The sequence below is a fragment of the Gossypium hirsutum genome, chromosome A10 (assembly GCF_007990345.1).
Source record: "Gossypium hirsutum isolate 1008001.06 chromosome A10, Gossypium_hirsutum_v2.1, whole genome shotgun sequence".
Classification (NCBI taxonomy): Eukaryota; Viridiplantae; Streptophyta; class Magnoliopsida; order Malvales; family Malvaceae; genus Gossypium; species Gossypium hirsutum.
The window spans coordinates 87,590,064-87,662,152 of NC_053433.1; the positions used below are offsets into that span (position 1 = coordinate 87,590,064).

Below are 72,089 nucleotides of genomic sequence, written 5' to 3' on the forward strand. Positions count from 1 at the left end.
ATTACCTCAGGAGGAAACTCTGGATTGAGGTTTGGAGCAATAGGATAAGTAGTAGGGAAAGTGGAGGATGAGGAAGATGGTCTGTATATCATAATGAGTCTGGGCTGGAAAATTCTTCTGTAGGCAAGAATTTCTGGTTTGGGCCTAGAAAGCATATCAGCAAGGACATTTTGCTTTCCTTTTATGTGTTTGTATCAAACTTGAATTGAGAAAACCATTCAGCCCATCTGAGGAGTTAAGGGTGAGGAACTATTTTCTGCTTGAATTTAAGCATTTGTGGAAAGGATGACATGTCTATTTCAACAAGAAAATGGTATCCTTGAAGATGAAATTTGAATTTTTCAATACCTCTTTTGACAGCAAGAATCTTCTTGAAAGTGGAGTGATAATTAATTTCTGCATCTGTGAATCTTCCACTTTTGTATCCGCAAAGGCGTCTTTTACCATTGCTCTCTTCAAGTAGGATTGCTCCCCAATATTTTTCACTGACATCAGTTTGTAGAATTCTTTTTCCATCAGAATTAATTTGGAGTAGAGGCAAATCTTGGGTCAATTCCTTTAACCTTTGTACTACTCTTGTTTGAGAGGGAGACCATAAGGGAAGATCTTTTTTCAGCATTTTTGTTAGGAGATTAATATACTTAGAAACTTTAGGAATAAAATTTCTAAGATAATTAACTATCCCTAAAAATTGTTGTACTTGTTTAAAAAACAAGTTTCTAGATGGGAACTTTAGGAGTTCTTAAGCAATGTGAGGACCTGGAGAGTATCTTCCATCTTTGATGTCCATTCCTAGAAATTCAGTTTCTATTTTGTTGATCTGCATCTTTCTTTTTGAAAGCATTATCCCATATTTGCAAATGAGATATTTAAAGTTTTCAAGGAGCTGAGCATGGGACTCTTCATCTTGGTTATAGAGCAAGATATCATCAATGTAAACCAGGGCATTTTCATCAAAGGATGAAAAACTTTTATCATTGCTTTTTGGAAGAGAGAATGTGCTGTCTTCAACCCAAATTGCATAACTTTCCACTGGAAATGTCTGTTCGGAATGCAGAATCCTGTCTTAGGTCTGTCATCAGGATGTATTCCTAGTTGCCAAAATCCTGCTTTAAGATCAAACTTGGAGAAAACTCTTGCTTTTGCCAGACTCGAAAAGAGTAAATCTTTATTCGGCAAAGGGAACTTGTCATCTTAGAGGAAGTAATTAAGTGGTTGATAGTTTATCACCAATCTTAATTTTCCTCTGATTTGCTCAAATCTTTTGTTAACATAAAAAGCTTCACATGCCCATTGAGAGTTTGATGGTTCAATCAAATCTTGCTGTTGGAGTTCTTGGCATTCTTGTTCTGCTAGTAGAAGATGATCTGGATTCATTCCTTAGTGACTTGCCTTTGTTAGATTAATATCTTCATTTTTCTTAAAGGAAAGATGAATGAAGAATTCTGAATTTTTCCACAAAGGATTTGGACTTTTTTTAGGAATTCTAAATGAGACTCTGCACAGGATTGGGTTTTTAATCCTTGAATGATGTGGAGGATTTTTTCTGACTGGATAGAAAAAAGTTTTGGGATTTTCACAAGAGGTTGGAAAATATTTTTGAATCTTACTCCATCTGGGAGTATTCTCAATTGTTGGGCTTTTGTGTAGAGGTCAAAACCTACTAAAATATCTTTTCCTAGGAGGTTTGAGCCAAGCACTATAGTTTTTACACAACAGCCTGGGAAAAACTGAATAGTAATGGGCTTGCTAATCAAATGGGTAGCAAAAGGATGATCAGCAGCAGAATTGAAATACCTTACATGGGGATTCCACAATTCTGGAGGTAAAACATCCGGGTTCATGATGGTTTTAGCTGCTCCAGTATCTATAAAGGAAATTATAGTAATAGGTTTACTATATTTGTCTAAATAGATCTTGACAGGTACATGAGGAACTGGAACTGTATCAGAAAGATTCTGAACTTTAGCTTGCATCATCTGTATATCTGAATAATCTGAATCTGGCTCTGAAGATTCACTAAGACAGACAGGAATAACACAAATTGTTTTGTCTGATAGTTCATCTTCAATAGAACAAACAGACTCAATATCATATTCTTCTCGAATTTTAATCAGTGATTATTTTTGGAAGATTTTTTGAAAAATGTCCCTTTTGATTACAAATGTAGCAAAGATCAGATTTTGTCGACTTTCTTTTCTTTTTGAGATATCTCCATTGAGGCCTGGTTCTTTTCTTTCTTCTAGAAGTGTTTCTTGGATTCCAAGAATATTTCTTGAAATGCTTCTTCTTTTTTGTGCGATAGTCACATGACTATTCTTTTGCACATTTGTACTTCAAATAAGAATCATCACAGGCTTTATAATCTTCTTGTCACCATGAAGATAATCTTTGAATATCTTTCTTCTGTTACAGATATCTTCTAAAGCAATAAAAACTTCTTGTTGGAGTTCTCCAACTGTAATTTGGAGAATGTCTTTATTTTGTTTTTGAAGAGCTTGATTGGTTGCAACTTAAATGGGATCTGGAAGAGATGAGAGGATGATTGACTTGAGATTTGGATTTAAGCCTAAAGCACAAAATAACTTAGTCATTATTTTAAAATGCTTTGCTAAATCCCTTTTTCTGTATGAATAGCATTTTCTTTTGTAGAATTCACTTCTTTTCAAAGTCAACAAATCTTTAAGGTTTCTTACAAAGTACTAATGTATGATTCGGATTGGCTAGGCCAAATCTTGAAGGACTAGAAACTGCATTTGATCATGTTGGGTGTTAGCATTCCACCAATCTCTTAACATTCCCGTGAATCTGGAGACAAATTCCATGAGGATGTTGTAGTTGCTATCTTTAGTTAATTTGCAAGTTTCTAACCAGGAATGGAATTCTTGAATCCTGTATGGCCATTTTTCTGATGGTAAATCATCAAGAGTGAAAGTGGTTCTGCCTATAGAAGTATTTGGCATCTGTCTCTGCGGTGCAGAAGATGATTCTGGTATATCTTGCATTTCTTCATTATCACTTGGTTCTTCCACTTTGGTTGTCTGGAAGGCTTTCAGAAGATTTTCATCTTTTGTTTCTATTTTTTTCTGATGAAGATTCTGACACTTCTAGGGTGCTTGTATTTTCCCATGAATCAGGTTCAGTATCATCTAACTCTTGTTCTCCTTGATCTTGCAAAGTTGAAATTCTTGGGATTGTAAATTTTGTGTAATCCTTTAAAAAAGTTGTTAAAGGATTTTGATGTTCATCCTGAATCATCAGAGACTTTGAAACTTGTTTTGGAGGGGGAGATTTTGGTGGTGATTCTTCTATAATTGGCCTCTTTCCAGGCTTCTTTTCAACTTGGTAGACTTCACTTTCACTGGGTATTTTTGCTTCTTCAACAATCTTTTTCTTTTTCTTTTCAGCTTCTTGCTTCTTAATTTTTAAGAAGATTTCATACGTACTTGGTTTAGTACGTTTTATCATTGCTTTCTGAAAGAGAGAAGGTGCTATCTTCAACCCAAATGGCATAACTTTCCACTAGAAATGTCTGTTAGGAATGTAGAATTTTGTCTTATGTCTGTCATCAAGATGTATTCCTAGTTGCCAAAATCCTACTTTAAGATCAAACTTGGAGAAAACTCTTGCTTTTGCTAGACTCGAAAAGAGTAAATCTTTATTCGGCAAAGGGAACTTGTCATCTCGGAGGAAGTAATTAAGTGGTTGATAGTTTATCACCAATCTTAATTTTCCTCTGATTTGCTCAAATCTTTTGTTAACATAAAAAGCTTCACATGCCCATTGAGAGTCTGATGGTTCAATCAAATCTTTCTGTTGGAGTTCTTGGCATTCTTGTTCTGCTAGTAGAAGATGATCTGGATTCATTCCTTGGTGACTTGCCTTTGTTGGATTAATATCTTCATTTTTCTTAAAAGAAAGATGAATGAAGAATTCTGAATTTTTCCACAAGGGATTTGGACATTTTTTCAGGAATTCTGAATGAGACTCTGCACAGGATTGGGTTTTTAATCCCTGAATAATGTGTAGGATTTTTTCTGACTAGATAGAAAAAAGTTTTGAGATTTTCACAAAAGGTTGGAAAAGATTTTTGAATCTTACTCCGTCTGGGAGTATTCTCAATTGTTGGGCTTTTGTGTAGAGGTCAAAACCTACTACAATATCTTTTCCTGGGAGTTTTAAGCCAAGCACTGTAGTTTTTACACAACAGCCTGAGAAAAACTGAATAGTAATGGGCTTGCTAATCAAATGGGTAGCAAAAGGATGATCAGCAGCAGAATTGAAATACCTTACATTGGGCTTCCACTATTCTGGAGGTAAAACATCGGGGTTCATGATGGTTTCAGCTTCTCCAGTATCTATAAAGGCAATTATAGTAATAGGTTTACTATATTTGTCTAAATAGATCTTGACAGGTACATGAGGAACTGGAACTGTCTCTGAAAGATTCTGAACTTTAGTTTACATCATCTGTATATTTGAATAATCTGAATCTGGCTCTGAAGATTCACTAAGACAACATAGGGAGTAAGAATCACTTTTCCAGAATTTCCAAAAGGCACTAAACCAAGTACGTACGAGATCTTCTTGGAAATTACGAAGCAAGAAGCTGAGAAGAAAAAGAAAAAGATTGCTGAAGAAGCAAAAATACCAAGTGAAAATGAAGTCTACCAAGCTGAAAAGAAGCTTGGAAAGAGGCCAATTATAGAAGAATCACCACCAAAATCGCCTCCTCCAAAACAAGTTTCAAAGTCTCTGATGATTCAGGACGAACATCAAAATCCTTCAACAACTTTTTTAAAGGATTACACAAAGTCTGCAATCCCAAGAATTTCAACTTTACAAGATCAAGGAGAACAAGAGTCAGATGATACTGAATCTGATTCATGAGAAAATACAAGCACCCCAAAAGTGTCAGAATCTTCATCAGAAAAATAGAAACAGAAGATGAAAATCTTCTGAAAGCCTTTCAGACAACCAAAGTAGAAGAACCAAGTGATGATAAAGAAATGCACGATATACCAGAATCATCTTCTGCACCGCAGAGACAGATGCCAAAGACTTCTATAGGCAGAACCACTTTCACTCTTGATGATTTACCACCAGAAAAATGGCCAGACAAGATTCAGAAATTCCATTCCTGGTTAGAAACTCGCAAATTAACTGAAGATAGCAACTACAACATCATCATAGAATTTGTCTCCAAATTCACAGGAATGTTAAGAGATTGGTGGAATGCTATCACCCACCATGATCAAATGCAGTTTCTAGTCCTTCAAGATTTGGCCTAGCCAATTCGAATCATACATCAGTACTTTGTAGGAAACCCTGAAGATTTGTTGACTCTGAAAAGAAGGGAATTCTACAAAAGAAAATATTGTTCATATAGAAAAAGGGATTTAGCAAAGCACTTTAAAATAATGACTAAGTTATTTTGTGCTTTAGGCTTAAATCCAAATCTCAAGCTAGTCATCCTCTCTTTTCAAGGAGCTGAGCATGGGATTCTTCATCTTGGCTATAGAGCAAGATATCATCAATGCTTTCAGAAAGAAAGATGCAGATCAACAAAACAGAAATTGAATTTCTAGGAATGGACATCAAAGATGGAAAACGCTCTCCAGGTCCTCACATTGCTCAAGAACTCCTAAAGTTCCCATCCAAAAACTTGTCTTTTAAACAAGTACAACAATTTTTAAGGATAGTTAATTATCTTATAAATTTTATTCCTAAAGTTTCTAAGTATATTAATCCCCTGACAAAAATGCTGAAAAAAAATCCTCCATTATGGTCTCCCTCTCAAACAAGAGCAGTACAAATGTTAAAGGAATTGACCAAGATTTGCCTCCACTCCAAATTCCTTCTGATGGAAAAAGAATTCTACAAACTAATGCCAGTGACAAATATTGGGGAGTAATCCTACCTGTAGAGAGTAATGGTAAAAGACGCCTTTGCGGATACAAAAGTGGAAGATTCACAGATGCAGAAATTAATTATCACTCCACTTTCAAGGAGATTCTTACTGTCAAAAGAGGTATTGAAAAATTTAATTTTCATCTTTAAGGATACCATTTTCTTGTTGAAATAGACATGTCATCATTTCCACAAATGCTTAAATTCAAGCAGAAAATAGTTCCTCACCCTTAACTCCTCAAATGGGCTCAATGGTTTTCTCAATTCAAGTTTGATGCCAGACACATAAAAGGAAAGCAAAATGTCCTTGCTGATCTGCTTTTCAGGCCCAAACCAGAAATCCTTGTCTACAGAAGAATTTTCCAGCCCAGACCCATTATGATGTACAGACCATCTTCCTCATCTTCTACTTTCCCTACTGCTTATTCTGTTGCTCTAAACCTCAATCTAGAGTTTCCTCCTATGATAATGACTTTGTATATAAAGTAAATAGTATAAACATTATTTTTTATTCTCCTTGGGACACATGACCTATAAGATACAAGCCTTATCACATAGGAATCATAAAAGCCATACAGGATTATTATGAAAGCATCCCAAATCCCTCAGAATGGTCACAAGAATACTCGTGGTATTGCAGTCAAATCAATCTCTTGAAATTGCACCAAGAACAAGATGATGATGGAAATAAGGATATGGATGAAGATAAAAATAGCGGTAGCGGTGCTTTTGAGGAACCAGACATGATAGCAAATAGTGATGATTCCATAGATAGTGCTCAGTATCCCCACTAAAATAGAAACAGCTGAAAGATATCACTCATAATTCAGCTGCTTTATGTCTATAGTACTGTTACCCATTAATAATGTTTGCTGTACTATTTACTTTATGTCATAACAACTACTGTTTGTTACTATTTACTATTTTGTTGTATTATCCCTCCTTTGGCTATAAAAGGAGAATGTATTAGTATGTAAGATTATCGAGCTTTCTATCAATAAAATATCAGTATGTTTTGATACCCATGGCCTTCTAAAATTCCCTTTTTCCTCTAAGCTTCTTCTTCTTAGAAAATTTTAGATGAGTTAAACAAAGAATTACAATAAAGTATGCTCTGTGCTTGCCATATAATGGATCCTGCACAACAGAAATATTGAAATTCTGATCAGTGATAACAATATCACTGAGGATAGCATATGTCTCTTAAATTAAGGGTTTGAAGCTAAAAGGCAGTGTCTGTTTGTATGACCCATGAAGAGAGGTCTGTGTTTTGGCATAGCATACCTGCTTCAAAGTCTTCTTTCTTGCAGTCCCTATGACTATCCTCCCCAGTCATCTTCAAGGTTCAAATAATCCTAGTATTTTCCCGACCCAGTTGATGATGCAACCAATTGAAAGACCAGCACAACTTCATGATCAAGAAGATCCAGATTGTTGCTGCCCCTTGTGTGAATCTGGCCTAGAAAGAAGCCTGATACAAAGTTTTTCTACAGATGGAAAACCTTTGTATATGTTTAAAGACCCTGTAACTGGAAATTGTCCTTGGGCTCTAAATTGCTCATGTGAATTATGCGCAGATGACAAAATGACCGCATGGATTGATAGCATGGATAAAACTGCATCAAAGCCAGGAAAGAAAAAGAAAAAGCAAAACTCCACTCAATTTGAGTTTTACAACAGATGGATGGAAAGAGATCCAGATATCGGTCCTCTTGGAGAAGATAATGGTAAATTTATTTACCTTGTTGACTACTCATCTCATAAATCTTCACCAAATACACGGGTTCCAGTAGAACCTTGTAAACCTCCTCCACCTCCTCCTTCAAAATCATTCATTGTACCCCCTGAAAAAACTTCAAAATCGTCAAGATAGAAACTTTTCCCTCAACCCTCTTACAAAAAGATAAACAAATAGGTTAAGAAAAACCCAGATTTCCTTGCTTCTCAAAACCCAATCCCTACTGTTTGTATGATGCAACCTACAGCATCATATGACAAGGAATTCCCTCCTCTTGAAAAGTATTCAGAAAAAAATTACACTTTCGCACCAAAAATCCCTTCAAAAATTCAGACAGATATTTCTGGTGCACCATCAAAAATAAGTGCTGCAGAAGCAACTCTAAACTGGCAAATAGAAAATGCTATTGCCCAAAATCATATGCTCTAAAGAGGATTGATACAAAGATCTCAGCTGTTGAAGCAAAGTTAGAAGACAATACCAAAATGGTCAGAGATCTTATCCAACTTTTGCAAAAAAGATTAGATGCAGTAGTAAGAGAGCCAGCAGCACTGGGACAAGATTTCTTTTAAATAATTTAATATTTCGTTAATCAAATAGTAAAATTTTTTTTAATGTAAAGCTGGTATTCATTAAATGTTGCAGACGTTACCAAGAGATGAAAAGACATATTAAACAAACTAAATGGATATCCACTAAAAGCTGAAAAGCAAACAGCCATACACAATTAAAAGGCAATCAGAAATTAAAACACCTAAAACAAAACCCAAAGGAAGAGGAATCCAGAAACGAAACAAAACAAAACAAAGCCTTCCCCCAAACAACCATAGAGAGAAACTAGAAAAATATCCGCCAAAACCTCTTCAAACAAAGCTCAAAATCAATCAACCATAGTAGAATAGGCGAAAGCTTAAGAGAAACAAGTGCATGGAGATTCAAATTGAACCTTCTCCATCCTCAAGCTTCTGAAAAATGTCTTAATATTGTCGAATCTAGTTGTTCCAGTCCACAATTGTCATATTCTCAACTGGACTTGGGGCTTCTTCAACCCAAAAGCATGGTGCTCGATAACAGTGTCCATCTTTAACCAACACGTGGGCAGCCTTATTTGCTTCTCTTGGAATGAAACGGTAAGATATCTCCTCGAACTTTCTTCCTAAGTCGCAGATGCTTAGAATCACTGGTCTACATTTTACTTTTCAAGCAAATGATCCAAACATAATAACATGACATACCTATTCAATATTTCCCTTAGAAATGAAAGTAATTGTCTTTTTTTTTGTTTGGATAGTTTTTTTTTTAATTTAGGGAAAAGAACAAAAATTGAGTATCACTTGATTTTCGGTATTTACCCCAATTTGTAGGGAAAATGTGAAAAGAAATTGATAAGGAAAGCAAGTGAGAGCAAAGTACAAAGAATTTTTAAGATTTCTTTTTTATATAAATTGTTTTATGCAAAGATTGTAATTGTAAAATTTCATTATAATGAATCTTTTCATTTTCTTTTCACTGTTTAGTCAAAAAATGTTAAAATTATTTGTTTTTTCCTTTTTTTAAAAAAAAATTAATATATAATGATAGAAGAGCAGATCATCCTAAACGTTGTTGCATCAAGGAATAAAACAAAAGAGAATGTGATCTGAAACACAATAGTAGCAAAGAAAAGAATGCAAAATCAAGCTTTGTCATAAAGATCTTACGTCTACAAAGCTTTATTCAAAATGTAATATTATTCGATAGTTCAACCAAAAGTCCTTATTAGTTAAAAGTCCAATCTCCCCTTACAAGCAGGATACATGCAGCCCCACTATGATACTAAATTACAACCTATCACACTCCCAATACTACTCTTCACTCAGCACATGTACATATCACGAACCAATCACACAAAAAACAAGTTAACTTAGATTACAAAAAGTAAGCTGAAAAGAATTAATTCAATTTTGCAGCACAAAAATTGCATCTTTCACCAAGAGAATGTGCCACCTATAAATAGTGCCATCAACAAGAGAAAAGGAACATAATAAATCTAGCTAAAACAACCGACAATGATAAAAGCAACAATCTTTATCCAATAAATTAACTTATGATCAATCATTTATCCGACTAATGAGATAATGAAAGAAATGAAATTTCATATACAACCAGATAATCGACAGATCAAAGATACCAACAAAATTTTTTAACCAAAGTAAGAACAAAAACATCATCATGTTCCAACAACACATGAAATAAAAAAAAAAGATAAATACTTTCGTTTGATCAGAACATGAAACGGATAAAGGTTTTAACACTTTTTTTTTATTAATTTTAACTATCCAAATAAAATATTAAAATGTTTATGATAATTTTGTCACGTTGATATTGTATTTTCTTATTTATTTAGAGTATTATAAACAAATATTTACTTTCTTATCATTTGTTCTGCAGGGATTCGTAAACCTTTGTGTGTGTGTTGTTTTTTAGTTTGTTTCATATTTCGTGTAATTTTTACAATGATTCAATTAGTTTATAGTTTGTTTGTTTATGTTGTATTTGTGCTATGCATATTTGTAACCGCCATACAATTTAGCAATAAAATTTTCATTTTTTTTAGTATGTGAAATATCATATTTTTATTTATTTTTCATGTTAACATGATAAGTTTTAATTTATATATATATAATATTTCATACTTGAGTTTAATTTCAATAATCTGATTTATTTTTAGTCAAATTAAGTACTTGTTACAAAAATGGGTATCTAGATCAACCAGCATTAACTTTTTTATATGGCCTAACGGTTATTTGACATATAGTAACATGATGTCACAATGACATTAATATCTGAAATTTATATATAAAGTTTAAACACTTTAAAAATAATAAAATATAAAAAAATACAACTAAAAAAATTCAAAGAATACATTAAAATTTTAGAAAATAAATAAAAAGAGGAATTATAAAAAATATATATAACTTTGGAAGATATATTATTTAAAATTTTTAGATATTTTATACATTTTAAAATTTTTAGATGATGATAATCATTATAACATCATATTGGTGATAGATGAAATATTGATTGAGGCTAAAAAAAAAAATTAACATGGTTTGGTATGAATCCCAACTTCCACAACAAATATCTATTAAAACTGAAGTCATGTATGAAATAGTTTGGAGCGTCATGTTTTCAAAATTGGAATAGTTTTGTTATAATAATTCAAATTTTATTCAAAAATGAAATAAGTGTACATTGGTGACATAAATATTATATTTAATTAAAATTTTAATCTAATTTCATAAGCCTAAAGAGCAGATAAATTCTAATAATGATTTTTAAAACCAGATCAGATTTAAATAAAAAATTGAGGCGTAAATCGTTATATGGGGCCAAAAATAAAGAAAACTACTGTTGTCTCCGCTATCTTTGTTGGAGTGGTGGAGCAGCAGTGAATGAGAAAGTTGGAGATTAATTCAGTCTTTACACTCCCTTAACCCTGAGTGAAAATTAAAATGAAAAATGAGAGGCCACAGCAAGGGAGAAACTCAATGGAAAAGAAACATAAGTTAGGGTTTTCTTTATTTTTCAGTCATGGCCATAATAATACTTGGGCTTCTCCAAATCATTATTATTTTATATTATTGAATTTGGGAATCTACCATTCGGTTCTAAATACATTGCAACAATATGGCACAATTAAACCTTTAATTCTACTTCCCTCGTTTTGATAATTTCATAAAAATGCCTTTCGTCTCGTACTTCTACTTTGAAAATATTTAATATGTATTTTATAATGAGTCAATTCAGTTCGGACCCGAATACCAATAAATAAATAAAATTAATAAATAAAAGTTTAATAAACAGTCTAGAGTCCTTTATAAATATTAGACTCAAAATTACGTGTGGTCCAAATAGCCCAAAATAAAAATTTAATGACCCAACAAACTCAAAACCTAAATAGTGTATAGAAACCCTAACCCTACCTTGCGTGCTGTCGCTCCTCCCACGTCAGCGCCACACCCTAACCTCTGACACTATCAATTGCGCCAACCACTCCTGCAAGAAAAAGAAGAAAAAACAATCAACAACAAGTATAAGAACAGTAGAAAAAATAGGAAAATAATATTGTAAATGGCTATAAAAAGCCATAGAATAGATTGTATGAAAAACTTTCTTTTTATTTATTTATTTATTTATAATAATCAGATTAAAAAAAACAACAGGGAAAAGAAATATAAAAACAATATTTCATAAAAGAAAGTAAAAGTAGTCTTTTATTTTTTTTATTTTCTTTATTTGCACCTTTAACATTTCTGTTTTTACGGCTTTTTTCAATTTAGTCCTTTTCCTTTTTTAATTATTTTATTTCTTCTCTGTAACTTTAAATTGTTCATAATTTAGTCCTTGGATCAATGTGGACCTGCTTAGGGTATGACACGTGTCTCAGGGTTTGGGATAATTTTCCGTTTGGTCCCTAGTTATTTTCGCGCATTTTATTTTGATCCTTATTTTTGTTTTATTAGTTTTTTTATTTACAATTTGTCCCCTAAATTTCATATAAATTTTGATTTAGTCCTCTATTTATTTATTCATTTATTTATTTACAGTTTAGCCCCCTTACTATTTATTTTATCCAGATTTACCCTTTTAATTTCATTTAAGTTACAATTATATCCTTTTTATTCTTTTATTCATCTATCAACTTATTTATTTATTTATTTTCAACTTTTTATTAATTTTTTACTGTTATTTATTTATTTATTTATTATTGCCTTGCTCTTTTATTTTAAAATTCGTATTGTTCATTTTTGTACATTTTTGTCATATTGTCATTATTACTTCATTATTTTTATTTTTATTTTATTATTTCTTTTATTTTTAATGCTTTCATGTCTTGTCTTTTTATTCCATTTATTTTTATTTTAAATAATCTTATCTATTTTATTATTATGATTACATTATTATAGTAGCCATTTTATTTTATTTTACCAAACTACTATATTATTTATTTATACATGTTATTCTATTTTATCCTTGTTATTATCATTTTACTTACTTATATTATTAATATAATAATAACTACGCTGTGATTAGTACCATTATTATAAAATCGATATTATTATAAAATTGATGTTATTATTATTATAAAATTGGTATTCTCATTATTATTGTAGTTGCATTACCATCATCATTTCATATATTATATCACAACATATTTATTCATTTTTGTAAAATAAATATACATATCATTTTAAAAAAAAAGAGAGGTTATCTTCGTTTTGTATAACATATAAAATGTTCAAGAACCAGGTAATGTTCATTATTTTGGAATTAGAAAAGTCGTGTTCTTAAGTTACGGAATATGGCTTCTTTCTAAAACTGAGATAATCGAATATCTACTTTAAAATAAATAAATAAATAAAATAAGGTTTTGGCGTTTGTTCTCGTTTTCGAGGATTTAAGGCATTGTGTCCTAACTTACGGGACATTATCCTTTTTTTCTCAATTAATTTGAAATAAGTCTTTTTTGTTAAAATTACTTTAATTAGGTAATATCCTAATACAAAAAGGGATCGTGTTTTAAATTCTCTTCAAATTTTTAATTCTCGACACTAAGACATCAAGTAATCAACTAGGTACTAATTTTGGGCGTCACGAGGGTGCTAATCCTTTCTCGTGCATAAACGACTCCCGAACCCATTATCTAAATTTTTGTAGACAAAAAATAGTTGTTTTAGTAAATCAAACATTTGATTAAAATGATCGAATTACAAGGTGATTCTATCACACTTCATAAAAATGATTGGTGGCGACCCCATTTTTGTTTTCAAAATATAAGTCTATTTAAAAAAAAAGTTTCGACATATTTTATTATGATATATGTACTTTGAAAATGTCCAATATAGCACATAAACTATAAATATGACACATAACTTAAATGGAGAAGATGATGTTTTTTCCTTAGGTAAGTTTAATATTTACTTCTTTTTATTAACCATATGTTTAATTATTTGATTTTTATGTTTTATTTAGTTTGTTGTGTAATCTTATATTACTCAAATGGACTTATGGTTTGGAAAAAAAATTTACGTGTCCAATTTTCATTGATTGATTTGACAATTTACTAATAATTTTAGCACTAAATATCATAGTAAAACACATATTTATAGTTCTGGTTCCATATAGAATATTTTTAAAGTACATGTACCATAATAAAATATATATTGATAGTTTAAGTGCCATATTAGACATTTTAAAAATACAGATGAAATTCCTTGGCATTCTCCCCGCACACCAAACACATGCAAACGCCATCACAATCTCATTTCAACAAAATCAAGCGAACTGCCAAACCATTGAAACCACAGGAGAGAGTTGCAGCATTGTTTCTCTCTGTGACCCAACCGCATATGCATCACACTCTATGTTGCCATAGGTACTGAATGACAATTAGGTTCTGATCTTTTTGGTGTTTCAACTACCATATATGATATTTATGCCTTCTTTGGACATTGGTATGAAAATGTAATCTTCTAATAAATTTTCAAATTTTAAGAAGATTTTAAATGTATCTCATATCAAACATATATTCATTCCACACTCACAATCTAATTTGAGTATTGTTGGGCAAATGTGGTGTTGTGTATATTATATACATATAAAACAAATTTTAAAATAAATATAATTATATACACTATTATTATTATTTTTTTGCTAAATGCTCAAATTAAGGCATAACTTTTTAGGGGTTACTCGTATAAAGGTCAAATATTTTAAAATGGTCATATAAAGGCTAAATCTCTATGAAAATACTCAAATAAAGGTTTTTTACGCACTAAACCTTAGTTTGTGGGAAAAATTAGATGGATGCTGATGTGTTTAGAATGGAACACATGACAACTGAATTATATATTACTCAAAAATAAAATAAAAGCAAATACAAAATATGAAAAAATATAAACTGTTTTAAAGCCTTTATTTGAACACTTTTGAAAAGGTTTGGTATTTATTTGACCATTTTTAAAAGTTTACCCTCATTCAAGCACATTTGAAAAGGTTCGGTTCTTATTGGAGCAAAAGTTTGACCCACAATTTGAGAATTTAACCTAGGATAAACTGCACCCAAGATCGCAAAACTATTAGTTACTTTACGTTTTTGGTCACAAACTTTAAAAAGTTACAAAATGGCCAGTGAGCTATCCAAAAGTTTTTATTTAAGTCATTGAGTTGTTAAGGTTTTTTTTTTAAATCTGACTAGTGAACTTTAAGTGAAGATTTGACAATTAGTATGATAGATTAGTTAGTACTCATTGACAAGTGCAAGTTGATCTGACAATCAATGTCAAAAATCGGAGAAGAAAGCTGTTTGGATTTTGATTTGTATATTCGTGCCATTTAAAGTTGTTTCATAAAAAAACTAAATTGTAAAAAAAAAAGAGAAGAAAAAGAGCTTTCAATTGGTGCAGACAGTCCAAACAAACTTAAATGAGAACTTTGAATAATTCAATGACCATTCTGTAACTTTTTAAAGTTAAATGACTAAAACACAAACTTACTAATAAATAGTTTTTTAAATAATAATTGTGAAATTTATAGCTTGGGAGAAGAGGATGAGGCACGGATCCAACCGGAAGCCAAATTGGGCTAATGTTAAAAAAATCCAAGATTAGCAGTGAAAGTGGGCCCAGGTTCGACCCAGCAGGATTTTGTTTTGGGGCGCGTGTGCAGTCACCAGGTTAGGCAAAGCAAAGGACAAAGTGGTAGGGTCCCACATAGCCTTTATTTGTATTCAAAAGAAAAGATCTTTGAAACCCACAATGAATCGGACGGTCACAGTTGATAGTTAAATGCCTATCTTGAAAGGTAACTTTGACCACACCCCCTTTTTTTTATCAATATAAAAAGGAACTAATTTTCAAAACTGACTGTCCAGTCACATCAATCGATGGGCTCCTTCGTTGAAAATCTAGCTGCTGCACTCTTCATTTTACCCTTTTACCCACCGTTCTTTCTACAGTTTCCCTCCCTTACCTAACTAACATAAGCTTATTTACTTTCGCTTTCATTCTCAAAACACTTCTTTTTTCAATGGTCAAACGAATGAGAATCCCACAACAAATATGCTTGGAAATTTTGTGGTAAAGAGAAGGATAAAAGTGTCAAAGTACAAAAATTGAGAAGGCGTGTATTTCTTGTTGAAAGAAATTTTAAAATAAAATATTAACTGTTAATTAACATCCGGGTTTTGGTTGGTTTGACCATTGCTGCTGTCTTTTTCTCTCTATTCAATTTAAAAAAAAAAAAGAATTTCTTCTTCCTATAATAATAATAATATTCTACTCATCTTTTGCCTACTTTTTTTTTTCCTCTCAAAACCTCTATCACAGTGAACAACTTTTCTCTCCATTACCTTTCTTTGACTTGCAAAGTTGTTCTCCTCAAACTAACCAAAAAAGGGATTCTGGGTTTTCAGCTTTCTCTGTTTTCCTACTCTCTTTCACCTTTGCATGACCTGCTTTCATAGGTTTGATTCTCACCCTTTTTTAATTTTTTTTCTGCTGAAAACCATTGAAATTTCGTTAATGATTTCTGGGTGTGTTTTGTTTGAAAGTTGTGTTTTCGCTAGAATTATTTCAATTCTTTTATATTAGTCATGCAGATAAGAATATTCTTAATAGTGGATTAGTGGATGTGCAATTTATGGTTTTTTTTTCCTATTTTCGGTTTTGGATTATTTTGGATCTGTGGTTGAATTTTGTAAACCCAGATGCTGGTTGACGAATTTTCTTCTTTTTTTTTTTTAAATTATGTTTGCATAATTGTGTCTATGCTGATTTGGACCATGAAATGGTTTGCTGAACAAATGACCTTTTTCTTTTTGTTAAAAGAAAATGAACTTCCCCTGCAAATCTCTAGTTTGCATTGTGCATGTGTTTGGTGTTTCTTTTTTTTTCCCTCTCTTTTTATGCATCCATGGTGATAATTTATTACTAAATATGCACTTGAAAGTTATAACCGGCTCGTCAGCATATTCACTGAATTATTTTAGAGTTTATGGAATTTGATCTCTTGACCCATGTTGACGTTTGTTGTAATTGTTTATAAAAGATTTGAACTTTGGGCACCGGACACTTTTGTTTGAGCTAGGTTTTGCTAGGTGGGCTTTTATTCATCTGCCATATAATCTTTGCGATTACTAAATTGAAGATAAGGGAAGGGGTTTTTGTTGGGGGGGGGGGAAGGGAATTGATGTAAATTACAATGCGATCTTTGTGTAGATATCTGTTTGAACATGTTTTCTTACATATGATTTTATCTTAACCACTTTATGCAACTTTTATTCAATATATGCAGTCCTTCGTTTCATCATAATGAGACGTCCAATGGCTGGAATATTGTAGTTTAGGCAATGAGTATTTGAGATAATTAATATTGTTGGTGGTATGGATTGTTTATCTGATATTACAAGACAAAAATGATACCCCGGTCCTCTTTTGTCCTTTTTGCACCTTGTTCCTATTCTGCGATGAGTAGATTTTTGCATTATTTATGTTCTAGCCGATTCAAAGCTTCTGTTGATTTGTGTGCTTTCTTCTTTGTCCTCTTGCAGAAACATAAAAGTCCGAAATACGATTTAGGTTGTTTGTATATAAGATGGGGTGTTTTACAGTTTTGAGAACCAACAAGAAAAAGTCCAAGCAGTCAGTTTTTGTAAAACACATTGCTCATAAAGAGCATATTCCTACCATGCTGCCTGAGCCCCAAATTCAGACCCGATCACTGCAATCTGCACCCCCAAGTTTTATAACCAGAGTAAAACCAATTCAATCTAATAACAAGGCAAGCTGCAATAGGACACGTGCATTATCTGCTCCGTCAAGTCTTGATGCTGCCGAGCAAGATGAGCTTGTGTCAGTTGAATTTGAAGAACAAGAAGAGTCGAAGAGTCGTGTTGGTTTAGTCAAGGAACAGAAGTCATCAAGTCCACAGCCTCTTCCACTTCCATCTCCCCACAGTACTGCGCTGAAGACAATGGGAAGTTTTAAAGCAGGGAATGTTAGTGGCCCTCTTTTTGCTTCGGGACCATTACCCCTGCCTCCCTCTGGAACACTACGTAACTTCGCCTATGAAGAAATTGCAGCTGCTTGCCATCATTTCTCTTCCGATCGATGCACATCTGAGGGTCTATCTTCTGTTATGTACAAGGCATCCTTCGGAGATGACACATCAAGTACAAAGAAGTTTGAAGCTACTGTTACTCGCCTTCACCCATCCACTCAGGTACAAAATTTATACCAATGAAATTTTTTTCGCATGATTTTTGTGATCCTTAAATGGTAAGCTATTTTGTTGTTGCCTTTCCCTTAATATTGGAAATGTTTGAAGGTATCGTTTTATAGAGTCTCACTGCTTTATTTCTTTCCTGTAGGGTTTAAGGGAATTTATAAATGAAGTAAACACTCTTGCATCATTGCAACATCCAAATCTCTGTAAATTGCTTGGATACCATGCACGTGATAATTCAGAACAACGAATGTTGGTCTATGAGAGGTTATTTCATGGAAGCTTAGACCGGCTTTTATATGGGAGATCGGATGGACCGCCACTTGATTGGAATACTCGCATGAAAATTGCTTTATGTTCTGCACAGGGTCTGACTTTCTTGCATGAGGAAGGACCATTTCAGGTATGGTTCAAATTTCTATGTGCGTCTATATTTTCAGATGATAAAACTGAATGACCTGTGTCATTTGCATGTTTGGATTGAGCTTTGATCATGTTTAACGGAGATGACTATTCTGTTTGAAATAAGGTCTCTTATTGATTAGCCCTCTCTGGATATTATGGGTCAATTCCCGTTCTTGCTACATTAGTTTATGTCAATCAGTAACTTTTGGGAATTTGCTTTTACTTTCTAAGTACTATTCTGGTTTTATAAATGCATAAATACTTAAAAGGTTCTATTATATGCAGGCAATGTACAATGAATTTTCGACTGCCAACATACAGATCGACAAGGATTTCAGTGCAAAGCTCTCAGGATATGGGTGCGTTGGTCATATCCCAGAGACAGAAGAGATCTCCAGTAATTCAGTTGTAAGTTACTTTGCCATGTAATTGATCTTTAAGTATTTGATCTATAATTATTGTTGCTTTAAACCACAAACTGTGGTGCACTAAGTTGTCCAGATTTTCATTGTAACTCTCTACATAAATTTTCCTCTTTGGGTTGTTGGGAACTTATTCTCTCTCTACACAGGCTGTGGCAAATATATCCGTAGAGACTCTGGAGAGAGGGCGACTAACTCCAAAGAGCAATGTTTGGAGTTTTGGGATCATTCTACTTGAATTACTCACTGGCCGGAAGAACCTTGACAACCGTCATCCCAAAGAAGAGAGGAACCTAGTGAAGTGGAGCCGGCCATTCCTAGCCGACAATTGTAGATTGTCACTTATCATGGATCCTCAGCTCAAAGGTCGCTTTCCTATGAAAGCTGCCCGTACTGTGGCTGACATTGCACAAAGGTGTCTCCAGATGGACCCATCAGAGAGGCCAACCATGAGAACCATCGTTGAGCATCTCAAAATCATCCAAGACCTGAAATACTCTTGTCGGTTTCCTCTGCAAGATCCAGCAGCAATTGCTGGAAAACAGATGTCAAGGTCACCGAGTCTCAACGGCATCATTACTCCTGCACCCAGGTCAAATTTCTCACCGTCTCCACCATCAAGAGCCCGGATGTCTGTTTCTCCTACAAGACCACCTAATCTGCCATTGGCACTTCCACCACCAGCATGTTCCTCGACACTCTCGTTAGAGGAGTCTGAGAGGCAAGAAAGTAGAAGATCATCATCAGCAACCCTTAGGAGGGCTAGCGTAGAAGGATATTGATTGTTTATATATATGCATTTGTTCATTTTTTTTGTCCCTTTTTTATTTCAACACAACATAGAGAAGATAATAGATGTGGTTCTTCCACTGTCTTGATCCTTCTAGATGTGGAAACGGGGAGGATGCTGTTGTTGTAAATAAGAGTGCAAGCCTGACCCTCTAATATATAGTGTTATGTATATGTTCATAATCATTCATATCAGTCTACTATACAGAATGCGAGTTCCGATGATTTTTTTTGCATCATCTGCACTTAACTACATTCAAGTCAGTTTCATAAAGCACAATGAGCTTACAACTATCAATTCGTTAAAATGATGAATATATATATAACTATTTTGTGTTTTTACACGCGTACAAGTAAACCCTTCTCTCTCACTATATATCATAGTAATTTTGTTGTAATGCATAAATATTTGGGGATTGAAAACCTGAATGCCAAACGCCTTACGGATTTCTAAAGGGAAAAGAACACCAAACCAAAGGGGGTTAAAAAGAATTTTAAGGCAAAACAAACAGAAAGAGTGTCTCATTAAGGATCCTAGTCATTGTTGTCATCAACTCTGTCGGATCCAGTTTCACCATTTTCTTCATCCTTACTCTCAGGCTCTTCGGTGGCAGAAGGGAAACTGCTATTTTCTTGTGTCTCACCCTCCACAGTCCCACTCATGCTCTGTGGTGGAGCATTTGACGCTGAATTTCCTTGCTGTTCATATACCAAGCTTGTAAGACCATTCTCCTTCAGGTACGTCTCCAATGGAAGGCTTGCCACTCGAACAAGACTTGTCATGCTCGTGCGGTTGGGACCTAATTGGGAATCATCCTCACGGTCAGGATCACAGTTCAAGTCTATCTGTCCCTTGTTAGCTTCAACCAACTTGGTGGAGCTCTGGCTCTTGGATTCTAACTCGTTAGCCGACCTTGCTTCATTCTCAAAAGGATTGAGGTGCGATGATGATACATGCTTAGAGCTGCTGTCTACCTCAGCTTCTTCACTGGGACCCCATGCTTGCTGATTCCTCTGAGCAATCTCTGCTTCACGCTCCGATTGACGCTTCTTCTTGCGCATTGTGAGGGTTTTAAAACGACGTTTAACTGTCATGCACACAACGCATGTGCATGTCGGCTTGTGTTTTCCCTTTCCACTTGGAGGCTGGATGCATACGATGCAAGAACAACCAGGACGATGCCTTGGATGTTTAGTAGTAGTTGCCACTGACGTTGTGCCTGAATTATCTGCATTGTCTCCAAGGGTAGCAGCATTGGCCAAAGCATCCAAACCAGATGATGATTCATGCTCCTGGGTTGGCCTAGTGAATGCCGCTATTCTCCTTTTTTTGAAATCTATGCATATAAAATATGGCTTAATAGCTATTATTCACAAATGGTCTCTGGAAAGCAGTAAAGCTGACTAAAAAATGCAAAAAAAATCTGTAATAAATTCCGTGACAAGATGCAGCCGGTAATAGTGGGATAGCAGAATTAAGTATAGGTAAAACCATTTGGGCTAGAACAACTTGGTCAAGGAATACAAAACAATACCACAAGAACTCATCACACGAAAAAGCCACACGGCTTGATGTCTGCACAGCAACAGCCAACTATGATGTACTTACTCCAGAACCAACCTTTTAACATTATAGCACATTATTATGGCCCTTGAAGTTTAAGCATTTATGGTGAAAGATAGTTTTGTATGATTATGAATGATTATGATGAAGTATATGGCTTTCTCATATGGGATATACTAGAATTCTATTCTTGTTAGGGTTTTTTGGTTTGTAACCATACTTATGTACTTCTGTTAGCTAATTTTCATTCAATCTTTAGATATTATGAATTTATTTCACTTTATTTTATTCTTTGACAAATTGTATCATGGATTATTTATATTGGAGTAATAAAACTCAATTTCTAACTTCTTATTCTTTCTCCCTGTTCTCTCTGGTTTTCATCTCTTGATTCTTTGATCTTTCCCACTAGTTCCTCTGCTCCACCCTTTTTACCCCTAACATTTCTTTATGTACTATTCAATTATATCGATCTGTTTCCCACCCATGCCCCTTGTTCAATACGATGAACTTCTCACAGATACCCAAACAGCTGATTACTTTAGCCAAGAGAGAAAAAGCTTGGCTATTGGATGTAGAAAGATTGAAACGTTTAATGATAAGAAAGCCAATACTAATACAGCACCTTTGTTCTTTAGAAGAGGAATATATACTGAGAATGTACCTCTATTCAATCTAAGAAGATTTTCTAGCTCCCTTGGGGTGAGTTCTTCTGGTGCAGAACATGATGACCTGAGAACAAAATGGGAGGAAATGAAAAGATTTCCTTTGGAACTCTTTAAGGGTACAAGTAGGAACGCTCAAGAAATGTGATTCAGAAAACGCTGACCTGCTTTGGTCCCAGTTGTTGTCTGCACATGTCCATTTTGGTGGAAGAAGAACATCAACAGGCAACCTTCTCCATTTAGAACAGCTATCACACTGAGCCCATTGCTCTTGTCCCCTGAGGATCAAGATTAGTGTTCAAGACTAGATAGATTTACCCTACCATAGACTTGAGAAAGAGATAGATCCTTTCTAGCACAGCAACAGACACAAATTGCTAATAGACAAAACAAGTTGTTTTATTGAATGAAACTGAGCTGATATTTCCAAGATTTCCAGTGGAATTGACATTTGGCTTAAGTAACTTGTGCCATATCTTAAGCACGTAAGATTTTTGAATTTGAATGTTGTTTTCAGATTATATATTGACATAAATTCCACGTGAATACAATCAGTATAAACTTTATTTAACAGAGAATGATGGTTCTAACAACATTCCCTCACCAGTCACAAACAAAACCAAAAGATTAAAAAAAGAAAAAAGAAAAGAACATGGAAACGCATCCTATCAACATTCAGTAGCTATTACATCAGTGGCCCTCAGCTGTAAACTTCAAATAATGTTCTCATGTCAATGTAATTGATATTACTAAATTTTCTAAGGTCGCGTTTGTAAACTAGGATTTTAGAATTTGGATTTCGATTTCAAAAATATTGTAAATTGAGTAGGAAACTGTTTAGAAATGTGACATTCATGATACTTTCTCAAATCCACATATTTGTTAGATGCCTTTTTAGTAATGAATTTGAAAATCTTAAAATATTTTAGGATTTGACAAATCCATGTTTTTGTACTTTTCTAACATACATAATATTGAATCTCAACTAATTGTCCAGAACATATGCATTTTATTTTTACAATTTATATAATAAATGAAATCCAAATCCAAACTCTTAAATCCATGTTCTGAAACAGAGCATAAAGGAACTAAACAGAGACAACAAAAAAGGGAAATGCAGGGGAAAGCACCAATTATAAGTTTGGAGTTACTCATGGTAAAAGTGATTTAACTACTAATTTTCCTCCTGGACAAGGGTTGTCTTTAAATTCTCATTCTTTTAACCTTCAGAATAAGGTCTAAAAATAAATGCATACACTCACCCAGTTGAACGGACAGCAAAGATGCTCCTCTTCCCAAAAACTGGAGGTTCCTGAATGAAAAACATGTATAAAAATTATCGGAAATTGAGGTGAATTTTACTATTTAGATGGATATAATTCTTTCAGGAACATTCTATATCAATAAATATTTCCGCATAAACATGTCTCCATCTTATTTCAATGGCATAATGAGATTGAAAAGATCACTAAAAAGGTGCATTAATGATGCCTGACCAAGGCCTCCCTCCCCCACTCCCCCAAACAAACAATAAAAAAACAATAAAAACCTTGTTTCTTTAAATATAAACTAAATTTACCAATAAAACTGACAACTATGTCATACTCAGGGCTTAACGAATACCAGTTTTTCTTAAAGATACAAAAAGTTTTCAATGCACAAAATGATTGGCACCAAGACAGAAAACTGGTATTCGAACAATCATCAGAGGTTCAAAGTTAAATTGATAGGAAGAGCTAAGTGCACCAGAACAGCCAAACATATAAGCATGGTTATACCCCAAATATTCCAGAAAATGTACTCACGTCATATTCTTCAAAATCATGATCCTCAATCGTGACAACGCTAGGCTTGATACTTGGTGGTGGACGGAGCAAATCCTGTGCCTCTTCCCAAGTAAGTTTCAGCTCCAAAGCATCCTGGCTGTCAATCAGCAACCTCTTGCTTTTGGACCCAATATTCCGAGTTCTTTTTCTCTCCGGAGTTAACATAGATGGCAGTAATAAGCCCTCCCTTATCCTGTCCTCGTGCTTCCCAGATTTATTCCAGCTAATATCACCACCAGTTGAACTCAAATGTTTGGACAGCGCGTTAAGGTGTGGATCAGTGCTTCCCTTCAGTGACTGAAGAAGGCCAGAGTAACCACTAATTATGGGCAGGTTCTCAAAAACACCCGAAAACAAACTTTCACTTGAAAGAGTGCCATTAGGAATGGCAGATGGTAGGGTTTCCTGTTTATTTGATCATATCAATAAATAATCAAGCTTGCTAACATGGAAAGTGACTGCTACTTTACCTGCACCGCAGCATTGTTTGTTGCTTTACGAAACCCCATAACAAGCTTCCCTTCAGGATCCATGCGGCTAAATGTTACTGTTTAGAGAACCATGATATGTTACTCAATGAGAGCTAACCAAAAAAATTGAATTGTCCCATAATCAGGTTTAGAATGGTACCGGTATCTCCAGCTTGCAACTGCATAGACTGCATGCAAGGAGTCACACCCTCTAAAACATACATCCTGCTGTTGTTATTAGGCCAGAATCTGAACTGAAACACCCATTCTTTTCCCTTTACATCTTGAATTCTTAGGGGAAGGCCCTCTGGTTGAGATATAGGGGGGAAATAAGCCTGCAATTCATACTTCTTTTAACAGAGATGCAACAAGGCTTTTAAACAGAAAGAGTAAATAAATATCAGTTGCAAGGGAATGATGATAGAATAGGAACTAACTTCAGCACATGCTTTTGGCAGAACCAAGCGACCAATCCGTCCAGCATCACTTGCACTCAGAACCTTTTCAAACAGAGGAACAATGGTGGAATTTGAACTGGAAATTTACATGGGTTAAGGATTTTACCGACCAAGTTAACAGATAGATGCAAATTTTAATCTAGCAGTTAATGCATGGTTTTGCACATAAAAATAAATTAAAGCAATGATGAAACAATGGTGGATACTCTCCAGAAATTTGCTGTAATTCTTGGTCTGTAATCCTTGGCCAATAACGAGGAAGCAACTGATTCCGTCCACGTCCCTCTACTGGAGGCCTAGCAACACGTATCTGGGGTACCATGCCTGCATTCACCTCCAAACCTGCTAGCACTGGCTTTGGAGGCTTGGGTAGAAGATGGAGAGATTTGGATGCCTGTTGCAAGACTGAAGACATCTTACCTTTTTCATCCACAACTGAACCAGGAAAAACATTTTGGTTCCCTAATGAACTGCCTAAAGAAATACTTAAGTTTGTTTGCAGCAATGTCTCAGAAATATTAGCTTTACATATGGCAGGTTTCACAGCTTGAACTGATCCGTTAGATGCTTGATTAGTATTTGACAAGCATGTGCTTCCAATGTCTATTGCAGGAGGCAAAACTTCCTCCTGTTTCATTTGCACAAAAGACCTACTTGAGTCATCATTGTGAAGCTGAAGCAATTGCCTCAGTCCAATGCTTTCTGCATTGTTGCTCAACTGCATAAGCTTTAGGTTTTCATTGCTAATGCTAATCAATTGGTTGTCTGCAGAGATTGAGGGCAATTGACCAGCATTAGTCTTCACTATACCAAATCCATTAGGCTTTTCATCTTCAATCATCTGTATAAATTTGTTTTAAAAGCATCATAAATATCGAATCTAGCATGTACAAGAAAGTACCAATGGTACCAAAAACTGAAATAAACTAAATTATAGAACTAATATAATAAAGATGTTAACATGAAAAGGAAAATATCTTAACAAATAACATCCCTTTTCCTCATATCATAAATAGTTATCAACAGAATACAAAAATCCTAGACCACGGTGCGTGCAGGGCAAGGCTAGACAGATCGAGAATCAGTAAATGCTGAGGCTTTCCAATGAAAATGTCATTCTAAACTCTAATTTAATCTGCAATGAAAGAATAAGCCTTTTCCTTTTAATCTTTGACTCCCCCCCCCCTCCAAAAAAAAAACTAATATAATAATATGCAACATATATGGAGACAGTTATTTTAAAGAAGGAAAAAGAATACAGGAAAGGGAGGCAAAAAAAAGTCTGAAAGTATTCTAAACTAAAGAAGAGGTTGCATCACAGGGTTGGGATAACAACTAAATCAGTTTGAGAAGGATCAAAATGAGATTGTTTTAGAGGCACAATTATACCAAGATCAAAAGGTGTGTCTAGTTATCATAGACAATACGATAATATGCTAAAATCATAATTTCAACATCTTTAGCAAGCAATAAAAGGTTAAATAAGTTGATCTTACAGGGTTCAATCCTGATTTTTTAGCGCAGCTTATACAGATAATGCCCCCTCCACTATCGAGAAGCTCAAGCAAGCACCTGGAAACAATACATCCACAGTGGAGACGCTGCCATTGCCAAGACATTGAGATTATGCACAACACTATTACAAACCGAAGAGAAAATTGACAATGACAAGGCAAGAAACTAAACACTTGGGGTCACACACCTTGCCACACGAACTGCATTCCCTCCACCCTGCATCCTTCGAGTGGAATATGTCGCAGAATATTGACTGTTCATATGCAGACCTAGACCAAATATAAATCATAAATGAATTGCTTTTAAACAATTGGAGTTCTTTCAATGGGAATTGGGATCAGTTCGACAAAATTTCTGCCTTCTTTGGATTCTTCTCCTGTATGTAGCTACTCTATATAATTCAAAACATAATCAAATTTCCGGCAATGTTAAAAGAGGATGGATATAAGTACAAAAATTTAATCGTTTCAATAACTGTTCCATTACTCTCTAGCTTCCATGAGTGAATCAATTCAACCAAATTATATTCCAATTCACGTCAAAAAAAAAAATTAAATACTCACAAACAACAAATGTAAATAAAATAGTTTCAATTGTTCTGTCTTAGAGTAGGAAAAGTGAGCTTGGCTAATTACTGAGCTTACAAAAGAAGGATTAAGTGATTATAATTTCATAATTACCCGCACTTATCGCAGAGATTAGCGAAATCTCCAGATCGCAAAGCCCAGCCTTTTCTCCACTCAATCGACGTTGTAGCGCCGCATAGTCCATTCATGCAACTCTTTGACGCCATGCTCCAAATTTAATCCCTACAAATATTTTTTTTTACAATACGAGGGAAAAAGAAGATCAAATCGGAAACAGTGAAAATCCCCTATAAAGATTTTGTTCAAGAAAATCCACCCAGCCAGCTACAACGCAAAATAGAACAGATTCAAAATCAGTCAAAGTAGGAGACTAATCAATTTAAAAAGAAAACAAAACCGAAATAAAAACTACCTTTAGAAGAAAATATCAGGAGCTTCGGCTTCACCGGGCGTTGAAAATCGTTGCGAAAAGAAACTTTGAGACTTTTTGTTGTACTAATTAACGACTATGAGACTTTGAGCTGACGAGGTTTGAAAATAAATTATGGAAGAGAATCGAGAAAGAGAGAGAATAACGAGGAGTTCCGATGAGGGAAGAGTTGAATCGGCGATGTGAGGGATAGCAAACAACTCATGTGCATGCAAAAAAAAAAAAACCAAAGAGAGAGAAAGAAAGAGAAAAGAGTTTGGTACTAAGCAAGAAAAAAAAAATGCATGCACGATGATACTTCAAGACTCGGCGAACTCCGTCCCCCCACCCTCTTTTTTCTCATTCTTTTCTCTTATTATAAGATAATGTTCACATTCCACATAAAGTCCCCCTACTATGCCTTCTTGGTGGATTTAATCCTTTAATTTAAGTGTTTATTTTCAGAACATTTTTTATTTATGTCAAATAATTTGATGTCTTTTAAATATATATGGATATGAATTCATACATTTTGCATTTGTACAGTTAGACCAATTTTTATACATTTTAAAAAATAAAAAACTATGTAATATTTATTTAATTATATAAAAGAATTTAAATAGAACTATTTAATTTTAATACCTGGTAACCTATATGGCATTTTATATATCTCATTCTCTTAGTAGATATTTTTAGAGAAAGGATTATGATATTTTTATGTACTTATTTAATTTTTATTAAGTGCACATAGATTACTAAGTAGGTTACAATGTGATTGTTGTTAAAATCTTAATATTCCAAACAGTTTTTCTACTGAAAGAAAAAACAGGGCCAAAGTGATTAAAAGAAAAGAATTAGAACTAAAGTGAGAAAAGAGATAAATATTAGGGGTTAAATCAATCATTATGACATTTCATATTATAATACTAGAAATCTGTTTGTGTAATAAATTATTACCCGTACTCGCTGCGTGCTTGTCGTTGAGATAATAGCCCAAGGGGAAGCGTTTGATCAGATGCGGGACCCGGTGAATCGGCTTTGATAGGTCTAAAAAGCTATTGCTAATTAATCACGTACTAGTTAGCGCGTCATTAAAACTTTGATATTGAACAAAATTAAGAATTACAAATATGAAGCGTATAAAAACTACGCTTGTGGATATCACCGTAAAGTGCGCCACTAGGCGCTTTTTCTATCCTAGCGCAAATTTTCGCATGCCATAAGTATCAGACACGAATTTTCGGTATTACCCTCGGCTGTCCTTTTCTATTACGAGTAAACCAAGAAGAGTTGACGTTACAATTTGGAGAAATTGGTCTTTCCACAGTCCACGCCGTCCAACGGAATTCTGCGTGCACATGTGTCAACCATCAACGATCATTATTATACTGTTGATATTTTTGGTTTTCTCTTTTATTTATTACGTCATATTAATGATGTGCTGATGTTAGGTGACCTGGATGCCAGTTTACCTACCTACCGCGCTGAAAGAGAAACGCCAACCCACGCGCTAGTGAATTCAAAACGGTGGCGTTGATGAGTGAAATGGACGCGCATAGGCACGCGTAGAGTGGGAATGAAACGGAAAACCAGTTTGGCTCTAGTCCGAAAACAAGGGCTAAACTTAAACCAAGAGTTAAAAGAAATGTCGGGTCTAATTAATAACGTTAATGATAATTGATGAGCAAGTGATGACGGCCACGATTTCCTATCTTTCTCAAATCATGCGCATTTTATGGATTTTTTTATTATTATTTAAAATGATGATTATATGATATAATAATACCTTTAAGCTTTGTTTTTAATAAATAACAACGGTTTACTATTCTTATAATTTTATATTAAGTAATGCGTTTATTTTACTCCTTAACAAGATATGCTTATTCTTTTTAATGTATGTCATGAAAAATAATATAATTATAATTATATTTAATGCATTCTAATAATTTAATAAGTGAAAATTATGTATAATTGCATTTATGAAAATTTATCTGAAAATTTACGAGGTAGATTTTATAACAAATATTTTTATTTATTTTTCAATTGAGTTGGTATTCGATTAACTCATAACACCAATCTATTTAGAGATTTAAGTATAGATACATATCAAACTATTAAAATACATAAATAAATTGATAATTAAAATATATTTGAATTTTGTTTAAAAACTTTAAATATAAATACATAGAATGTACAAAATTAATTACTAACTGAAATCCGGACCTAAACTAGAATAAATCTAGAAATGTCCAGATTTAATGAAACTTAAACTTAAATGAAATTAATATTAAAAATTCATACATAAATAAAAATATGCAAAATCTCAAAATTTCTATTAAACTATGTAATGAAATTTAAAATGATAAACTTAAGGAGTTAATAAATTTGATTTAATTAATCAATCAAATTAAAAAAATTAGTATTAAATATTTAACAAAAACATCATTTTCTTTTGATGATAAATTTCATTATTTAAAAAAAAAGTTGAACAAAAATAAAGTCATGAGTTTTGTTTCTTATTAATTTTTTTTTTTTTTGGGAGGGGGTATGAATGAAGATAATAAAACCCTAAAAACAACATAAAGTATAAAACAGCATAGCTTAGGTTAATAACTAACTTGTATTAAATTCTAAATTAAAACATAGACAAAACACGCGTTTCTTTCATTCTTCAAATAAGAAAAGCATGTTCTGGCAATTAAAAGGAATGCCAGCATCATTCCTTAACGGGTTTTCTTTCGGCACCTACATCACGTCTGGTCTCCATAATTGGGCTGCCCTATGGCCTGATTTTAAAACATCACACTTCAGACTTCAAACTCTTTCTGTTTGGCCCATTTTACTATTTAAAAATAATCATAAATATTTAAAACAACTTCAAACTCTTTCAGTTTGGTCCATTTTACTATTTAAAAACAATCATAAATATTTAAAACATATACTTTATATTTTAACATTTAAATTTAAATAAAAATAATTTTTAAGGGTAAACTATAAAAATAGTCACTTTTGTTTATCTTAGACTTCGTTTGTTTGCCAGTAAAATCTTTTCCGGAAAATACTTTCTGGAAAATAATTTACTTTTCTGGTGTTTGGATGAATCTGTGTAAAATATTTTTTGTTGTTTGGCAGATTTCCTGAAAATATTTTCTGAAAAAGTTGTTTTTACATATATTAATAAATTTATATTTTAAATTATTTTTACATATATTGCAATGATTTATTTATAAATAAATAAATCAATTTAAATATATAATAATACTCAATTATTAAGCTAGAATATTAACCGTCATAAATTGAAAACAACCAAAGTCAAATAAATTATTTGTAATTGTGTTGTAAAAAAATAAAAAACAAGGATTGAATAATTATAAATTAGCTTCCAAACCACAATTAATACTAGAAATTAATAATATTATCCAAATACATAATTAGTAGTACAACACATAATCACAATAACATTGTCCAAGTGCGTAACTAATATTACACCACATTAAAAGTATCAATATCTTCAACCTTGAGAAAATTTTTGAAGCCAAATTTTTCTATGCTTCTTACTTTTAACTAAAAAAAGCTTTGGCCTCAGATTCATGACTCACTAGATAATCAAACACAGAACACAGGAAGTCATCATCAAATCTTTCTACCTCCATCGACATCACTTCTTCGTAAAAATGCGGTGTCTTATCCGCAATAAATTGTGCCAAAGCATTAACAATTTTGCCAAGTTGTTCACCCACAAATTTAATTTGTTCATCAAAGACATTTTCTTGAGCATTTTTTCTTTTACGTTTGGATGTGCCAGATGAAGATACATTTGTTCTTACCTCTTCAGTCTCTTCATTGTCGCAGTCTGTAGGCACTGAATCTTGGTTACCATCATCCAAATCTATGTCAGCAAATGTTCTGGCAAAACTCTCTGTTGCTATATCTTTGCCAACAACCAAAGCCATTTCATCATAATGATCAATGCTTTTATTCAAAAATGGTTCATACTTCTTGTGTGCCTGTTGGATATTATACACAATTAGAATAACAAGTAAAAAAAATTGAAATATACTTAACATATATATACATATATTACCATCACTGCTGCATCATATGTCATTTATCACATGTGACCATTTTCATGTCATCATCCCATCCAAAACCACTTTCACCCTGAATTGCGCATATAATCCGCCACTGGTTTTTTACAGTCCTCAAATGGTTTTCCACATGCTTCGCATCGCATTGGACTTGAAATCTTTCAGAAATAGCTACGCCAACTCGATTAATAGAAACTGCTTTGAAAGTGTTAGAAGGCTTATTTCCTTTCTGGGCCTCCTCTGCTAGAATTTCAAGAAAAAGATGTTCCATCGGTTTTGTCCACCTGAATTGCTTGGAGGTCCCTTCTTTGTTGCCCTTACCCATTCTACATTAATCATTTTCATTGTCAATCATTTCAATATCATTATCCAACCAAATAAATTTAATATCTAACATAATAAATTCAACAAGCTTAAAACATAATAAATTCAATATCTAACAAATTCAAGACATAATAATTTCAAAATCCAACAAACTAAAATTTCAATATCATTATCCAACTAACATTAACAAAAAAAAATTAATACTAAAACATACATAACATAGAAACAATAACCCTAAGCCCTAAACCTACCAATATTTCTAGCCATATAATCAATCCACATAGTTTGTGCAATTTCATCTCTCTTAGCAAACCATTCTCTTGCTTCTTCTCTTTCTTCTCGCTTCGTAAAAGTTGGTCTTATCAAATCAGACTAAGGTTCCTCATCCTTGATTAAGTAAATCACTAAGATCAACTCCCATTATATGATTATGAATGATGCAATAAGCCAAAACTATATCTACTTGAGTTTGAAAATTCCAAAATGGTTTAGCATCTAATACACGAAATCGTTTCTTCAAAATCCTGAAAACACGTTCAATGGTGATTCGCAATGATGAATGACGAAGATTAAAGAGTTCCTTTGTATTTTCAGGCCCCTGATCACTAAACTCTTTTAAATGATATCAGACACCATGATAGGGGCTAATATATCAATTTCGGATGCCATATCTAGCATCAACAAGATAATATTTACCTACAGTTTTACAAAACATAATATTACTAATAAAGTATAAGCTTACTAAAACTATTTAATTCTTACCTTCCGAAATTCTTAATCCTCTTGAGGGTGAAAGTAAATAACTTAGAATACGAGAATCATGTGCACTACCTTCCCAACCAGCTAAAACATAGGAAAATTTCAAATCAAATGTGATGGTAACCAATACATTTTGTGTCGTCCCCCCTTTACGGCTACGAAATCTTCCTTGAATGTTAAGTGGAACGGATGCACAAACATGAGTTCCATCTAATGCTCCAATACAATCTTTAAAATAAGGATAAAACATTGGATTATTTCTGATTTCACTAGGAGTTGACTCATCAAGTAATCTAATAACTAGTTTATACAATTTCAAAATAGCTCTCAATACAACCCTAAAATAACGGTGAATTGTTTCAGTTGATCTATAATATGTAGATCCAATCACTCGAAACCTTACATTATGACCAATTATATGTAAAAATATAACTACTTGCTCCGTAATTTTCACAGATTTAGTTTATTGTAACAAATTATTCCTATTAAGAATATCACACAAATTAAAAAAGGCAATTGGTCTTATCCTTATCACATCAATACAATGTTGATCACCACTATATAAAATACTATTAATATAATTTTCTCTTTCATAATCTCAATTCACACGAGGGTGAGAAGCAATTTCCATCCTAATTTTTAATTTTTTAATCCAAAGAGCCCCAAAAGCTAAAACTAAAGCCATGACTCTGACAATTGTATTTTGATCTTGATTACGATCCATCTACACAAAATAATGCCACACAAATATTTGATCACTACAAAAAATATGCAAGCTTTTCATAAGATCACATATAGTAAAGTTACCATGACTAAAGTGCATACATACATATATGAAAACAACTTGAAAATTTGCTCAAAATATGAAAATGTTTGAATAAATTATAAATCAAAAAATGAGTTTGAACTTAAAAATAAAACCCGTTTTAAAAATATTCGAGCTTTGGATAAAAAAATTTTTGTCTGAACCCGACTCAAATATTTTAACCTAAAATTTTAACCATATCCCTTTTCCCTTACCCGATCTCACATTGCCACTCCCATCACCTAATTCCCCGTCCCAATCTGTTTTTTGGTCAAGCTTCAATCAGGTTCTATTTCTTTTTCTGTCTGTTTCAAATTCTGGATTTTTCGTATTTTTGTGAATTTTTTTTTGTTTATATTTTGTTATTGACCTTGAAATCTAGTCAAGACTTTTTTCTTTCCATATGATTTGCGTAGCGCATTGTTGTTTTTCTGGTAATTTATTAATTGATTATTGTTAAAAGATAAATCCCTTTTTGGTATATTCTTGTGTGTGGGATTCAAAAACTGATGCAATTCAAATCTATATTCCTATTAAATTGGTGATTGTTATGTATACATTTGTGTTTTTCTTAATGGATGAACATTTTAAACTTGAATTTTTGTTTTATTTGTATACAAGCAACAACTAAAAGCCAAGCAAAAACCATGCGCTGTTTCTAAACTTAGAATTTCACTCATGTATAAACACTACATATTCATATGTATGATCATAAATCTAATTATGTATATAGCTATATATAATATATGAATCAATATTTTACCATCTTACACAATATTATTCGATATCTTTACCATACTATTAATAAATTTGGATGCATATTGCTTTGCATTGTATAATAGTATAATAAAAGAAGATACCTAAATTCTCAAGGCTAATAGCATACAAGATGAAAACCCAACAACGCGAACTTAAAAAATTAAATATATATTATTTGACTCATTGATTTTTTTTGGCTTAATCAAAGTGCAACAACTATCAAAGCTACAAAAAACAAAGCAATCTGTAGGTACAAAATGACCCATCCTAAGAACAGAATCCAAACACAGACAGATCGCAGCAAACAAAACCTCAAAATCCCAAATTACACCCACCTGTTGAACCAACCTCAAACCAAACAAAAACCTGCACAAGACACCCCATAAAAAGATTACAAAACCGCCTACAAATACACCTACAATCACACAACAACATCAAACCAAAAATAACCACCATGCTTTAAACATGCCCTACCTTTTCGAACCAGCAACCGCCAACGCAAATGCCATCTTATTCTTGTTCTTATCCACTTTCAAAAAGATACATTTGACTCATTGATAATGCATAGATAATTAATAATAAATTATTAATTCATAATTTAAATATATGTGTCATATCCTTTATCCTGTTTACATTGGGTCTACACAAAAAAAGAACAAAACTTAAGACAACTTAAGACAATAAAAAAAGAACAAAACTTAAGACAACTCATACAGTATTTGGTCAAGAGTTAAGCAAAATGAAAACAAATATGATATAAAAGCACAAAAGCACCTTGATCAATGCTTGTATGAGGGGACAAGAAATAAAAAATAGAGCTCAGTAACGAGTTGAAAGTTACCCAGAAACTAGTTTAAAAAAAAAGTTACCAGAAACAGTATAGAAGAGTCAAGTTGCTTAAGTACAATTTTCAAACTGTAGATAGTGATAGAAGGAATGCAAGTTCCAGAAAGATTAATATAAGAGAACGGTGGTAGTGATATGTTATGGTTTAACAATTAACAAGCATGAAGGTAATTATATTATAAAGTGCATCTATATAAAGCTAGTTATCGTTCAAATTATATCAAGGAAAGATAAATGAATACAAGCTCAAAACCCCCCAAAATAGTTCTCATACTGAGCTTGAGATGATGTTAAAACTAAAATGCAGCTCATGTTAAGTGTCAAAACTGTTATACATTACTCAGAATCACAAAAACTAGATATGGCAGACTAATTAACCCTACAAAGAATGACCACCCATTGCCTAGCATCAGCCTGAACTTATTGCAGAGTTACAAAAGAACTTGACCAACACAAATAGAAAGCAACAAAAACTGAACAAACAACAAGCACAAGAACAAAATTTAAATAAAACTCAAAATTCAACACAAAGAACAAAAGGGTATTCAACAGTATAAAAATTAAAATAAAAATTCTAGGGAATTGCCAAAATTATCGGTTAAAAAGTGGATAAGTAACGAACAAGAAGAAAAAAAAAGAGTTTTAAAAAGAAGAAAAAAACAGAACTTTAAAATGAACATAAAAAAGATGCCATACCTTAAGCCAAGACCCTTCGAAGAGGAAGATTTAAGTGAAACAAAACAACAGCCTTGAGAAGAGAAGATATGTAACGAACACTAAGGAAAAATGAAAATAAAAGATAAAGAACAGAAGAAGTAGAAGGAGGAAAGTTACCTGGATGAAGAAGAAAGAAGATGAAGAACGGCTAGGAAAGATTGGTCACAGTTGGAAAATGTTACAGAGCGAAATGAAACAGCAGCCCTGAGAAGAGAAAATATGTGAAAAACTAAGGAAAAAAGGAAATTAAAAGATGAAGAACAGAAGAAGTAGAAGGAGGAAAGTACCTGAATGAAGAAGAAGGAAGAAGAAGAACGGTGCAAGGGGGAAAGATTGATGAGAGTTGGAAAATGTCTTACGGAAAAAAATTTGTAAGACATTTTCCCTAAAAGCATAGACATTTTACCCGTATTTTTGAAAACATTTTCCGTATGTAAAATGTTTTCAGGCAACCAAACACCATAAAACTAGGAAAACATTTTTCAGAAAATGTTTTCCTGTCAAACAAGGGCACCCTTAGATTAAATTTTAGTCACTTATATTTGAAATGTTACGTTTTAGTCAGTTATGTTATCGTTTTGTTACAAAGTGATCACTCTGCTATTAAGCTCTGTTACCTCTCTAATAGCAGTCCTACGTGGTGGTACAAATGAGTTTTAAATATCAACTTGAATGTCCAACTGGGATAAGAATATATTTTCCTTTTTTTATGAAAATAGAATACAAAATTTTACCCTAAAATCTAATTTTCTACTATTTAAAAGAAAGCAATAGTTGGGTTTTGGAAAAATACAACTTATGTCCATGGAAGAACCCTTTTGTTGAAAATAGATATTTAAAAGCACTTTATCTGCACCCAATGTTGAAAGAGAACAATAATTCTTGATAATTAGTAAAGCATTATCCCACACCAAATACTTAATTAACCTCTATTTGAGACTCAAAAAGGGACATTGAAAGACCCTTATAAACATAAAAATTCTAGCACAGAGGCAACTAAAGTTCTGTAAATGTTGAAAAATAAAGATAAGAAAAAGAAAAAAAAAACATATTCAAATCCTTGTTCTTGGACTTATTGTTCTTGGGGTGAAGGGCATACAAAATAGTGCCGAGAGATTTTTGGGGAGCATAAAAACCTGGGAAATTGAGAGTTTAACATGCCCCTCAAAATCATCATTGAGGAACTTATCATCATCCAACACAGAGATATGAAGCTCCCCCTTAAAATCCTCTACTTTAAAAAATGAATTCCTCACCTCAACTTGTGTTCAACATCTTTTTCACCACATTGGTCCTATACCTCTGTTTTCCTACCTGAAGCTTCACGTATGGATCACTAAAACCATTTAAATGCATTGTCGGTATGTTTCTTGCTTCAATTACGACTACTACCATCAACTTCATTTTTTTATTTTAGGTTTTATTTCAGGGATCAATCGAAAGATGATCCAAATTTGCTATTACTCCCCCAATCCAATTCTAATCAACATTGTTTCCATCATTGATACAAACAAAGAATACCCAAGAATGAACAATGCCACCATTTTATTATTTCCTTCTAATCATTTTCAATTCCTCTTCTTTCTAGGAGAAGGAAAGGAACAAAAAGAGACAAATCCTCTCAAGCATTAATAACCAAATCTAACTCAAAATTGTTCAATTTTTTATTTAATTATTTATGAAAAATCAAGGTAATGCCCAGTAGCATCCCCTTAATTAATCATATAATAATTAAGCATCAACAAGTTTGAGAAATAACAAATCCATAAAACTACATTGGTTGATGATGAAGAAGACAAAACATAGATTCAAAAAAGATGAATAAATAATGGTCACAAGCAAACAAAATAAATTAGACTGAAAAAGAAAAAGAAATGGATTAAATCTAGGAAGTTTATATATTCTACAATTTCAGACAACTTCTTCTTCTCCTTATTCTCTGTTGATGTGCTCTTTTCTTCTATTTTCTGATGGTAAGTTTTCAAAACCTAGCTATTGCTTTTTTTAAATGGGAGAAAATTAGGTTTTAGGGTAAAATTTTGTATTATATTTTCATAAAAAAAATTAAAAACCTATTCTCATCCCAACTACACATCCAAATTGACATTTAAAACTCATTTGAAGAGGTAATGAAGCTTAACGGCAGAGTGACCACTTCGTAACAAAATGATAACATAAGTAACTAAAACGTAACATTTCAAACATAAGTGACTAAAATGTAATCTAAGGCAAACAAAAGTGACTATTTTTGTAGTTGATCCTTTTTTTAAAATTATTTAAATTAAATTTGGATAAGCTCAATCAATATTAAAACAAAAAGTCTTTGTCTAAGTTCGAATGAATTCGCCTTCTCACTTGTCAACAAGTAACCTGCCATCTTTTTTCTCTTATATTATTAAAGGTAAACTACACTCAAGGTCACTAAACTATTAGTATGTTTATGTTTCGATCACTCAACTTTCAAAACTTACAAAATGATCACTAAATTATTCAAAACTTTTCATTTAAGTCACTAGCTATTAAAATCATTGTTGTATGACCTTCTCTGTTAGTGTCACTTGCACCAATCAAAATCTCTCCTTCTTGTTTTGTAAAATCCTATACCCGGTCTGAAAGTTAACTTGATCTATAAGGTATTACAATAGTAAAAATATAACATTTATACAACATCATCAAATAATTCAAATAATATTAAAGCACAATCATTTTACATGTTTTTCAAGAATATCAAGACCTAAATTGAGCATATGAAGCATTTAAAATAAACCTAGAATGAATTTGGATTAAAATGAAAGTTTTGTAAAAAGTTGGGGAAAAACTAGAAACATGGGTCTCACGGTCATGTAGCCAGGCTGTGTGACATAGCCCAGCTTGTGTGGCCAACCATGTAAAGGCTCACGACCGTGTTGCCAAGCCGTGTAACTCTCTGTGATTGTGTGGAATCAACTTGCACCAAAGTTTTCATATGAGACACGACCGTGTGAAGCGACCGTGTGTGACACACGACCGTATGGTAGCCCATGTACCAGGCCATGTGCACCTACAATTACTTCTAAAACAAGCTAAAGCAACACTATTTCTTAGGTACCAATCCAACCTATTTCCTAACACATTTATATGACCCAAGACACCTCTCAACATAACCATTACATGCCAAAAATCATTCAATCAAAAGGTGTACCAATGTGCCCTCATTGACACCATAATACAAACCTAAACAACAATCCACCAAACCAAATTGATCATCAATAAAATTCATTCAAACCATTTACCAATAACTATAAACATGTACCATGAACTTACCAAGCTACCAAAACATACCTTTATATCACTCAAATTCCATGCATTGCCAAACTCAAAATGGTCATTACTACTAAGGCATCAAATTCTAGTTCCCAAGTTAAATAACATCATTTGTTAACACCATCAACCAAATACCAAATGGTAGGAACAAAACATTAATTCAACTTCATTTAAGCCCACAAGTAAATGGTTAAACATATACATATTAACCCTATTTACATATATAAGGACATCCTAATTACATGCCACTTAAAAACGACCTAAAAAGTAAAAAATAACTACTGAAAATAAAACGAATAGTGTGTGATCTCTTGAACTGCTCCAATCGACGTCCCGATTCCAACAGACCTACAAAATTTAAAGCAAACAAGTAAGCTCAAATAAAGCTTCATAAGTTTGTGAAGTTAACTTGTTTTACTCGACAATCTAATTACAACAATGCAAGAACATGTCATGAGATCAACTACCATATAGCTTGAAAACCTTCTTAAACTCATTGTAAACTTAAAATAGTACTTTCTGTACAAGTTATTTGATCCATTACACCAGCACGAAACCTGCTAGGCTCAATGCTTGATAATATACACCGGTATAAAGCCTACTAGGCACAAAACTTGATAATATACACTGGCACAAAGCCTGCTACACTATCTGCCATACAACTCATTTCATTATTAATTTTTCATCAACCAACATTCAAAATTACAAACACCACAATTATTTGAATAAAATAATTATCAAGGAATTTAATTTAACATATTACATACAGTGCGAACTTACCTAAACTGTTTCTGCATCAAAAATGACTCTAAAGTCTAATCAACATTTTTTTTCCTTTTTCGCGTTTGCCCATCGATTGATCTATTTCTCGATCATGCAAGGAAATGTCAATTGCCGAACCTTCAACCTGTTAATAATGGGGGGTTTCGATGAAGAACAATCAAGAATGAAGAAGATCCATCATATTTTCATATTTCTTTTAATTTTTTAATATTATTATAATAACATTTAACATTTAATAACATATAATATTATTTAATTATTATGCATAAACCGTCCACTATGCTAAATTATGGTTTTTTTACCTCATAAACCCTTGCATGTTTATTAATTAAATCATTTAACTAGTAAATTTTAATTGTGCTTAACTTTTACGATTTTTATAATTCAGTCATTTTTACTTAATTAATTATCCAAATGTCAAAATTTTTGAACCAACTTTCAATATACCTGTATAGTTGCTCTGTAAATATTTAATAAAAATATTTAAGGACTCGGTTTACAGAAATGAGATCTCGATACCTCATTTTCCAAAACCATTTGACTTCAGGGGCAAATCACTTGAACTTAACTATTCGTCCAATTAACAAAATTTATCAAATCAAAATTCAATATAATTCTATATTTTACTCGTAAATATTAAATAATAATATTTATGGACTCATTCATCTAATTGATGGTTCCAAAACCATTATATCCGACACCACTAAAAAAAGGGCTATTACACGTTCTCCTTTATAGTTCAATTTTTTTAATGAAATAGCTTTAAACGACACAAATTTAAGAACCAAAATCCAAATAGCTTTGTTCTCCAATCTCTAACACTGACCGTCAAATTGACTTAGATCTAAAGAATGTTCTTCTACTTTCTGTTAAGGTGTTGTGAAATACTTTCTGTTGGGCAGTGATGAGCATTGGTGCTTCTTATGGTGAGTGTTGGGCGGTGATGAGAATTGGTGGTTCTTATGTTACAAAAAAAAAGTTTTAGTCTAATTATAGAGAGGTTCCTGGCTTTAGTCAAAAGTAAAAAAAAAAATATCACATCAACAATCCGTTAGTGGATTAACAAAATTTTTAATGGTCGTGACCAATTCGAGTAATTATTATTTTTAGAGTAGTTAAATTAAAAAAAAATTAGAGTGAGCAAAATAGAAAAGCCACTATTTTAAAGTAACCTGCGATGTAGTTTACCTTTATAATTATAAAGAGCTATTTTAAATGATTCTTATAGTGAATTGTGACACCTTATAAATTTTTATTTACAGTGAATACAATTTTTATCATTATAATAGATAGAATATTTGCATAATTGAAGTTATGTTCATTTAAGAGTTTTTATAACTAACTATAAATTCTATCACAAATATATGCGTATGAAAACCACAAATTCATAACATAAATGTTTGGTTAAAAATAATATACAATAAATAATGTAGTAATTAATAATATGTACACTATTTTATTTATGTACGTACGCTTTGGAACTAAATTGAGACTCAGTTAATAGGTGACTCCAACTCAGTAAAAGACTTAATAAATAATATAGATATACAATTGATGGAAAGAATAAAGTATGAATAATAAAATTAAAATGTATAAATATATCAAAATAAAGTCTTAATTTAGTAGTAAATTAAAAGTTTTATTAACACAATTGGTGTGGGTTCAAATCCTAATATATGTTTATTTTTATTGGTATTTTAAATGAAAAGTCTAGAGTACCCTTGGAATAATATAACTTATTTTAATTACAGAAGGGAATTTCCATGATTTTCTAACCAATTTGGTAACTTGATTGAGAAGGACACCAACTTAATCAGGAGCTTAAATAATAATATAGATTTATTAAGTATATTCATATTAAATGTTAATAAGTTTGAAAATTTTAAAAAACCATAAATAAAAATTCCATACCTTGGCAAATGGCGATACATCTCAATTTCACCATATAGTGGATGATAAGTGGGATTAAATCCTTCATCCTCACTTTAAAATATATAATTAAAAAAAATGTGGTAAACTCATATTAAATATCAAACATTCATAGTATGATACAATTCAATTGATTCACCTTCACTTTAAAATACCACAATTTTAAAAAATTATGGTAAAATCATATTAAATTTCAAACATTCTTCATATGTGATAAATTTAAAAAATTTTAAAATACCATAATTGAAAAAAAATTCATACCTTGCAAAAGGTGATACAACTCAATTTCATCCCATAATGAGAAGATGAGCGAGATTAAATCTTTTACTTTTACTTTGAGAACTACCTTAACTAAATTCTCGAGAGTTTTGTCTAAAAATATAACCATAAATTTTAATCTTGATACAACAATTTTAAAAGAAATTAAATAATATACATAAATTATTAGGAACACTTAAAACTTAATTTCTCTTTAATAATAACTTAATCTCTTGAGCAACACTCAAAAACTTAATTATAACTTAGAATCTTTAAGAGTTTTTAATGAATTAAGTAATTTGTAAACAATGAAAATGTTAATCAACATTTGGGCTATTGACTGAACTTATAACACTCAAGTTTTGGGCGTTAGGAGACGTGGGCCAATTGGCCCAGCTTAATCTTTAATTACTTCTTTACCTTTACTGAAAACATTACTTGTGGGTAAATATATTAAAACTTTTCAAAATTTGTGAGTAATTTAAGAGATTCAATAGCTCAATTTGAAATGTGTAGTTTTTCAAAATTTCTCATAATTTTATATGATTAAATACACATGGTTTCAATAATTATGGATTTGGGTCGGACTGTCCCAACCAGGTTTGGGGTGCCACACCTCTACCTATAAATGTCTTTAGTAACAATGAAGAAAGAATATACCTTTTAAGAATACTAAGCCTACACTCTGTCAACACTCTTTTAGTCCTCCGCCTTTACACTCTCTTCTACACCACTATTCATAATCTCCGACTCTCTGCCCCGACTAAATAAACCGGCCTCCATAGCAACCACCCTTCTCTCCCCTATACTTCTCCCTTACTGTACATTGTATCAATAGTTATATTAACAAATACATTCAGTTTTAAAAAGTCCAGGTAACGTAAAGCTTTATAATTCATCAATTATACCATGACAGTTTGCAAGTCAATGTATGAAGTAAAAAGTTTTGTTCTAAGTCTAAGAGAAACTAGGTTCAACGACTGTTGTTCCATTAACATTGATCACCATTCAACATTACAACCTACAGTTATTCTAATACTTAATCATGGTAGTTCAATTGTATGCTCTTAGTTGTACCTTCCATTTTCACTAACATATCTGCCATGCTTGAATGAATAAAAAAACATTCTCATTCTTTTCAAAATTGAATTACAAGCAGCAGTGCAATTCAACAAGCAACAAACAGGGAATCTATACAAATTGTATATATCAGTATCTATACTTCTGAATATGTATGTGTACAGCCAAAAAGAAGAAAAAAATCAAAATGAGATTAGCAAGCAGCAAGAGATGAGGTGCAGAATTGAAGTGAGAATCAAGAGCTTCCTTGAGGGTTTTGCCGCCATTTCCAAACAGTCAATGAGCCACTTGCATCCCCTGTGAAGAACAGGTTTTTTGTTCCTCTTTCAATCACTCTCACTTCTCTTTTTGAAAATATTCTGCCTCTCACAGAACCTGTCACCACAAAAGGTAATATTCGTTAGTTACTAATAATACCATTCCATGAAGGGAACTTCTTTTAAACCCACAAAACAAAAGGCATTTTTCACACATCGAGATGAAATATAGGAGAATTATACTCACGAGGGCAAGTCATAAAGGCGAACGGTGTCATCATTGTAAGAGCAGAACAAGACTGGTTTAGTTTCAGCATCATTCATTCCACATAATATAAGCACACCCTGCAACCCAAAATTCATTTTAGCCCATTTCCACTCCGAACAACTCCAATATAACATGAACAGGTTGAAGTTGTAAATTCAGAAAAAAGAAAAAGAACATACATTTTCCTCTTTATGAGTATAGAGCACCACCCAATTTTGTCCTTCTGTTGCAAACAAAACTTTAATGGTGCAGTCAAGTGAGCTTGAGAACAAATATCCATTACAATGAACAAGAGATGTCACAACATCAGCATGTCCACTGAAAGTCTTAATGCATTGAAATGTGTCAATGTCCCACACCTAGTCAGGAGAAAACATATATTAAGAACCAGAAATTCAATGGAAGTATAAAAACTGCATAAATGTTGTAGCTAATGGAATTTTAATAAGCCAATAAGTGCCAATTCACATGACTAAGGATTTGAACATTTATTTCAATTCACATAGAATATTTTGTAAGGAAAACACCAGACTAGCAGAGGAACATACCCTGATTGTTTTATCCAGAGACCCAGAAAATAACATTTTGTCTCCCACAGCCAAGCATGAGACAGCTCCATTGTGGCCTTCCAGGGACGCAGCTAACTGAAAAGAATCGGTCTCACAACTTGCTCTCCATGCAATAATACCACCATTCTACAACAAGCAAAGGAATTGAGTAATAACATTGTCTCCAAAACAAGAATTTTAGAAATAAAGATGGCCTGAAATGAGAATGATCACCTGTGCCCCAGCAAAAAGCATATCCCCAGCAACAATCATGGCATAGACTTGCCCAACTGGCCCTTTTAGATTTAATTCAAGGTCTGAGTGAATATTTAATGCCTGCAAGATACCAAAAAAAGGTCTCAATTTAGTTAATGCCAAAACAAAATAGGATAAAATGTATCACACTTAAAGACGATTTGAGGACAATTAACAATTATGTTGGATGCCAACCTTGACTACATTTTTCATGCCAATGAACACCCAGGCACCCTCAGTAATCAAAGATCCAGCTTCATCTCCAAGATTACTAAAATGAAGACACTTTCCAGTGTGGCCGTCCCATATCCGTGCAGTTCCATCGGAGCTTCCAGAATAAAGCTTGTCATGCCCTGAAGGAAGGGCAATCCCTCTAATGGTCTGTTTATATCAAAACACACAGAGAATAACTAAGGTAAGAAACTTGGTTTGTTATGTAAAGGTGTAAAAAGCCCCAAAATCCAAATGAGGGAAAAATAATACCTTCTTGTGGCCCTCAAGCTTTGCCAACATAGTGAAGCCATCCCCAAGAGACCAAGAATGCAAATACCAGCACTTGTCACCTCTGTGACAGTGGCCAGCCATCCAGTACTTGCAGAGTTTATTTTGGTCTGGGGACTTTAGAGTGGAAGGAGATGAAATGGGGGGAGGGTTTGGGTTTCTACGAAAAATATCGTTGGCTTTGGAGTATGAGAATACTCCGTTATTTCCAGCCCGTTTTCTTTCTCGTCCATGTACATTCATTCTCTGTAGGAAAAAAAAAAGACCGAAAATCAAAAGGCTTAATTAAGTACAGCCTAAACCCCCACACCACCCCACCCCCAAGAAAATTAAAAATCAAAAGGGAGGGTAGCAAACCTGAAAGAAGAGATTAAAAGCGCAGCGTGTGACTAAAGAGAAAGTAGAGGTGGGTGAAGAGATGTAAACTTAAGATTGAAAAACAAAAAAGGCAAAGAAAACAGAAGCAAAGTAAAAAGATAGTTCTTAGAGATGATGGGTAAGGGCGAGGGGGTGTTTATAATGGAAGCAAATGTCGGTGTTAGCATAAAAAACTAGCCGTTGGCGCCAGACGACCTGATTTCCTACCAAATTTCTTTCTCACCCTAGTGATTTGAATTGGGAGAGTAAAAAACCTAGCCATAACTGATTAGGGCATCTGGCTGAGAATTTTGTCTAATTGAATGTTATTGTGAGAGTCAGAATAATATTGGGCCCATTTTTTAGCTGATTAGGCGTTCATGGGCTTGTCTAGCCATATTAAATGTTTAAAATAAAAATTGAATTAAATCGTTAAAATCAACACGAGTAGAATCCACAAAGAAAAAGGCTAAAAAAATTGAGGATGAAAATAAGAGAAGGAAAACTAAAAGGAGTGAAAGAAAAGGAAATGTATGCGTTAATACCTTTTGGGGATATTGGAGAGGAGATCATCATCAGATTCAGGTGCATCCAATTTTGGCTTATCCATCCAGAATTCGAAAATAGATAGCAGATATCGCAGGCCCGGCGTGTACCCTAATATTATATTTTATATGTCACGCAGAACAAGTTGCTCTTAGTACTGTATACAATAAACGAGTGAAAAATATAGCGAGTAATTTTGTTCAAGAGAAGTGACTACGACTCTGTATTACTAAACCATTTCAATGAATTTACTCGGGCTATATTTTTTTATTTAGAAATGAAATTATGAACTCCATAAATATTTCTACGAGTTCTTCATCAACAACAACAAGCTTCCAGTTAAAGAGCAAAGGCGACAGATCCTGACCTAGCGAAATTTGATTTTGGCGTACTTCAAGGTTGGCCGCCTCCTGCTTCTGGTAGTGGATCAGATGCTGCGAAATAAGCACCTCGACTCTTTCTTTTCCTTGCTTAAAGGCTCTGCTATTTGCCTTGGACAAGAAAATCCAAGGGGATGCTCTTGCTGCCATTCGTTGAACCAGGAGACACCTGATTCGAAAATTGGTCCGATACACGCTGAGATCCAGCGTCTTGTGTAACGTTTCCATGGTTGTCAGTTTCGGCATGTCTGCACCTGCTTATTAAAGCTGGGTGCTATTTTTGAAGATGACGTTTTAAACGTCCCTACTCTGCTCAACGGTCTTAGCTTGATTGTGGTTGTAATTTTAACATGTTGATCCAACGGTTGTAAATGCCCCTTTAGTGAAATGCTATCAATTGGACTAAGCCCAAACATGAGTATCAAAAAGAAGAAAGTGCCCCAAAACATCAACCAAGAAAATTCTCGTCTTTCAAAAAAAAAAAAAAAAAAGAACCATTTTCAGACATTTTTTTCCGTTTAATTTATTTGTTTATATTAATTAACATCTAACAATGCCAGGATGATATGGTTGAACAGCCAGCATCCTGCTTCATGCTACTGAAAGTTTCACTCGTGTCTTTAAAGGGTACTATTATTTCTTTAAAATCATTCAAATGCAAAGCTTGCAATTGCGGTCTTTGTTGTGAGAACATGGATTGATGACCAAGTATAATCAGATAGGGAACGGAAGTATCAGCTTTTGGAACTTGCTGAGTCATTGATTGGCATTTACCAAAAAGAAAAATGGGATGACAAAAAGAAATGAAACAAGATTTTTATTTCATCAGAAGCGTAGAGACCTGCTAAAAGCATTAAAAAACATGGAATTGTTAGGGTTGGTCACCGGGTTTTTTTCAGCATTTCCTTTCCCACCAAGTATTGGTTTCATCAACTTCTTCAGGACCCTGTTGAAACCAGACCCACAACGCCCTTTACCCACCTGCGCCGCCGCTGGCGGTTGTGCCAACAACTGCGAGCAGCGGCACCTTTTAACCAGGCTGGACTCCGACAGGCTCCTACCCAATATAGCTTGTTTCAACTGCGCCTCAAAGGACAGCCTCTCGAACTGGTCCAGCAGCGTGCTCTGCTCGTCCCCGAATCTTCTCAGACCAACTGATGCTTCCTCCATGCTTTTGTTTTCATTTGCTAAACCCATTTTCATAAAGTGCAGGGAGAATAAAGAAAATTCGCGGAAATTTAAAAGCCTTTTGGCTGTAATTCTGGGAATGGAATTCCATTGTTTTTAAACATTCCTTAAGAGTAGGGCATTAAAATTGTAATTGAATTTGAAATAAATATATGTTGATCCCCAGAAATAAAATTGAATTTGAATCATCTTCACGCTTAAAATGATATGAACATAAATGAGGGCTTGGAATTTCCCCACCTATCGCTTTCAATTTAATTTCTCCGGAATATGTGTAAGGTTTAAATTGAATTTCTTATTTTCAATCACAAGAATGGGTTAAAGAGATAAATTTACTGCCATGATGAGTACCGCACTATTTTCACAATAATGGGTTAAAGGGATAAATTTACTGCCATGATGAGTACTGCACTATTTTCCCACCAATCTTTTCTCTTCTTTCTATTTTGTATGTGATTTCAATTTTTACTTAGAAATTTTAATTCTATTAAATTGTTTTGCAATTAAAATTGGATAAACTGTAAAAATAGTCACTTTTGTTTGACTCAGATTACATTTTAGTTATTTATGTTTAAAATGTTACGTTTTAGTCACTTACGTTATTGTTTTGTTACGAAGTGGTGTTACCTCCCTAATGACGATCTTACGTGATAGCCCAAATAGGTTTTAAATGCCAACTTAGATGTTTTACGTGACAATCCAAATTAAATTTATTTAACTAAAAACTTATTTTCATCCTAGAAATTGGATATCCAAGTTGACATTTAAAACCCATTTGAACTACCACGTAGGGCTGCTGTTAGGGAGGTAACGGAGTTTAACAGTAAAGTGACCACTTTGTAACAAAACAATAACATAAGTGACTAAAACGTAATATTTTAAATATAAGTAATTCAAATATCATACCAGACAAACAAAAGTGATCACTTTTATAGTTACTCATTAAAATTTACCCTTCATTATTAAATTTGGATGATTCCAAAGCAAAATTAAAAAAGAAGAAGTTATTTCTAATATTTTATTGAAATAATTAATAATATGTTAATTTTTAAAAAAAATTATCGTATCATTTTTATTTAATGGAAGGTTGACTTGAAAAAAACATAAATTTAATTTTTATAAAAATATTTTGTTAATTTCTAAAATTGAATTAATTGAAGGCTTACTATATAATTTTTGTTACTTGAATTTAACACTTTTTTTTAAACATGGTACCTGTGTTACCTTTTTGTCTAATCTAACATTAATTTTTGACAAAAGTTATATATTTTGGTATTCAAAAGTAACAATGTTAATTTTTAATTGTTTAATTCGAGTTTTAGAATTGATTTGATGAAAATTCATAATTAAAAAATAATATTAGCATTTAACTTTCACTAAATCGACTCTAAAACTTGAATTAAATCACATCCATCGGATTGTATTTGAAAATTAAACACAAAATTAAACAATTTCACAATTAAGCCTAAATTTATTCTATTAACAAAATAATAATAAAAAATCAAACCTAATAAGAGTATTAAAAATTAACTTTCATCAAATCAACCTTAAAACTTGGATTAATTATTAAAAAGTTAACATCATATACAAGTATTAAATTGGACCAAAAAATAACACATGTATCGTATTAAAAAAATGTCTTATATATCAAGCCTTAATTGAACTGTTATTGTCAAATACTAAAACAAAATCATAAAATACATTATTTTTTATTAAATCTTCTCTTCAAAAAAAATAACAAAATGAAATTAAAATTAAAATTTATTAAACAAATTCAATCAAATAGAAGAAATAAAATTTAATATTAAATTAAAAATATAGTGACAAATTTATTTTAAACTAATATTAATTAAAATAAAGTAGAGTTATTGAGGAAAACTTGGCCATTAACCCCTCAAAAAATTAAACGATTACGTAAAAACAATATAATAGGAAGGAAACAAGATAATCTTACATAAAAATTATTGTGTTTTCTTTTCAAAATATTGTTGTTTTGAGATTTTTTATCAGAAACAATGTAATAAGAGGGAAGCTAGACAATCTTACATAAACATATTACTATGTTTTTGTAACACCCCTAACCCTTATCCGTCGCCAGAACAGGGTTACAGAGCATTACTGGACTTTTCAGATCAAATACAAACATTATATATATCATTTAGCGTACATATCATAAATTAATCATATTGTCCCTTTTACGAGCCCTCGAGGCCCAAAAAATATGTGCTAGAAACAAATCATGACTAAACCAGGTACTTAGGAAATTTTTCCAAAAACATAAAAAGTTTTCATGGAAACAAGGGACACACGCTCATGTGGCTAGGCCGTGTGGCTCACACAGTTAAGAGACACACCTTGTCTCAAGCCGTGTGGGCATTCGAAATAGGGGCACATGGCCGTGTCCCAGCCCATGTCCAAATTTAGCTATATACTGACTTGAGTCACACGGCCAAGTCACACGCCCGTGTGCTAGGCCGTGTTTCACACACGGCTAAGATGCACCTCGTGTCTCTGCCCGTGTGAAAATATTTGAGCATTCTATTTTAAATTTTAAAGTTGCAGGGGACATACGGCCAAACCACATGCCCATGTGATAGCCGTCTATCTCACATGGTCCAGTCACACGCCTGTGTGTCTGGCCGTGTGGACTCAAAGTAAACCTTAAATATCAAGTTTACCATTCCCTACAATCTTAAACACCAAGCAACTCAAAAACTAATAGTTCAACCAATTCAAAACACGATCAAATACATTTCAAACAGGTCAAATTACTCAACATAGATGTCCATCTAATGTTTCTCTATAAATTCCATATTTATATTATTAACACATAACATCAAATCTTCAATTTAATCCAAATTATAAGCATACCAATTTCAATCAAAATTTACCCTATTCATGAACATTTATACTCTAATATAAAACATGCCATATTATAGTTTTAACATAACACATACTCATAAGTATAAAACTAACCAATATCAGCTTATAAATCTTACTTACAATCAATCCCTATAATACTTAATGTTTAGACACCCAAGGTACATGCAAACACAAAAAGAAATATACATTACTATGTTTGAGATCGGGATCGTAGATGGATGCTGAATCGACGATCATACTTACGTACCTAACCTGCGCATGGAGAACAAACCGTACGCTGAGTATAAACTCAGTGGTATTTCTATAATCCGAATAATTTAAAGACAAGATATTACAATATTTATACATTTAATCATACCATAACATTAGTCGTTCAATTAATTAAATTTCATAAACATTTCAATCATAACATATTCAATTTTCACCATTAACACGATTCGGACTCTGACGGATACACGGATCTAACCAAAACACACTAGTTTGGTACCCAGTGCCTCATTGGATAATTCGAAGTAATAAGTTGACACTCAGTGTCTCATCTGCTAAACCAAAGTAAATTGGCACCCAGTGCCTTATCGAATTAATCCGAAGTAATAGATTGACACCTAGTGTCTCATCGACTCGAGGTCGAAGAATCCCTGAACTCTTTCAATCTTATGGCATGCCATCTATATCTGACTCAGCCCGATACAGTTAATAGGGTTTCAATTCATTTTTCAAGTACAACATATATCCAATATTCAATTTCCACATCAATCACATATACATATAAATTCAATTCAATATCAAAATACTAATACTCACCTTAATTACTTACCATAAACATTAAAATTAAAATATAAAAATTAATAATTAAATTCGGATTATAGAAATACAAACCAGAGCTTCTGAGCTACTCCTCGTCAACTTTATCTTTTCCTTTCTTAGTTGAGGTTTCTGGCACAATGTTAGCTACGGAAATTAAAACAATTAAAATTTATCAATACAATACAATTAAATTTTCACATTAAATATTTCAATTTTTATTCAACATTTTCCTAAATTTCAATTTAGTCCCTAAACCGAGACTAACTTTATTTCTCACAATTAATTCTATATTTTCATTCAATTCCAACTTTAAACTAGTTTTAACTCTCTAATTTCATTTAAATTCGTAAATTTCAAAATTTTCACAATTTAGTGCCTAATACTCAAAACTTATAATTTGTTCTACAATTCAATCCTTTTTCATTTCTAACTTAAAAATCTATCAATTTAGTCCCTAATTCTCTAATTATTCAACATAGAAAACATTTAAAGACTCAATAATTTCTAAAATTTTGAGATAGGTCGGGTAGTATTTAATACCAGAATTCTAAAAACATAAAAATTACAAGAAAATGGACTAAATTGACTTACCAATTAAGCTTTAAACTTTAAAATCCCTAGCTTTTCTCCTTTTCTTTCTTTTTCTTCTCTGTTTTGTTTTAACTATGTTTCTTTTTCTATTCAGTTTCTTTTATTTGTTTTGTTTATTTATTTAATTATTATTATAATAATATAATATAATATAATATAATATAATATAATATAATATATATTCTTAAGTATTAAGTAGTATAATTTATTATTTTATACATATGTATATTATTTTTACACATGTAAACACCAACTCCATACACTTGTTAAAAATAGGTTAAATTGTTTATTTAGCCTATTTTATTTTCTTTAATCTATAACTCAACTTCCAAACTATATGCAATTTAATCCCTATTTCTAATTACTCTTAATTCATGCAAATTCACCTAACCAAGACCTAATTAACCACACCACTAACTTCGTAAATATTTTTAATAAATATGTATGAATTTGTTTTACGAAAACGGAGACCCAAAAATACACTTTTCGATTATCCGTGACTATCAAGTCGTTATAATTTTTTTCAAAGTATTGTGGTTTTGAAATTATTTATCAGAATGTGCTTTGTTTTGGTGTCGAGGTCATTTTTCTTTTAATTCCTCGTGGATTTATTGCAAAAGTAAAGTTGGCGTGATCTCAACACTTATAAGTGTCAAGGTCAAACTAAAGGCATTGATTTAGTATTCATTGTTGTAGGTCTAACCACTAGAATTTAATTCGAGTGGCTAGAGGTACACATCCTGTTGATACAGTGATACAACGAGGGAATACGTAAGAAGATGTGGTGGAGCTAATGGAGGTCGGTTCACCCAATCGGAGTGGAGAGCCGAAGATTCCAAAGAGTGAAAGTGGAGAAAGTATGAAGGCTAAGTGTTGAGGGTCAACTAGCAGAGTATAGGTAAGTATATCTCAGAGAGTCGATCAATTGATCATCGTTTTGGAGGCTATTTATGGGCAAGGTCCCATGTAGGATGATGTTAACGTGTTGAGCCCGTAACTAGGCCATCATTGTGGGACGTGTGGGGCGAATGTCTTCAATAGGACAAGTGGCTAGAAGTACATACCTTGTTGATACATTGATACAATGAAGGAATACATAGGAAGATGTGGTGGAGCTAATGGAGGTCAGTTTACCCAATCAGGGTGGAGAGTTGAAGATTACAAAGAGTGAAAGTGGAGAAAGTATGAAGGATAAGTGCTTAGGGTCAACTGACAGAGTGTAGGCAAGTATATCTCTGAGAGTCGATCCCTTGATCATCGTTTTGGAGGCTATTTATGGGCAAGGTCCTGTGCAGGATGACGTTAACTTGTTGAGCCCGCAACTAGGCCATCATTGTTGGATGTGTAAGGTGAATGTCTTTGATGGGATGAGGATATTTGTGATGGGACATACCTTATCATTCATTCTGATTCGGGGTATGGAGCGATTAAACCCGTGTTAGGTTTGGTGACTAAAAGGATCCCGTTCTTAATAGACGGTTGGAGGAACGGATGGCTAGCTTCCATTAACGATCATCTTCCACTTGCTCGGGTGGCTAAGATGATGAGTGAAGCTTCTAGGAACCTCTCGGTCTGTAGCAGGTGGAGTACACCCTTTGGATTGTCTTCTGATATGCTACATGTCCCCATTCACGAGGGAGGTATAACACACCCTATAAATATACCCTTCATTTCTTTTACTTTTCAGACTAAAACCTAATTCTAAATTCTATGTTATTAAATCCCAAACTCCCTATCTAATTCTCAAATCCTAAACTCGAATTTTTATGAATAGTAAAATGGCTTTCTTGAGATTGCAAGATCACATAGTGGCAAATTACATAAACTTAGTAAAATGGCTCTATCTAATTCCCAAATCCTAAACTCAAATTTTTATCTATGATCAAATTGTTCTATCGAGACTATAAAATCACAGAGGCATATTTTATAAACATGATTAAAATAAATATTAATTATTGTTGTAATTATTACCAAAATAAATATCAAATTATTTGGGCATGACATAATTTGAGTTCTAAAGTCTTGGAGGATGACCAAATTGTAGAGCACTTAAAAATAATTATTTACATAGGGTATCTTAAATACCACACTTACGTTGTTATTCATAATTGCTTGTTATATTAGTATTGGATTCATACAAGCACACTATGTGGGAAGGCACTTAAGCTGCTTCTATGCTTTCACATTGTCAAGTGTCAACATTATGATAAAGTGTTGACTCTATCCAAGAAATTTCAGAGGAGTCGAAAACCTCGACCGACTCTATATGATAAATTTAAGAGGGTACCATGACAACTTTTAGCCCAAGACAAATAAAAAATATATATTTTGCTTTGGGATAAACATGAAGAACATGTTGTCGGCGTTGAGTTTATATAGTATTGTATCACCACAAAATATAGGGGGTTAATTTTAAAAAATGATTAAGTAATTGACTTAGTATTGATGGTTATGTAGTTAGTATACTCCTTAGAGACCTTAGGTTCAATCCATTCCTCTTTCATTTCTTTTTTTTTTAATTTTCCAGTGACCAAGGAACAAAATTAAACTAGGATGTATATTAGTTTGGTAAAGATATGTCAAGTATGGGTAGCAACTCAAATGGTAAGGTTTTTGCATCCCTCCCTTTGCTCTTTAAGTTTAAGTCACACCACTCACCCCCTATTTCTTTTTATTCTCGACTAAAATGGGAAATTTGCCATCCAACTCTTCGAAGTTTGAAAATCCTAGCTATTTAGTCCTTCTTACTCCTATTTGAACTAGAATTCCACCATCTTTTTATCTTCTTTTCCTAATTAGATTTTCATATTGCCATTTTCAAATCCTAATAGAATTTCTTTCCATCTTTCTATTTATTTTATCTTTACACCATATTTTCATCTTAATTGTTGATAATTATTTGGCTTTCCCGATTTAAAACGTTCTTCATCCAATCATTTTTTCCACCAATTTTAGAATATCATCAATAGAATCTCGATCCTCACAAAAAATTGGTAAGTACATCTCGTTTCCCTCAATTAGATCCTAATTTTTTTATAAAATTTCTATCCAACGCTAATCTTGCGATTGGTTGAACAATATTTCTTAGTTCTTACCAAATTCTTCGATAATCTTGACAAACCTTGATACCCATTGTTAATCCATGCGATTTTGTTGTTTGAAGGACCTTTTTTAGGTACATCATATCAGATTTGATCGCAAGGGATGTCGTTCGAGCTTCTGATAAAGTATGTGTATTCTTTTACAAGTGAATCGGGGCAAAATAATGCCTAGGATAGAGCCATAGGGCACGTGGACAATACAGCTATGTCCCTATACAAGCCCTAGGATAGTTCGCTTTTTGCACGGGCACGACCCTTCCACACGGTCTACCACATAAGCGTGTGGACCACATTGGTGGACCACATGGCCTACCACAGGACCATGTGCCTTGGAAACCCTAGTGTAGCTCGTAAACCACATAGTCTCAGTCTGTTACACGGCTTGGCCACACGACCATGTGCCTTTATTTTTTAAATTTTATAGTTTTGCCCAAAATTTTATGATTTGTTCAATTTAGTCCCTAATTGATTCTCAAACTAGTTTTAGTGTTTACTTTGTTCAATTAAGTCCCTAATAGAATGGTTTGGGCTAGAATCCATGATTGATTGATTAAAATTATTAATATTATGTAAAAGTATGATATGTTTAGTTTAATCCTTGTACATTCCTTGAATTGTTTTTAATGTTTATCCTTGCTCAATTAGGTCCCTAATATTAGGTGAATTCTGAAATTTGTGTTTAATGCCTTAAGTGACCTTATTACATCGCATAATATGTGAATGTTATGTGTTTTCTAATAAAGTGGAACTGTTAAATTGAAAGTGATAATATTGTTACCGCCTTGAGAAGAACATGATAAACATGTTAAGTGTTAGTGATGAATTGAGTACATGTTATATATCTACTACTAGTGTTGATTTGTTACATAGTATGACATAATACATTGTATGGGGCAGGACATTGTATGGAGAAAGAGTGGCAATTTATTAAATCTGCAAACAAGTGGTGGCTTGTCCATAAACCCAGTGGCAGTTTGTTTAATCTACGAATATGTTGTGCATCACAACAAGTGGTAGTAATTGCAAATATGTGGCTCTTCCACAAACCCAGTGGCATTTTGTTTAATCTACAACTATGTTGGGCACTCACAACAAGTGGCAATAATTGCAAAAGTTTTCATCTAAAATACTAGTGGTTTACCCACGTTTTTCTTTACAAAGTGGCAGTTTATTTGCAAATCAGTGGTGGCTCATCCACAATCCGGAGTGACATGGTAGATGAATTCTGGGAAACTCATAAGTGAGGTGTGTAGCAGAGTTTAGTAGGACTTTTCTGTTAATTTGAAACTGCATTGCATTCATTAACATGTGCATTTAAAACTATGAATTCTAAAATAGTGCAGTGAAGTGATGGCATGAAAACTGTTAATCAGAAATGCTTTGTGATTGTGATTATTCTTAGAATTGTTAACTCATGTGCTTTGTCTACTATTTTGTTTCGGTTTTCTTGTGACCAAACTCTTCACTGATGTTCATAGCTCACTCTTTTAATTTACATTTTCACAGATAACCTACCAGGTTAGGATGCGGACTCGACATACAGAGGGCTCGACTCAGAATCGTTTTATTTATATAAAAGTACTATTAGTCTTATTATTATAATTTATGTTATTTCAGAACCATATTGTTTTATTTATATTGTGGCACGGGACTCATATTTAGGTTTTGGTTTTTAATTATCATAAATGACTTTTAAATTGTTTTTTTTTGTAAATAATGAAATAAGGATTATAGTCAAATATGCTTAAATATATATTATTAAAACTAAGTAAATATCACTTTTCGCTGTTAAGTAGTGTAAATAAGTTTTGGAAGAATAAATAAGTTAACTAAGTTTTCAAAAATAGTCATTGTTACCAAAAAAATTATTTAAATTAATTGGGTTTTGTTAACTCTTGGGTTTTTCTGAAAATATACTAAGTTTTCTTTTAAAATAAATGTTTTAAATTGACCTTTTTATGAACTTCGTTCATACTAGGCCATTTCGGTGGTCGATGTAATCTCTCAAATTCGGGCCTAATGTCTAAGCCAAATTGGGGAGGTTACAAGTATAATGATTTCAAAGCATTAAAAATACATATATCGAGTGATTTAAACACAATTGTCAACTATATTTCTATGCAGTGTCACCATTAATCATTTTAGGCTGGATGTAATTAGCCATCTATTAAATCTATGCAAATTAAAATTATCCTAAGCATAAACTAAGGAAATCCTAAAAGGAACAAAGTTGAAGTTTATGTTTATCAAATTCAGATTGAAAAACGTGATTGCATTTAGAAAATGATTAACACTCCTATCTTGAATATTACCATGTTAATGTTGAAGCATTTTTCTTCTATTCTAGATTATTATGATTTACTTACTTTTATACTCAATATTTCATGTTAAAGTTTCTAACTTAAAGCTTGATTTTGATTAAAACAAATTTTGTAAATGAGACATCTTATGCCACTCGTAAGGAATTAGAATAATTTTCCAAGTTAACTATTCATGATCTATTCAAAAGAAAATAATTTAGAAAAATTTATTATCAAGTGGATGTCCATCAATATCAAGATAAGTTTATTGTACATTAGAACTCTAATGTTTATTAGAAATAGAGTTTTATATCATGTATACTTCTTATGTCTATAAATAGAAAATTTGGAGAAGCATTGTAATCATCCCTATTGATCAATAAAAATATATTCTATTTTGGTCTCCTATTTTTTTTACTTTCTTTATTATTTATTTTTGCAACACGTTATTAGCATGATACTTATTTTTCTTGATTTTTTTTTCACAATTTCCTTCCAAGTCTTAGTTTGAAGAGTTTAGATTCTGAAAAAAAAACCCAAAATCAAGCCAAGATTCAAACCCTACCTTTGATATTGTAACCTTTTGTTCATAATCATCCAATCACATGAATATTATTAACATTTTGTGTGAAAAATATCTATAAAACCATCACAATCGGAGAAGAAAAAAAATAGAGAAAAGCACACATAAAAGGAATTAAACTTGCAATCTTAGCTAATTATCAACTTCTCTTACCACTAAACTACTTAAAGGCTTATAATCCTTGTGCGCCACAAGATTTATAAACATTTATTTATCTGTATCTAATCAGGTTTATTCAATCAAGGATTGAAGATCAAATTTATTCTCTAAGATAATAGATAGAAACATACAAAAATTTTCAAGAACTGTTTTTAAATATTTTATGTCTATATTAATTTTAATTCATAATTAGTTATAATTGGTTTGATTAATTTGTTTCATTTTTATCTTTTTGAGGATGGTGAAAGATTTAATGTCAACATTGATTTTCGTTCTTGACCGAGCAATATTTAAATAGGTATGGGGCTTCAACCATTCAGTCACGTCAATTTTTCGTATATACTTTTATATTGTACAGGTAATATATTAATCAGATTCATAATTGGTATGTTTTTAATTTTCTTAAAATTTTCTTTTTGAGATTATATTTTGTTGGAAATATTTGATTGAATCGGATCTAACTCGCCCATAATGGGGTAAAACCTAAACACATTATTAAGGTTATTAAAAGACAATTATTGAAAACTACCATGGGATTATATATATAAGGAAGTTTTCTTCCTATAAAAACAGCAGCTTCGACAGTTAAAAAAAGAAGAAGAAAGAATAATAAAAATGGTTATTTTGCCATAAAAAAAATAACATTTAGACATTTGAACAAAAATGGGTTTTCTCTATTGCTATTTATTTATTTTTAAGTGGCTTTCATACTTTTCTAGCTTTCATGTCTCAAGCTTTTGATATAACAACATTTAAGACAAAATTTATATGTATTATATGTCCTAAATTATTTGGTGAAAATATAATTGAAAATTTTATCAAACATTTTCAAAAACATGCAAAATACTCAAAAATATGTTTTAAATGTGTTTTGATGTATTTAAATTTTTTTGGATCAATACCAATGTGTTTTAAGGTGTTCAAAATATTTTTAGGGGACTTTGGCATACAAGTCTTGAGACATATGGCATACAAGTCTTGAGACATATGACACATGAAAACTTTGAAGCAAAATTCTGCTTTAGGAGTTGCCTATTTTGAGATATTATTCTGTATGTCTAAAGACAATTAGCAGATTGTCTTGAGACATAGTATTCGTGTCTCAAGACATGGCCTATCAATGACTATATAACAACTAGATTTTAGGGTCTCGAGACATGACTTGTAGGGACAATTTTTAAGCCCAAAATTAATGCTTCCAACGGTTAGATTCCATCCTCAACGACCATTAATGTCCGCAAACTTGTTCCTTGGTATAAATACACTTCAAAAACACTTCATGACTCAAGATAGAGATATCCAAGCATCAAGATCAAGAGAAAAGTATTCAAATCTTTATTCTTTCATTTCTCTTGTAAATATTCTTTAGGAGCTTAGCGTCAAATCTTTTATCATCCACATATCTTTGTTTTGAGAGCTTAATTTTGTAAATACACACCTTGTATAGGTCTCTTTGTTTGCTTTCTTTCATTTTACCAATTGTAAATTAGAAGGGTTTTAGTTGGGCCACAAAAACTAACAAGGGTTCTAGTTAAGCCATAAAGCTAGACGGAAGGTTCTATCTTAAAATTGTTTCCTTGAAAGGTGATAGTTCAAGTATAGTGATTCCTTGGTTAAGGTATACCAAAGTAGTGGAGGTAGGAAATTTGGTCCGAACCACTACAAATAAATTCGTCCAAGCTATTGTCCCATTCTCTTTTATTTGGGAATAGTTTGTAGATATTTTTAAAATACCAATTCACCCCTTCTTGGTATTTTCGGGCCTAACATACTTCATGATATTTTGTTATTGATGAAATTAATGGCATTTAGATATAAAGAGAAATAAGTTTCTTAGATAATGCATTACTTTCAAATAGAACAATAGGAGTTCTTAAGATAACCCTTCAAATGGTAGATATAACTTATCTTAGCAAGGTGATATGAAAGATCATTGGTCACATACTTGTCGTATACCCAAATATTTTAATTATATTAATATTTTTTAAAGAAAAAAATATTTATCCTTACAGATAGAAAATATTTATCTTATTTGGCACTAAAATAAACTAATATTATTTTAATATTTGGTTGTACAAATTAGTTGAAAGCTCTAGAAGAGCTAATATAGCAATATTTGAAAGAACAAAATTCATGATGGTTAATGTTAGAAGATATTCACTGTAATGGATCTCATATTGAGATTGTGAATGAGAAAAAAATTATATTCAATAATTGAATTATATCATGCATAATGCATGAATGATTAAAGATTTGATATGCATGTTAGAATGATAATTATGACATTTTGTAACAGCCCGATTTTGGGCCTAGTCAAAACAGTGGTTTTAGAACCACTATTACGAGGCTAGAGAAATTATTTTTGATGTTATTTTATGTGTTATAGCATGATTATATGAGTGCATGAAAATTTGGTGAAATAATTTTAGCGATTGCTAACTTAATTGAGAAAAAGGACTAAATCGCATAAAGGGCAAAAGTTTTGTTTTGCAAGCTAAATATGTTAAATAGCTAGAGAACCATAATTGAGGATCTTTAAAGAGCAAATAGACCTTTAGAAAAGACTTGGCCGGCCATAGAGACAAAAAAAATTGAAAAGTCAAAATTGGTGGGTATTAGGTGACTTATTTGGTATTAAAATAAAACAAAAAAAGAAAAAGTTGTCATCTTTTCATCTTTCTTCTTCATCCACCGAAAATGGCAGCAAGGAGGGGTTTTTTGAAAGCTCAAAAATATCAGCCACTTATATTCCTTGCAAGTAAGTGATTTAGATAGCCTTTCTTGATAATTTTTGCATTTTTAGGACCCTTGTAACATGAGCTAACTAATGAGGGGGCTATTTTGCAAAATGGTTGAATGTCTAGGGTTTTTCCATGTGAATACTCATATAATTTTTTGCATTTTTATGGAAGAAAATGAGTCATAGTTGTGTAATAAACAACTGTTGTGAAAGAAGTTTGCATGAAAACACCTAAAAAGGGCTATTTTGTAAAGTTGTAAAATAAGTTGTAAATGTGTGAAATAATTGAAATTGTGAGTTGCTATAGTTATAAAAAGAATTTGGATAGGCTTGATAAAGGAGGAAATTAGATAAAAATCAATTTACGAGCCTAAGAGAAAAATCGTAATTTTTATAAAGTTTAAGGGCAAAACGGTCATTTTCCAAATTGTGAATTATAGAAATTTTTAATTAATGTAATGATTAAATGAGTGAATTTCATCATGTTAAATCAAGAAAATCGAGATTTGGGCTTAAATCAAAAAGTACAAGGTTATGGACTAAAATTGAGTAATTAGCCGAAATTGCATTTGAGGTAAGTCTGTGTGACTAAATAAACATTGTGACAACCTTAATTAGACCCTAGTCGGAATGTGGTTTCGGGACCACATTACCGAGTCAAAAATTTATTTTTGTGTTTTAATTACTTAAATTTATGTGTGATAGTGAATATATGAAAAATTAAATGCTTAATATTGGCTTTAGGAATGTGAATTAATTCGAAAGGACCTAGTTGATGAAGTTAGAAAAGATGATAGATGAATTATAAGGAGTAAATAATAATAGAGAGAGGAAGCATGGGTTTGCATGTCAAAATGCCCATTTTTGACTTAATGGCCGGCCAAGTAGTGATGCATTCCACTAATTTAAATTAGATTAGTATATTTAATTGGTAAGAAAATAAAATATTCATAACATAAAGATTAATAAAAATAATAAAATGAACAAGAGAAAAAAAAGAAAAAGAGAAAGGGGTGTTCATCTTTGCTATCCTTTAGCCGAAAAACCAAGTAAAAGAAAGAAAGAAAGGTTTGAAGAAGTTCGGCCATGCTTGTAACTAGGTTGAGGTATGTTTGATGTTATTCCTTGAAATTCATGCATATTTTTAGTTGTTAGTTTGAATTCTACCTAGCCTATGGTTTAAATTTTTGCTATTTGATGGAGATGATATTCGGCCATGGATGTTGTCTTTCTTGGTTGGTGTTTTGATGTTGTTGTGATGAGGCATGAAGATGATTGAGTTTGAGTGTTTAATAAAAAGGATTGGATGTGAGTGTGTGTGAGAATTAGAAAATGATGGGTCTTAGCAACTTCATGAAGTGTTCGACCATGGTGCTAAAATGTTGTACTTGTGTTTAAACTTAGAATTATTTAGTTATATGGTTAGTATAGGTATGGATGACCGAATATGAGAGCATGAATAGATGAAGAGTTTTGTAATTATAAAAAAAAAATGGTTAATTGATATGTGGTAAATGTTAAGTGTTAAATGAAATGGAAATGATATTATATTGGAATATGTATATTCGACCACATGAATGAATACATAGATTGATGTTGCATATATTCGGCCTTTAATTAAGTATATAGGTGATAGTGATAGATTGATGTTGCACATTCGGCTATAGGTAAGCATATTGATGATTTTATCTTGACTTAGATAATCGGCTAAAGGAGAATATTGGCTAATATGTTGAATTTGATTCATGATTTCATATATATGACTGGATGTAAATATATTGAGAAGATGATATGAAGGGAAGTGATGTTGCATTCGGCATTGGAGAAATTGAAATATTAATTAGACTATTGATAGTAAGGTGATATTAATTGGCTATAAGCCGAATAGCTTAAGAGCATAAGGTAGAAAGATAAAAATTTTACCATGTTGTTCCGTATGTTATAAAATCATTAAAATGTGGATACAAATATATGTAGCAAAGTGGTTAAATGAGTTAATTTATTTGTTTAAGCTCAAGATCCTAAAGGAGAGGAGTCCAACAAGGGAAAATCGAAGGTCATCGAGTAGCCGACTTGGAACTATATTACCCAACACAAGGTAAGTTGATAAGCAATCATAAGGTTAATTTAAATTATACATAAATGACTTTAACATGTCATGAAAGAATCTCTTTATTAAGTATTTCCTTGGAGAAATTATATGTGTTTATTGTTGTGGCCGTATATGCCAAATGAATTAATTAAATTGTTTTATCATAGAAAGTGTACATTGGCACTATGTGTGCGGTGTAGTATGGCACTATGTGTGCGGAGTTGAATAGCACTATGTGTGCTGATTTGAATGTCAACATATGAGATAAACTTTCAAGGCACTATGTGTGTGGGATAGTACGGCACTAAGTGTGCAAATTTGTTTAGCACTAAGTGTGCAAAAGCGGTTGATGATACGAAGAGCATAAGTAAAGAATTAAGGTGCTAAAATGATTAACTGAAAAGTATGTGTGTATATACATCTAGTTCATAATTATTTCTTACCTTGAGAATAGTTTTAAAACGGTTGGTTGTTTAATAATTGATTCGATATCGAAAACTTGGGTTCGAGGTTGGATAAATAAACTAGGTAGTTGTAGCCTAGTTTGGTGTGATTGAATTAGCTGAACTTGCAAGGCTTTTATTTCAATTTCTTATAAACAACCTGTATTATTTTGCTTATGGAATACTGAGTTGAATACTCATTTGGTGTGTTTGTTTGTTTCTTATTTAGATATCTCTGACCATTTTGCGTACTTGGGACCATCGTCGAAGTCATCACACCGGCTTGCAACTTTTTGGTACCCTCTTCTTAGTTGGCCTAAGAGAACATTTCGGCATGTATAGGCTATTATGTTTTGTTTGAACCCCAAAATGTAAACTTTTAGCCATGCGAATATGGCTTAAATGCTAAGTTTGAATTTAGCCTTATGGGTGCTTAGTTATAAGGTTCAGTAGATTTGGCCTTGATAATTCGGTTTTGATGGAGTAGTAGTCTAAGTCTATTTGATTATTATGCCGTATGACATGGCTGATCATATTTGGTGTTATGTATGTCAAATTACTAGCTAATCCATGGAAATCATAAAATAGATTTAGACAGCAGTAGTGGTGTGAATTTGAAAAATCAGTAAAAATAGTAGAAATGGAATTAAATAATGAATAAATTATGGAATCGAATCTTGATGAGTCTATTTTCATATGGAAGAAGTAAAACAGATATATGAGCTATATTGTATGAGATATTTAAAATTTTGTGAAACAGGGCCAGAACAATTTCTGGATCCCCTGTTCTGACTTTGAAAATTCACCATAAATTTTACAAAGATAATTAGAAGTCATGCTTTATATGTACAGATTCCTTATTGAGTCTAGTTTTATTAGAGACAAACGGCATAGTCATTGAATCTTTGTACAGGGAGATATCTGATTCGTAATACACAGAGGTCAGAGTAGTTGAACCCTGAAACAGGGGAGACTTTAACTAATAAACTGTATTAATTGGACTGACCAAAAATTCTGGAAAAATTTTATTAGATAGATATATAAGTATAGTTTCAGGAAAAATTTACGGAATTGGATTTCGAGTTTCAGAACTGGAGATATGATTTTTAAAGCAACTGTGATGCAGTTAGCCAGCTTGTCTAGAAAATTTTAAAATGAATTGCATGAGCTGTTTAAGTAATAAATTAAACCCGTTTACACCTTGTGTTCGACTCCGGCAACGGTCTCGAGTACGGGGTGTTACAAACATGTTATCCATATTATTGTTAATCCTTGAAATCTATTTTGCTATGATTGTATTGAATTATATGTTGATGGGGTTATGTATGAAAAAAAATGTTAATAACATTTTTGTAATGATTGAATACATTGGAAATTTGATGGAATATGATATTCCATTGAAGCGAGTAAGTTGTGCGAAAATATTACAACTTTACCGTTATTATGTATTGAATGTTTGATTTTGCATATAATGCTTAAATGTGGTTATGAGTATGGTAAGATGAGACTTATCGTGATAAACTCCCAGTTGAACCTTAGGAATAGATTGGATATTCATGCCATGACATTTGGATGATATGTGTGCTAGTGTAAAACATGTCTGGGACATGCATGGGCTACATTATGAGAGCCAGTGTAAGACCATGTCTGGGACATGGCATCGGTATTGAGACGAGAGCTAGTGTAAGACATGTTTGGGACATGCATCAGCCTTGAGATATACAAGCTAGTGTAAGACTTGTCTGGGACATGGCGTCAGCTTGATGTGTGTCAGTGTAAGACCTGTCTGGGACATGGCATTGACACCGATAGATGAGAGCCAGTGTAAGACTTGTTTGGGACACGACATCGGCCTCGGTATATGAAAGTCAGTGTAAGACTTGTCTGGGAAATGGCATCGACTTTAATGTGCTAGCCAGTGTAAGACCATGTCTGGGATATAGCGTCGGCATCTTATCCTATGTTTGGGGCTTAGTGAATATCCTGTAGTGTCCCAAATGGTTCAACGAGAAATTTATGGTTTAAGTCGCAATGATAGAGATTATGGCCATGTTGTGAGTGGTACAGGTACTTACATGATATTGATGAAATGTGAACTCAATTCATATTGTATGATTAGTGAGGAATGAATATGAGCATGTTGAGTAACACATGTATGTATACGAAGCTCATGAGAAATGATTTCAGTTTATGATGCACATTTGGTGAAGATGTAAATAAGTAATTCATGCCTATGAGAATGATTTTGTGATGACCTTGTGATTATAGGTCTATACTTATGATGTATACATATGTATCTTTACCAATGTGGTGAAAATGAATTAATAAGGTGTGATAAACTTAGTATCATTAATTTACACTAAAACAGTTTTGGAAAGCAGCCGTAGTCCGACTTTGAAAATCCACCAAAAATTGTAGAATTTGAGTTAGAGGCTGAATAAAATATGAAATTAAAGCTTAATGAGTCTAGTTTCACATAAAAGAAATGGTGTAAGCAAAGGAGTTTCATATTATAAAATATTTAAATTGTTGTGAGACATAGTCAGAATGATTTCAAAATCCCCTTTCTTGATTTGGGAAAATCATTAAAAATTTTACAAAAATAATTATGGGTTACAATTTATATGAATCCTTAATGAGTCTATTTTGAAAAGAAATAAACAGGAACATCATTCGAATCCTATGTGAGGAGATAATTAAATTTTAGTGAAGAAAGGTTGAAGCTGTCAAATAGCAGAACAGAGGTGACTTTGAAGAATAAACTGTACTAATTGGCTGAACCAAAAATTATGAAAATTTTATGGTAAGAGTATATGTGAGTCTAGTTTCTAAGAAAATTAGCGTATCTTAATTTGGAGTTACGTAACTCCAGATATAAATAATTTAGTGACTGTGACTCGAGAAAACAACTTGACCTGAGCATGGGTAAAAAGACAATCATGATAGTATTACTTTGAGATCATGTTGTAGGAATTGGTGGAAGCATTTTAATAAATTGCTTATTATTTTCATATGGAATTACAATGCGTGAAACTTACTCCCTCATTTCCATTTCTTTTAGCTTGTTAGGTTAGCTCGGGTTTGGAGATCGTCGGAGGCAGCATCACACTGTCAAGTCACTACCTTTGGAATAATGAAGTATATATTAGAAATTTCAAGTGAGTGACATGTATAGGGATATAGTTTTATGACATGCGTTATTATTCTTTGGGCAAATGTATTGGCTTATATTGAGTTATATGTATATGGCCATGAGATGTGGCTCATATTGATTATAGCTTGTAAACCTAGCTATTCATGTCATGTCTAATGTTTATGATGTGATTATGTTTGTTTGCATGCATGATTGGTAATATGACATGCATGTTGGATGTATGCACTATGACCGTTTGAGGTGATCATAGCCATGTAGTAATTGTATGTTATAAAAACAACATGACGATGGTTGGATATGAGTGCTCGAGGGATAAGTTGGTAACTTAGCATAATGGTAAAAGTGATCATCAAAATGACGGGTCTTATGAATGTGAATTAATGAATCTAGACTTGATATTTTATGAATAGGTGCATTACATGTAAGAGGGCACGTCAATGTTATGAATGTATCTTAATAAAGGGTGTTTAATCACTAAAATGATGCCATGATTTGTGATTTTGATGTGCATAAGACTGTAAGGGATTATGGGTAACATGAAGGCTTGGAAAATAGCCTAATTATTGGACACACGGGCTGAGACATGGCCGTGTGTCTCAACCGTGTAAGTGACACAGCCTGGAGACACGAGCATGTGGCTTGGCCGTGTGGTTCAATTTGCATGCTGACGTTATAAACAGAGAGTTACATGGCCTAAGGACACGGGCGTGTCAAAGACACAAAGAACGTGTCCTTATGTCTATACGGGCGTGTGACCCTGTTTTATGGGAAAATTTTTCTAAGTTTTCCCAAAACTTTCTAAGGTTCTCGGTTTAGTCTCTAACTACTTTCCACGCATGTTTAGGCCTTCGTAGGCCCGTGTATGGGACATTATGCACGTGTATGAAAAGTTTTGATTTGAACAAAATTTTGTAGCCCAATTTTTGCATGTTTGTGAACGATTAAGTCCGATAATGCCTCGTACCCTATTCCGGCATCGGACACGGGTAAGGGGTGTTATACATTTTTTATATGAGAAATTGAATTGACTAAGATTATCTTACTTTTTTCTTCATCATCCTTATGAAGAGTTGAAAGTAGAATATTTGACCATGAAATATCCACTTGAATTGTTGAATAATTTTAAAAGAAAGATATGACCATTGAATTATGATAATTTTATCTAAAACTCATTAAGGTTGGACACATCTGAAGTTGTAAGATTTTCAAATTGTAAGTTCCCAAAAGAAATATTATGTGGAATATTACTAATGAGATCTAGTTAGAGAATTTGTTTTAACTTTTCATACTCCAAATGTGCTCCTGTATTACTAATGAGAAATTATTAGAGAACCTTTTGAAATCTACATATTTCAAATGTGTTATTAAATAACAAGCTATTAAATGAAAAACCATAAAGCTCGTCATATTAGATTTGCTCCATTCCCTGAAGTGAAGGTTGCTATATACAAAGATGAAAATTTTAACATGGATGTAATAAGTGGCTATATAATAATCGTAAAATTGATAGTCGTAATAATTCTTCTCACCACTAGAAGTGAGAAAGTGAAGATAAATAAGAGAAGAACAAGAATTACTTAGAGAACCCTTTAAGGAGTGAAGTTAACTTATGTTATTGATGTGGTATGAAAGGTCATTAGTTGCGTACTTGTCGTACGCCTAAACATTAAGTATGAATTGCATTCTTTTTGTGGATTTTGACACTAATTACTTAATTATTAAATTTTTTTACTAATAATAATTCTTCTCACCACTAGAAGTGGAGATATTGTCGTGCCCCAAACCCAGCCGGGACGGTCCGACTCGAATTTCAAACTTTACATTAGCCACCAAAGTAACTCTCCGTTTAACCACCACAAAACACACCAACCGACCAATCACACCACACAATTAATTATGGAATATTTAATAAAAACATAATATCATGCTTCCGTTGTGCTACTTTGATCAACAATCTACAATAAGACTAATTCACAATTTAATATTTAATAGACAATTACCACGTAAATTTTAGTTAAATATACATACAGTAGTAGGGTATTTTTAAAAGGCTATATTTTTAAACAGTTCTCATACAATAAGTAGTGCACATATAATAAGTAATTCACGTAAAATGGGTAGATCACATAAATTATCAATTCGCACCAAGAATTGGTTCATATGAAATAACAGTTCTTACCAAATGACAGCTCATGCAAAGTAATAGTTCATATGAAATATCAGTTTATATCGAATAACAATTCATTCAAAATAACAGTTCATGCTTCATCATAACTCATATATCTGAAATAATGATAAATAGCATTTTTTTATTATGAAACTTATAGAGGACTCTATCACCACCTATAAGTGAACTCTATCACCACACATTGGATCAACAGATCTCCAAAACACACCATATGACTCATAAAGCCGTACGCTATCTCCATGTAAGTGTAGCATGTATGCTCACACTCTCCAAACACACCACACTATCTTCGGTTAATGGAGCTATGCTCGACATTCCCTTATCTCTCCAACGCATCTCCAGGCCACAATGCCCATTGTAACAACCCGATTTTAGCTAAATCAGAATAGTAGTTTTGGAACCACAAATTTGATGTCAAAAAAATTAATTTAATATTATTTTATGTGTTTACAGCATGATAGAACTATTGTGTGAAAGTTTCGTAAAGAAATTTTACTGTTCAAATCTTAATTCGCTAAAAAGGACTAAATCGCGTAAAATGTAAAATGCATGTTCTATTAGTTAAAGGTATCAAATAGCTTTGATTTTCAATTATGGTGGCCTTCAATGGTAATTAGACCATTTTAAATGTTATTGGACTTCTATGGACATCATTTAAGTGATTTTAAATGTTATAATTTAAGGTTAATATTGGTATTTGATAAATAATGTTAATATTAATAAAACAATGTTAATTAAAGCTTCATTTCCATCTTCATGCATCGAAATTAAAGAAGAACAACAAGAAAAATAGGGTTCTTCATTTGGTTAAGAATAATTCAAGCAATTAGATCAAGAAATGAGAAATACGGACTTAGATCGGGGAAAAGATAAAGTTATTGACTAATCGACTTGATTCACCGTTTTAACATCTGAGGTAAGTTCGTATGTTATAATTTTATTTCAAATTTATTTTATGTGCTTTAATATAGCATGAATTGATATTATGTTATTACAGACAAGTTCGAAAATGATTCGACAAAGATTCAACAGTTGGAATCCCAGTTGAACATTAGGAATATTTTAGGATACTAGTGACATGTCATTAGGGATACCTTGAGTTGGTTTTAGGCCATCATTTAGCACTTCGGATGTGAGAGATACTGATTTGGCTTTGGGCAATGCATATCTGCTGATTTGGCTTCGGGCAAAGTTACCTTGATTTGGCTTCGGGCCATGGTATAGGTACTTATCGTGTGAGACCCTTGAGTATCCAACTTTTATTCTGAATGGTTCAATGGGTAAATGAAAGGCGAGAACGTATATGAGATTGGTATGAGATGGTATGAGTATGTGAATAAACCATTTTAGTTTTGAATCAAAGAAATGATGATGAGAGTATATAGTTTTTTGAATGAGTACTTGAAAGGTTTGATATTTAATGAGTGTTACATATTGATTTATTTTTATGTGATTGCATTAAGTTTATCTCATATGAGCTTACTAAGCTTAATGGCTAACTTTGTTTATTTTTCCCGTGTTTTATAGTGATATCGAGCTAGCTTGGATTCAAGGATCGTCAGAGATCGCATCACACTTGATAAACCGTAATTTATACATATTTTTTACCCCATGCTTAACGCATTTTATGGATGACTTTTCCTTAGAATTGGTAAATTCGATGCTCCTAATGCCTTAATTTCATGTTTTATACTTAGGTGAGCATAGGAGAGCGAAAGGAACGAGAAACGAGCTAAAAATGGAGAAAATGGGCCAAAGTACGAAATCAACATGGCCTGGACTTCCTCACACGGGCTGACCACACGGCCGTGTCAATTTGGCAGACTCAAAGCACGACTCACACGGGCGTGTCCCTGTCGAGCCCAAGTTGAGTCCAATTTGGAAAAGGCCAATTTTGAGGGTTTTTAGGCATTCCAAGGCCTATAAATACACCCTAGAGGAGGAAGAAAGAGGGAGGCACAGAGAGGGAGGAAGGAATTACTTGAAGAAAGCCGATTGTTCCATTTCAGAAGTCGGATTCATCATCAGGACTGAAGATCTCCTCTCAATTTTCCTTCAGGAGTTTTGGGTTTTCTTTATGTTTTGTATTCGTTATTCTTCTGAGATGTTTTCCTTTTTAGTTATGAACTAAATCCCCTAAATACCTAAGGGGGATGAAACCTAAGATGAATCTTGTTATTATTGTCTGAATTGTATGATAAATATTTAACTTATTCTTAATTATGTGTTCTTAATTCTTGTTTTGATATCCTAGGATACTGATTCAAGAAAAGCTCTCATTCGGAGGAGGAATAGACCCTGTCTAAGAGTACATTTGTCATAATTAAGCGGAGTTGATTGCGCGTCTAGAGATAGGGTGACAAGATTTTGTCGGATTAGGGTGAAACTTAATAAGGGGATCCATAGATCGAGTTAATGCAACCCTAGGGTGTTAATTAGAGAAAAGTATCAATTATTCAATCTAGGGATTAGACATTATTAGTTTTGAATAAGGATAATAACATAACTTAGGGATCTCTACGGAACAAGTTAATTAAATAAATCGTCCGATTTAGAGCCAGAATAACAAGTAAAGTCTCGGTGGATTTTTTCTTAGGTATTGTCTTAATTTAATCGTTTTCCAAAAAGTAATCCCCCAATTCTACTTTCTATGAATTCTTAGTTTAGATAATTAGTTAGTTAAAACAAAACCCCCTGTTTTTAGGCTAGATAATAAAAAGACAATCATTACTAGTACTTTTAGTTCCTTTGGGTTTGGCAATCTGGTCTTGCTAAAACTATTCTATTGTTCGATAGGTACACTTGCCTATATCGTGATAATAGTTAGTTTCAAGAACAGTTAATTATAAGTATTTAAAACCTATCACATGAAAATCACGATCAACACTATCTACCTATCACTTGGCACCTTTGAACTTTAGTATATTAAGTACATGGCATGTATAGGGACTTTGAATCATGTTGGTTATGTTTTGGTAATGATGTTGGCCAAATGAATTGGCATTGTAAATGTTTATATTTTGGTTTCTATATATAGCCATGAGTGATGGATTAATTTTAGTATACTTGGTATATTTGAATCATGTGCATATATATGTTTATGTCTTGTGTGTATTGAGTTGGTTGTGATGATTGATGGTAATAGGTATTATGAGTGTTAAATGGATGATTAGTGATTGTTAGTGTGTTTGTGAAATAATTCCAAATAAAGTACAATTGGGTTTGGTTATATAGATGTTTGAAGTAATTGTTATTTAGTATGTTTTGAATGAGTAAAACATGAGTTTATAAGTATGTTTTTGGTTGATATTGAAATGATGTAATTTAGTCTTGGTTGTAGTTGATTTAGATGCCCTTAGATGCTATGAATTTGTACCATTTGGTTTGTGTAGGTGAATTAAATTTTGGGTGGTAAAATGGCTTGGCAAATAGCCTATTTTTGTCCACACGGGCAAATACATGGACATGTGTCCCAGCCATGTGTGACACATGGTTATGTTGCACGGCCATGTGTCCCCTGGTGTGGTTTTTGAAATGAAGTTAGTATGCTCACACGGTCTCACACACGAGCGTGTGATTGGCCGTGTGGTATAAGTCAGTATACCCCCTAATTGGCACACAGCCTAGCACATAAGCTTGTGACTTGGACGTGTTGCATAAGCCAGTATACCGTACAGGTTTGGCACAGCCTAGCACAAGGGCATGTGTGGCTATTTCAAAGGGCACACGGGTTAGACACACGGGTGCATGGTTGGCCGTGTGACCCAATCCAGTATGTATGCCCTGTTTCCACATGGCTAGAGACACGGGCGTGTCTGAAGCCGTGTGAGGCACACGGCCTATTCACAGGGGCGTGTGACCCCTGTATAGTTGAAAATTTTCTAAGTTTCCAAAAATTTTCGTATGTTATTAGTTTATTCCCGAACTACTTCTAAAGCATGTTTAAGGCCTCGTAGGCCCTTATAAGGGATAATGTGATTATGTTGAATAATTTATGAGAATGAATGCTTTATGTTTGATAAATGTATGCTTTATGTTGAGAATTGATTGGTAATACCTTGTAACCCTACTCT

The 72,089-nt window shown here is 32.7% G+C and overlaps 3 protein-coding genes and 2 long non-coding RNA genes across 9 annotated transcripts; 2 read left to right on the forward strand and 3 right to left on the reverse strand.

The window, feature by feature from the left end:
- Positions 1-15,956: 15,956 nt before the first annotated feature.
- LOC107896819 (probable serine/threonine-protein kinase PBL1) lies at positions 15,957-19,755 on the forward strand. Its single transcript, XM_016822100.2, has 5 exons — positions 15,957-16,154; positions 17,241-17,911; positions 18,060-18,317; positions 18,605-18,727; positions 18,891-19,755. The coding sequence occupies exons 2-5, from the start codon at positions 17,285-17,287 to the stop codon at positions 19,521-19,523; spliced, it is 1,641 nt and encodes a 546-aa protein (XP_016677589.2). The 5' UTR covers positions 15,957-16,154; positions 17,241-17,284; the 3' UTR covers positions 19,524-19,755.
- Positions 19,756-19,828: 73 nt separating this feature from the next.
- On the reverse strand, positions 19,829-27,431 carry LOC107896818 (B3 domain-containing transcription repressor VAL2). Of its 4 annotated transcripts, none has more exons than XM_041078910.1 (13): positions 27,028-27,431; positions 26,709-26,837; positions 26,216-26,297; positions 26,010-26,114; positions 24,720-25,354; positions 24,493-24,589; positions 24,216-24,390; positions 24,056-24,132; positions 23,565-23,882; positions 23,022-23,071; positions 21,924-22,037; positions 21,759-21,826; positions 19,829-20,867 (listed from the first exon to the last, which is right to left on the reverse strand). In XM_041078910.1, the coding sequence occupies exons 2-13, from the start codon at positions 26,819-26,821 to the stop codon at positions 20,065-20,067; spliced, it is 2,637 nt and encodes an 878-aa protein (XP_040934844.1). In that variant the 5' UTR covers positions 26,822-26,837; positions 27,028-27,431; the 3' UTR covers positions 19,829-20,064. The 4 variants fall into 4 exon arrangements, with proteins under 4 accessions (XP_040934844.1, XP_016677586.2, XP_016677588.2 ...); XM_016822097.2 differs by having other exon boundaries at positions 23,565-23,990; XM_016822099.2 differs by having other exon boundaries at positions 26,709-26,939.
- A 6,225-nt stretch (positions 27,432-33,656) lies between these two features.
- LOC121208346 (uncharacterized) lies at positions 33,657-35,774 on the reverse strand. Its single transcript, XR_005903325.1, has 3 exons — positions 35,610-35,774; positions 34,234-35,526; positions 33,657-34,125 (listed from the first exon to the last, which is right to left on the reverse strand). It is a non-coding gene; the product is annotated as an uncharacterized lncRNA (long non-coding RNA).
- Positions 35,775-42,707: 6,933 nt separating this feature from the next.
- LOC107896820 (zinc finger CCCH domain-containing protein 48) lies at positions 42,708-46,993 on the reverse strand. 2 transcript variants are annotated; one of them, XM_016822101.2, is made up of 9 exons: positions 45,775-46,993; positions 45,407-45,518; positions 44,487-44,750; positions 44,199-44,384; positions 43,983-44,084; positions 43,749-43,895; positions 43,380-43,559; positions 43,180-43,277; positions 42,708-43,050 (listed from the first exon to the last, which is right to left on the reverse strand). In XM_016822101.2, exons 3-9 carry the CDS (start codon positions 44,745-44,747, stop codon positions 43,002-43,004), a joined length of 1,023 nt encoding a protein of 340 aa, XP_016677590.2. In that variant the 5' UTR covers positions 44,748-44,750; positions 45,407-45,518; positions 45,775-46,993; the 3' UTR covers positions 42,708-43,001. The 2 variants fall into 2 exon arrangements, with proteins under 2 accessions (XP_016677590.2, XP_016677591.2); XM_016822102.2 differs by lacking the exons at positions 45,407-45,518; positions 45,775-46,993 and adding an exon at positions 44,862-45,353.
- Positions 46,994-60,026: 13,033 nt separating this feature from the next.
- LOC121208347 (uncharacterized) lies at positions 60,027-63,192 on the forward strand. The gene is made up of 3 exons (XR_005903326.1): positions 60,027-60,157; positions 62,152-62,237; positions 62,904-63,192. It is a non-coding gene; the product is annotated as an uncharacterized lncRNA (long non-coding RNA).
- Positions 63,193-72,089: the final 8,897 nt, after the last annotated feature.

What these genes read in the sequence shown, in the direction of transcription:
- LOC107896818 (XM_016822097.2), bottom strand. Translation starts at nt 26,821, where the DNA reads ATGGCGTCAAAGAGTTGCATGAATGGACTATGCGGCGCTACAACGTCG. An exon ending in AATCTCTGCGATAAGTGCGG is followed by an intron (nt 26,298 to 26,708) that starts GTAATTATGAAA and finishes TATTTGGTCTAG; the next exon opens with GTCTGCATATGAACAGTCAA. An exon ending in AACAACTGGGACCAAAGCAG is followed by an intron (nt 21,827 to 21,923) that starts GTCAGCGTTTTC and finishes TTTTGTTCTCAG; the next exon opens with GTCATCATGTTCTGCACCAG.
- LOC107896820 (XM_016822101.2), bottom strand. Translation starts at nt 44,747, where the DNA reads ATGAATGTACATGGACGAGAAAGAAAACGGGCTGGAAATAACGGAGTA. An exon ending in GCATGAAAAATGTAGTCAAG is followed by an intron (nt 44,085 to 44,198) that starts GTTGGCATCCAA and finishes GGTATCTTGCAG; the next exon opens with GCATTAAATATTCACTCAGA. An exon ending in CGCCTTTATGACTTGCCCTC is followed by an intron (nt 43,051 to 43,179) that starts GTGAGTATAATT and finishes TTGTGGTGACAG; the next exon opens with GTTCTGTGAGAGGCAGAATA.
- LOC107896819 (XM_016822100.2), top strand. Translation starts at nt 17,285, where the DNA reads ATGGGGTGTTTTACAGTTTTGAGAACCAACAAGAAAAAGTCCAAGCAG. An exon ending in ATGAGGAAGGACCATTTCAG is followed by an intron (nt 18,318 to 18,604) that starts GTATGGTTCAAA and finishes TATTATATGCAG; the next exon opens with GCAATGTACAATGAATTTTC. An exon ending in AGATCTCCAGTAATTCAGTT is followed by an intron (nt 18,728 to 18,890) that starts GTAAGTTACTTT and finishes CTCTCTACACAG; the next exon opens with GCTGTGGCAAATATATCCGT.